Source organism: Mesoplodon densirostris, chromosome 4 (assembly GCF_025265405.1).
Source record: "Mesoplodon densirostris isolate mMesDen1 chromosome 4, mMesDen1 primary haplotype, whole genome shotgun sequence".
NCBI classification, from domain to species: Eukaryota; Metazoa; Chordata; class Mammalia; order Artiodactyla; family Ziphiidae; genus Mesoplodon; species Mesoplodon densirostris.
Window position 1 is genome coordinate 128,830,293 of NC_082664.1, and position 66,710 is coordinate 128,897,002.

At 51.0% G+C, this 66,710-nt stretch overlaps 2 protein-coding genes across 3 annotated transcripts in view; both read left to right on the forward strand.

Annotated features, from left to right (window-relative positions):
• The first annotated feature begins 6,926 nt into the window (after positions 1-6,926).
• Positions 6,927-35,185, forward strand: RBPMS2 (RNA binding protein, mRNA processing factor 2). 2 transcript variants are annotated; one of them, XM_060095249.1, is made up of 9 exons: positions 6,927-7,281; positions 7,877-7,994; positions 23,987-24,064; positions 24,630-24,668; positions 26,437-26,499; positions 26,832-26,982; positions 27,468-27,619; positions 33,714-33,783; positions 34,046-35,185. In XM_060095249.1, the coding sequence occupies exons 1-8, from the start codon at positions 7,181-7,183 to the stop codon at positions 33,774-33,776; spliced, it is 765 nt and encodes a 254-aa protein (XP_059951232.1). In that variant the 5' UTR covers positions 6,927-7,180; the 3' UTR covers positions 33,777-33,783; positions 34,046-35,185. The 2 variants fall into 2 exon arrangements, with proteins under 2 accessions (XP_059951232.1, XP_059951233.1); XM_060095250.1 differs by having other exon boundaries at positions 34,213-35,185.
• Positions 35,186-61,638: 26,453 nt separating this feature from the next.
• The window catches only part of OAZ2 (ornithine decarboxylase antizyme 2), a 13,984-nt gene continuing 8,912 nt past the window's right edge, over positions 61,639-66,710 (forward strand). Inside the window, 1 exon segment of the mRNA XM_060095252.1 lies at positions 61,639-61,831. Coding sequence (XP_059951235.1) covers positions 61,812-61,831 — 20 coding nt within the window. The 5' untranslated portion in view covers positions 61,639-61,811.

Here is a 66,710-nt window from a genome sequence, read left to right on the forward strand (position 1 = left end):
ATGTGCCACAACTACTGAAGCCAACGTGCCTAAAGCCTGTGCTCCGCAACAAGAGAAGCCACTGCAATGAGAAGCCCGTGCACCGCAACAAAGAGTAGCCCCCGCTCGCTGCAACTAGTGAAAGCCTGGGCAGCAACAAAGACCCAAAGCAGCCAAAAAATAAACATAATTAATTAATTAATTAATTTAAAAAAATTAGTAAATAACTAACTAGATGATTCCTGGAAGAAAACTGTATTTTGGACTTGGACCTCAATTCAGATTCAACTCCTTTGTTTCATTCTAGTTCTAGGAGTTGAATATAGGGAGAGCTGGGTTCAAATCCCAGTCCTGTCTGTTACAGCAGTGCATTATTGTACAGGTTACTTAACCTCTCTGCACCTCAAATGTAAAATAAGGAAAAATCATCTCCTTAGCCAGTTATGAAAGGTAAATGAGCTCAGGGACGTGTTATGCTCAGCCCGTGCCTGGCACACTGGCACATGGTTGGCAGCCTAGGTCAGCAGCTTTACACTAGCAGGTTGGGGGAGCCACCCTCTTCTCTGCTGGGATCACTGTTCTCTGCAGCCCTTTTCACATAAGCTGCTCTGTTTCCCCACATGCTCAAGGAACTCCTGGACATCTGGACCTGCTGAGCAAAGTCCCCCTCCTATAATATTTTACCACCCCTAGTGCCAATCAGTCCAGAAGAGGGGCCAGCCAGGGTGTGAGGGTACAGGAACCAGGATCAGATGCTGGGAAAGGGGCCTGCTGTCTGTAAGGACTGCCCTAGGGCAGGAAGCACTGCTTGCTCTATGGAGCTATGGAACCCAGGGCCAAATGCAGGGAGGAGTTGGGTGGAGGCACAGGGAGACAGATTTGGGTTTAAATGGAAGAACAACTTAAACTTTTAACTGACAGGACACAATGCCAAGCACTGTGTTAAGCACTGTTGTGTGATTCCACACAAGCTATCCCCATTTCACAGATGAGGAAATTGAAGCTCAGAGTCCTTAGTCACTTTACCCAAAGTCACAAAAATAAAGTGCAGCAAGGTTTGAATCCAGGCCTGTCTCAGTCTAGAATATGGCAGCTTAGCCTCTGTGCTAAGAGGTCAATGGCCAAGTATTGGCAAATGTTAATTATCACTAGTCATTATCTGATAACGATACTGCTGTAAGTAGAGCTATAGCTAGCTGTAGCAGTAGAATGAACAGTTTGCGGGTGGGGGTGGAGTTGCTTCTCCCCAAATTCGGGGAGAGGCTGGATTAGCTTTTGGTGGAGATTCAAGTGTTTGATGCAGGGGGTTGGATTCTGGTACTGAGGTTCTAGCTGCTGGGGTACAAGGAGATTCCTAAGGTCTGCCTTCAGAGATATGGATGTAGTTGTTTTCAGATGGGCCCCAGGAATCTGTCTTTTTCAAAAGATAATCCTGGGCTTCCCTGTTGGCACAGTGGTTGGGAGTCCACCTGCCGACGCAGGGGACGTGGGTTTGTGCCCCGGCCCGGGAAGATCCCACATGCCGCAGAGCGGCTGGGCCCGTGAGCCATGGCCGCTGAGCCTGCGTGTCTGGAGCCTGTGCTCCGCAATGGGAGAGGCCACAGCAGTGAGAGGCCCAAGTACCTCAAAAAAAAAAAAAAAAGATAATTCTGGTCTGTAGCCAAGTGTGAGGTCCACTGGCTTGGATTAACCTCTAGGGCCCCTTCTAACACAGATTCTGTGATCTGCGTGCCCTAACGCCCACCTTGGGGGAAGCACACCTTGGGGGAAGCACTCCTTCGGGTTAGGCGTCGCCCTTTCCCCCCAGCTGCCTCCTTAAATCCCTAAGGCCTTAGAGAGAGTGACTGCACCTGCACCCCTCCTCTTTTGAACAATAAGCTTTTTGGAAGGCAAAGAAGACTGTTAAGGTGGAGGCCACAGGAGCCTCACTGTCACCTTCAGTGGTGAGGGTAGAGCCAGCTCATCTTCCCCCCTCACCCTGCTCCACCCCACTCCATTTAGAGCCCCAGTCCCCAAAAGACTGTCACTTGCCCCACTGGACCCCGGTCAAGTGCAACCATTCCTGCTTTCAGCCCCTTGGTCTTTCTCCGAAACTCTGCCCTGTGGGACCAACTTCCCGGCCATGCCAGGCAATTCTGCAGTTTGTCTGGCCTGGAGAGCCCTCTCCCAGGCTCTGGGAGACCAGCAACTCAGGCAGGGAAACAGGCCAGAGAGCCATTCTCAATGACCTTTGGCTCCCTGGGAAGGACTCAAAACCAGTAAAAGTTTAGCAAGTGCCATTTAATCGTTGCCAGAACTTAAAACTCTTTTTTTCTTCTTTTTTTTAAACACATAGACTTTCTGGGGAATAAAAGATCATTTGAGGACTCCATATGAAAAGATCTTTGATTAGCTTTGTTTTTTCTTAGAGAGAAAATTTCCAAGCCACTTGCTTGTAAAATCCCATAGAAAGTATGAAATGAACTCAGTACCTTGTGTGCGACCTCAGGTGAGTTGATTTCAGCTGCTGAACTTCAGTTTCCCCATCTGCAAAGGCCACTGGCCCAGTGGTTGGGTAGGAACTGGCAGTGGGGCAGGGTCTTTGGCTGCTGAGAGGGAGGTGTAAATTGGGAGCCTAGAGTCCAGACCAGAAACCTCTGGCCTGCCCAGACACCCCTCATGGGTTTCTGACCATTGTCAGAAACAATCTTCTGCTTCCCTTTCAGGTTCCTGGTATCCTATGCTCTCTCCCATGTTGGGAGAGGGGAAATGCAGTCATTGACATGTTAGTATAAAAATACTTCTCTCAGAGCTCTTTCCATGGAAACCCAAGCCTTTCATTCATTCAATATTATTTACTGAACCCCCTCTACCAGGACGTGGGCCAGGCACAAGAAGATTCAAAGATGAAAAAAGACACCATCCCTGACCTGAGGGTCCTCCCCTAGTTTTCAGCCATGTGGGGACAGAAGAAATAACATCTTTGGGGAGGGGGCATCGAGGGGGACACACTGCCTCTTGGGAAGATTGGAATTGAAGTTCTTGGTTCTATTCCTTTGCTGATTTTATAATCACCCCTCCAGTTACCCTAGAGCTTTGAGGCCATCCGAGAACTCTGAGTGCCAGGATCTCACTCAACACTTGCAAAAACCTAGGTAACTTGTGAAAGCCTGAAAGGCATCTCTAGTTTTACTATGAGAAAACGAAGCCTTAGAGAGATTAAACTACCTGCCCATGGTTATACAGGTTGCCAGGGTCACCTGGACTCAAACCCAGATATTCTGGCACAGCTATTTTAGAAACACTGTTTGCCTTGGATTTGAACCTGTGAAGTTGGTAACTATGTGGCCCAGAGTAAGGAAGGCAAGAGGAGAGAGCTCAGGAACTCTGGACTGAAATGACCCAGTCTCTGATCTTGACCTGCAACCACTCTGACCTTGACCTTCAAACTAGAAGTAGGGCCACAGGCAATAATCACAACCATCAAGAGCTTACCATGAACTCTTATATAACACACCCCTGAAGTTGTATGCTAGTATTCCCATTTTGGAGATGAACTGATAATCTCACAACAGGGCTGTTCCATGCTTTCCCCACCACTCATGCCATCCACCAGTAGCTAGGCGAGTTCCCCTAGTTCTTCTGAGCCTGTTTTCTAATCTATAACTAGGGGTAGCAAGAACAATGGATTATAGGAGAAGGCATATTACCTGCCTGGGGCAGGAAGGAGTAGGTACTTTATAAATGCCAGAATCCTGCCCCCTTCCCTTCCTGAAACCTCTTGCACTCAAGTGCAGCTTAAACCTTATGTGCCAAGAAAATACAACTCAGATACACACCAGCCTTTGGGCCTCAAGGTCACCCTATCTACCTGCCTTTTTGTTGCCCAGACTTTCCTGATGGTGGGGGACCTGGGTTAGAATGGGGGCCCTGCTCTGAAGTAGCCAGGCACACCCTCAGGATGCTGGGTCCCAGGGTAGCATTTCTTAGGAGTGAAGCCATCTGACTCTTTTCCTTACCCAAGAATGAAACATCAAGGGATAATTTATCAATATGTACAGGAAATCAAAGAGAAAGGGCCACAGGCACCAGATAACCCAGAGGCCCCAGGAATGGTTCACTGAACACCTGCAAATGCCCACCACTCATCAAGCTCTTTGCTGGAGGCTAGGGGGCTACAGAGATTGAGGGGTGAGGCTGTATTCACTAGCAGGGTTTGTGGACATGTCTCAGAGTCAGAGATTTTCCTATTTGGTAGCTGAGACTTCAAGACAAGGTATTTCCAGGCTCAAGAGAACAGAGAAGGCACTCTGAGAGCATTCTGGAAAGGGAGTGGGTGTCTGGGAAGGGGGCGGTTCCCGGCAAAGGGAACAGATATGTCAGAAGCTCAGAGGTGACATGGAGCCTGGCTCTGGGGGTAGGGGGTGACACTGAAGAGGCTGCTAGAGGCTGGGTTACTAGGTCACGGTCGGGCAGTCCAGTGGTTAGGATTCTGCACTTTCACTGCCGAGGGCACGGGTTCAATCCCTGGTTGGGGAACTAAGATCCCACAAGCCACGTGGTGCAGCCAGGAAGAAGAAAAGAAAAAAAATAAAAGTACAGGAAGGAATAAGACAGTTGCTGCCTTCAAAGTGCTTAGGGCTGGTCACATACAGGAAGCTGTCCGAGGCATTAAGCATCCTTATGTAAGGTGTTTCTTATGAAGGCAAAAAAGAAAAAATAATGCAAATGCCTAACAATAAGAGATAAGTTGAATTACGGCACATCTAATGGGGGTTAGGCAATCATTAAAATTTATGACTCGAGAACTTAAAAAGAAATGTTCATGATAGATATAAGAAAAAAAAAGGACTATTTAAATTGTTTGGCAATTTTGTTTTTTAAAATATGCACAGACAAAAAGACTAGGAGGAAATATTAATAACCTTGCTCTCTACATGGTAGATTATTTCCTAAACTATTTTATAATCTTCCAAATATTCAACAATAAGCATGAATTGCTATATCATCAGAATAGCAATAAATACCAGCTTCATGTACGGAAAAATACAGTGATGGGAGTCAACTGTGGACCCTGCATTATTTGTCACCACTTTTTTTTTTAAAGCACTTAATTTATTTATTTATCTGCATGAGGTCTCATTACAGCATGTGGGATCTTTTTTTTTTTTTTTTAAGTTGCGGCATATGAACTCTTAGTTGTGGCATGTGGGATCTAGTTCCCTGACCAGGGATCAAACGCAGGCCACCTGCACTGGGAGTGTGGAGTCTTAGCCACTGGACCAGCAGGGAAGTCCCTATTTGTCACCTCTTTGGGCCTCAGCTTCTTCATCTATAAAATGTAGACCTGAAGGACAAGATGAGAAATCCTTCCTCTTTGAAAAATTCAAACTAACTTCTAGAGGATACTGGAGTTTTGAAAATGGGCCAGGCTACTCCTCCTGGAACAAGTAGGACTGAAGCAGAATCTTGAGGGAAGGGAGTATTTGGATTGATATGGGGGGGAGGGTCAGGAGGAGGAGGTAAAGGAGGAAGAACATTGCTCCGCCAAAGTTGGAGACACACCTAATAGGAATATCTATACTAGGGGCAGGGAGAAGGGGTGGGGAAAAGAGACAGACTGGACAGAGGCCTGTGCAGGATGGTCAGGATATCTGGCGGTTCACAGGTTGGCTCTATCTGGAGGTGCCAGAGGCGAGAAGTACCTAGAAAGCTCTGGGTAAAGTGAAGCACCATCATTCATGGCAATGCCCGATTCCTATAGGAAGCAGTTTCCCTCATATTAGGGCCTGAACAGAGTGTTGGCAGTGGAGGTAGTGGGAAGCCAGGGTGTTCCTGGCCTTGCCACAGCACACAGTGATTGCTCAACAATTATTTACTAGATGAATGTCATGGGAAAAGATATTGCTTACCTATAGACCTCAATTTACTTATCTGTGAAATAGCAGGTTAGGAAAGATTATAATTGGGGAGACTTAGTCACAGGAACAGTGTATACTTCCATACTCCATACTCCTGTAGGGTAGTGCCGGCTCCATTTAGAGGTAGGCACACTGGGGCTCTGAAGGGTTGAGTCACTTGTCCAAGGTCTGGAGTCTTAACTGGTTCTTGACTGCAAATCTAGCTTATCTCACTCACTCCACCGACGCTGTGCGTCGCTTCCAACCTTAAAATCCAGGTACCACTACCAGGTTTGGCAGGGAAAGTCAGAACAGGAACCAGGCGCAAGGTGACAGATCACACCCAGAGACGCCTGGTTCTGGGCGGGGTCCCGCAGGACTCCCCTCACCTCTCGGCAGTGTCTTTCCCAGTCACGACAGAGCCTCTGGCCAGGATGCCCCAGGGCTCGAGGGCGCGGACCGGGGCGCTGGGGAGGAGCCCAGTCCTCGAGCAGCTCCGCGGGGCTCAGAGCTGCTGCGCTTTAAGTACGACCAGACGTGGGCGCGGGCTTTTACAAGGTGGCGTCAGGGGTCGGGCCCAGTTGGCGCGGGTTTTCAAGTCTGAGGAAAGCCCAACACGGGACCACGCCCTTGAGACCCGCGGAGGGGAGTCACCACAGCCCCGCCCAAGCCTCGGGCTCTGAAGAGGAGGAGGGGAAAAGGTGTGTGTGTGTGTGTGTGTGTGTGTGTGTGTGTGTGTGTGTGTGTGTGTGTGTGTGTGTGTGTGTGTGTGTGTGTGTGTGTGTGTGTGTGTGTGTGTGTGTGTGTGTGTGTGTGTGTGTGTGTGTGTGTGTGTGTGTGTGTGTGTGTCTTTAAGCCGAGGGAGGAGAGGACCCCAGAAGCTGGGGGTGGAGGGCACGAATGAAACCTTCTCGGTCATTCGAGGTGCACACCCTCCCCTCACGCCTCCAGGGGCTAATAACCATTTGGATCCTCAACACTCGTGTCCCCGCCCAGGGGAATTTGAGATCTAAGTCCCACCCTCTGGGCTGAAAGCCTGAGGCCAGAGAGGGGAAGTGATTTCCTCAAGGTCGCGCAGCAAACGGCGCCCCGCCGAGGAAGCCCAGGTGTCCGGCTCGCCTCGGCCATCAACCCCAGAACCGAGCCCCCAACAGCCCTACGCTGGGAGGGAGGAAGCAGAGGGTGGACGGGGACTGGATGGCTGGATTTGGGGGTGAAATTGCGCCGGACACCCTATAACCCCAGATCAAAGTACAAGGGGGAGACTCCTTCCTGAAGCCGACCACCCAGGAGTCCCGCTTCGGGCGCCCCCTCGGGTGGGGATGATGAGGGACAAGAGAGCGCGGGATACTCGGCACCCAGTCCTACCTCCGGCGGGCTGGGACGGCGCGGTGTGCGCGGCCCCTTTAAGAAAGTTCGCTGGGTGAGTTCATCAAAGTTTAAAAACTCTCCGTGGAGAAGGGAAAGGGGAAACAGAGAGGGAGAGAAAGGACGAGGGAGAGAAGGGAAAAGCCCCACCGGAGACTGGCGCGCCGCGGCCCGGGCCGGGGCGAGCCCGCAGCGGGCGGCGGGGATTGGCTGCGCGTTCCCCCGGAGACCGCGGAGAGGGAGGGGGAGGGGGCTGGCCGGGCCCCAGCTGAGGCCGGTTCCGGCCCCCGCCCCCCGCCGCCGCCCGGCGCCCGCCCCCTCCCCCGGCGCCCGCCCCCCGCCGCCGCCGCCGCCGCCGCCGCCGCCGCCACGGGCGCACTCGCGGGTCGCAGTGAAAAGGCGGAGGCGGCGGCCGCTCCGGCTCGGCTCCGGTTCCCAGTGCCTCCCCCGCCGCACCCCCTCCCCGCCTCCTGCACCCGCCAAACTTGATGTGACCCCAGCCCGACGCTGCGGCTGCCCCTCTCACCGCCCCGCGCGCTCCCCACCGCCACCCAGCCCCTCACCCCCGGAGCGCACCGCTCACCTCGCCCCTTCCCACCTCCTCGCCGGGGCCGGGCGCCGCGCTAGCCCTCCGCGTTCCCTTCCCCTAGCCACCCCCACCCCACCCCCCGCACCATGAGCAACCTGAAGCCGGACGGCGAGCACGGCACCAGCACGGGCACCGGCACCGGCACGGGCTCGGGCTCCAGCGGCACCCTGGAGGAGGAGGTGGGTCTGCGCCCCCGGGACTTGTTGGGTGAAGTACACGCGGAGGTGGGCGGGGGACGGGGCGCGCGGGACGCCGCGCGCGATCTGGCAGTCGCTCCCGGCGCCTTTCCGCCGTTGCCCTTCGGCCGGGGAGGAGCAGCCCGTGTCCGGCGGGCGGGGGCGTGCGGCCTGGACTACCCCGCCGGGCGGGCATTGTCTCCCCGCCCTCCCAGGCTCGGGGCCGGCCGTGCGCCGGCGGCCGTCAGTGCGTCCCGCGGTGGGCGAGCTGCGCCGTGTCCGCCCCACGCCTGCTGCCCGCGCGTCCTTCGTTCTCCACTCCGCCCCGCTCGCTGCCCTCTTCCGAGGCGCTCCTCCCGCGTGGCCGGGACTCCCGCCTTGGCTGGGAGGAACTGAGCGGGATTAGCACGGCGGGCGGGCGGCACCCACACTCCCTTGTACTTTCCGCCCTGACCCCTCCCCGTGACCTTGGAGGTCTGGGCTGGCCGCGCGGCACCTTGGTTCGCTAGAGTTGTAGTCATGGGGGTAGACGGCTTTCTTCACGGCCCCAGAGCTTGGGCTTTGGCAAAGATGTCAGCTGACTGAGTTGGGAAGGAGATGCCTAAAGACACTCAGTTCCCAGTTCTCGTCTCTCGGGTTTTGCCGTGGCCGACAAGCCAGGACCCCAAAGCTGGCCCTAGTGGGATTCTGCTAGGAATGTCCACCGGCCATGTGCTAAGAGGAGGGAGTCTGGGGCGGCTTCGTGCAATCACCAACAGCTGGGTGGTTAATTGGATGTGGCAAAATCCGGGAGGGTGTGTGTGTGTGGGGGGTGGATATAGCCTTAAGCTTATCAGTGAATGGAGACCAGAAGCTCGGCCCGAAGAGACAAAAACTGGTGTGGAAAGGGGGCAGCCTTCGCAGCTCTCTCTCTGAAGGGGCCTCTGCTGTGTCACTCTAGGGCCAAGAGACCCTAGACCCTTCCTGCCGCGCCCTGGCATGCTCTTGCCCAGGAAACCAAGGGCCAGTTATCCACCCTGAGCTCCCTTCCCCTTGGTCTGGGGGAGAAACCGCAGAGCCCCTGATGGGGGCTGGCTTTGCTGCCTCCCTCCTATCCAGTGGCGGGTGCCCGCCCGCCGTGCTATAGGTTTGGTGCAGAATGGCGGCACTGGCCCACGGGCTGGGCTGGGCTCCTCACTGTGGGAGGGATGGTGGGAGGGTCACACTGCCAGTTCCCACTCAGCAATTCAGAGGCCTGCTGCCAGCCCCAGTCCACCAATGGCATGACAGCTTGAGAATCTAGGTCTAGATCCCGCTTTCTGTGGGGAAGGAAAGGAGGAATCTACAACCCTTCACTCTGAAGAGTGGCGAAGGAAGGCCTGACATATGTCCACGAGTGTGGTGTGGGCTCTAGTGGGCTGGGGTTCTTTTGGCTCCTAAAGTCCTTGTCCTTCTTGGACCTTGATGCTGACAGGCCCTTGGCTTTGGGGACCCCATCCTGACTCTACCTGGTGGTTCAGAATCTCCCCTGAGAGTTGGGGGAGGCTGACAGGGTTGCTAGTGTGTGTGTGGTCTCTGCTGAAATTGAGGGAGGGAAGCCCTCTCCTGTGAAGCTGGGCAAGGACCCAGAACCACTTCTGCTAGAGGGTTGACTTCAGCAGGGACTTACCTCGCCGAAGAGACCCTCAGACCCACCCGTTTGAAATGGGAAGGGTGAACCACGTGGCCAGTCTAAAGTCTTGGAGGAATCGTTTGAGGTATTGGTCACTTTTTTCTAACTAGCTTTTTGAGAGAGAGGGCAGAATCATCAAGAAGTGGAATCCCTGCTCTCCCTCCTTGTGGGCAGAGGTGGGCTACAGCCCTGTAGTGCTTCAGGGAGTTCAGTGCAACTGGTGCTGGGGAGGGTGGGGAGCATGGGCTCCTGTTTAACAGAGGTCTAAGACTAAGGGCCCCAGTGATTTCTTGGAGCCCAGCGTCTGCTCTGGTCAGGTAAGCACAAGAATCGGCCCCTTCTCCTCATTAGCTTTCTGAACAGTGGGCCAAAAGCTCTTCAGCCAGGGTTCCATCTTGGATTGGTGGTTTGAGCAGGAACTAGACTTATTCTCTTTAGCTTAGATGCCCCCTAGGTAGGCAGTTCTGCAACCCCCAAGAGCCACCATTGGGGAAATCCGCATTAGCAGTGGTGGTTTACTCTCATGGTTTACCCAGGCTGGCTCTTGGAGATTGGCTAAAGCAAACCTAGGAAGCCAAGGAAGAAGTTAGAGGTCAGCCCTCCCTGAGATGCGGCTGAGTAGGAGGTGGTTAGACCAGTAGGGATGGAAAAGGCATTCCAAGAAGAGGGAATAGCATGTATAAAAGTGGGGGGTGGATTGTGGAGCCACATGGCTTGTTTGGGTGACTACCAGGAATTTGCTATGTTGCAGTAATATTGGAGGCCACGTTATGAACAGCCTGAGATCATGCAGGCTTGGGACGAAATTGGCATTTTTCTGCTACTTGAGAAGATGTGTTTGAAAACTTCTAACCCTTTAACCCTTTGAAAGCTAAGGAGGGCAGCGAGGAGTTAAGGGGAACAGCTACGTGTCCCTTTCAATCTAGAGGCCATACCCCCCACCCCGAGGTGCGTCTTGGCTGGTGCCTGAGCTCCAGAAGGTGAGGCAGTACAGCACCTGAGCCCTGCTCAGGGCAGGCTTGCCTCTGCTGTTGCCCAATCCCAGATTCAAGCATCTCCTGTCTTAGTGATTCTTGAGAGATGGCTGGAGAGTTACAGTGTTTCTGGGGAAGGGTATATGTGGTTTGAAAGAATATTTTATTTTGAAAATGGAGACATATTTTAATACAAGGCAGTGTTAAGTTACAGTAATGACTCGTTGGGGGCCCCCTGAGAGGAGGGTGGTGTTTGGAATCTTGGGGTGGGGAGTGGGGTTCAAGTTTCTAAGAGTTAAAGAAGTTTTATGCCAACCTAATGGTAAGCTCTAGAAAGGCAGGGATTAACGGTAGCTAAGGGAGCTACAGCTTGACCTGAGCTTCTTGGCCCCTCACTGCCCTCCGTCCCCATCTTTGCCTGTCCATGGCATCCACCAAGGCTGGACCAAGATCGCTTCTTGCACATCTGGTACCCCAGGGTCCATCATGTGTCCTCTAGGGGTCTCTGAGGATCTAGCTAGGTCCCTGGCCCCTGGCAGGATGGCCAAGGTTAGCACTCAAATGAGTGAAGGAATTTCAGGGTCCAGTGTGTGACTTGGGCACTGCCCCTTTTCTCTGCCATCAGAAATATTTGACAGAATCTGGGACATCTTGGTGCTCTGTCTGCAGACTTTTTTTTGGTATAAGGGGAGGGAGGCATCTATGCTTCCAGGCTTTTACCTGGAAACAGGACCCAAGTAGGTAGATCCAGACAGATTCTGATAGATCAGACTCCCCTCCTCCCTGGGGGTTGTTGTGGATGTGTCTTCTCTGCTCAAATAACCTAATAGTAAGGCTGTACTATGCGTAGTAAACCCATACATAGTCTTTGTACCAGGTATTGTTTTGAGCACTTTACCGTTTTAACTCATTTAACTTCCACAACAGCACTGTGAAGTACTTATTACTACTTTATAAGTGAGGAAACTGAGACACAGAGAGGTTAAATAACTTTCATGTAGCTAATAACTGGGTAGGTTGGGGTTTGGACCCAGAGTTTGCTCTTAACAACATACTATACCCACTGTTCTGTTTTATATTGGGGGGTTTGGATGAGACTTGGGGGTGGGGAGGGGAGAGGATCTGCAACTCAAGTTTTTTAGGGCTGAGCTTTAGGTGATGACAGGGTCCCAAGTAGAAGCTCAGTGACTGGCTCCAGGCTAGTTCTCTTTGGGTTGGTGGCATCCCAAGACTGGATGGTGGGAGCTGTCAGCCCCTGCAGGAGGAGCATTTTATCACAGATAATGTTTAGAATTGTTATTGCATGGTGATAAAAACCAGAACAAGTGAATTCTCTACAGACAGTACATCCCCCTTGTAGCCTGGGCTGGGGCTGACTGCCTTCACACCCCACCACCACCCTTGATTCCCTGGTGCTTTGGGCATCTTAACTAAAAAAATGGTACTTACTCTAAAGTGACTGCCTGTCGTTTTGGGGGGCCATTCTCTTGGGTCTCCTTATCTCCTCCTTCCTTGTAAGTGGGCAGCCTGGCTAGTTTGCCCCAGTAAGAACCAACTTTTAAATATCATTCAGTGTTTGGACATTCTGATTTCTCATCTCCATCTCTGGGGTGGGGCTGGGGGAGGAGTCTGGCGAGTACTGTAACTAGAGGCAACACATGAACTGCGGGATGCTTTGCTCTGCTTTCATGCTCTCCACCCATTTATCCCACTGGTTCTCCAGACAGTCCTGAGAGGTAGAGGAGAGGAGTCCTCCCACCTGCCCTGAGTGCTAAGCTCCTGGTCCAAGGCCACCCACCTCTGGTTACCCAGACCTGAGCTAGAGTGCTAGGTTCTGGCAGCACCTGAGCAGCCTCTGCTCAGCCATTGATTTTGGGTAGCAGCAACATATTTTTTGCAGTACGCGGACCTCTCACTGTGGTGGCCTCTCCTGTTGCGGAGCACAGGCTCCGGGTGCGCAGGCTCAGCGGCCATGGCTCACGGTCCCAGCCGCTCCGTGGCATGTGGGATCTTCCCGGACCGGGGCACGAACCCGTGTCCCCTGCATCAGCAGGCGGACTCTCAACCACTGCGCCACCAGGGAAGCCCAGCAGAAACATACGATGCCTTGTCAGTTCCTCTGCCGTCCCCTGACCATGGCTGCCTCAGAGGGGTCCTCACACCCCAGGCAAAGCTGTGAGGGCGTGGGGCAGAGCCCATCTCCCACACTTCAGAAACCATGCTGCTGTGAGGTGGGAACTGCAGACAACCCACGAAGCTTCCTTTGCCGAACCCCATCTACTGCCTGCCCAGGGACCAGCACGGCCTCCTTGCTTTCTGCTTTTTTCTCTATTCCGTCCTTGGATGGAAAGAATAAGATTACCTGAGGCTAGACAGATGGCAAGATCGTTGGGTCCTCCATTCCTGAAGAGTCCACTGGTGGATCCATCCATGCCAGGCGCCTCCAGAATATAGTAGGAGCTGGGTGTAGTGGGAGGGTCTGCCTTGGCCCATCTGTCATGGCCTTCAGTCATTTACAGCCTACTGAGGAAAGGCTCTTGGCTGTCACAAGTCATCAAGGCCACCCGTATAGTTCTGAACAGGCCTAGGACCCTCAGGGAGAAAGGGCAGGGTCTGACCTGGACGACCCCATGGTATGAGTGTCAGGGGTCCCTACCTCCGTGTTTTTTTTTGTTTTTTGTTTTTTGGGTTTTTTTTGCGGTATGCGGGCCTCTCACTGTTGTGGCCTCTCCCATTGCGGAGCACAGGCTCCGGACGCGCAGGCTCAGCGGCCATGGCTCACGGGCCCAGCCGCTCCGCAGCATGTGGGGTCCTCCCGACCGGGGCACGAACCCGTGTCCCCTGCATTGGCAGGCGGACTCTCAACCACTGTGCCACCAGGGAAGCCCCCACCTCCTTTTTGTGGTTAGCCAACCTACCCCTTCCCAAGTGAGTTTTGGGCTTTAACTGAGAGAGGTCAGAAGAAATTATTGGAATAGGACCTGAGACCAGTTTGGGGAACCTTTGTTGTGATCAAGGCTGTGAAGAGCTTCCACCCAGACTGGTCCCTGTTCTTATGTGTAATTGTAGCCATATGCGGGCACAACTTGGGATGGAGGGGTTCTTCTGTGTTGGTGACAGAGGAGATCTAAACCGGAATCTAAGTCCTAGAAGTAGTTTCCATCCCTGAACAGAGACCCTCTCCCAACAGGAGTGTCCCTTTGGGAAGCATCTCTCGTCAGACTTCATCTGCCTCAGTCAGGTGGTGCACAGGTGTGGCGTGCTCTGCACTTTGTGTTCACGTGCACGGTGCCGTGTGTTCATGTGCACGGTGCCGTGTGTTCACACTGGATTAACATCACATGGTTTAAGGGTTGGAGGTATTGATTTTGGAGCTGGGGAAGTGCTTGGGATTCCCCTAGGACAACGCCTTGAATCTATGGGGTAGCATATAGCAGTGGTGACAACTGCAACCTTTGCCAGCCACAGGGTCAGGCAATAGATTGACATTGGCTGACCACACAGCAGTAGGAGGGACAGGGGAGGCTAATGGCTCAAGAGGGAAGGGAGCCTTGCCCAGAAGCTTCATGCTGGAGACCCTGTGAGCCTGTCTTTCTTTCTTTCTTTTTTTAACATCTTTATTGGAGTATAATTGCTTCACAATGGTGTGTTAGTTTCTGCTGTGTAACAAAGTGGATCAGCTATACATTTACATATATCCCCATATCCCCACCCTCTTGCATCTCCCTCCCACCCTCCCTATCCCACGCCTCTGGGTGGTCACAAAGCACCGAGCTGATCTCCCTGTGCGATGCGGCTGCTTCCCACTAGCTATCTGTTTTACATTTGGTAATGTATGTATGTCCATGCCACTCTCTCACTTTGTCCCAGCTTGAGCCTGTCTTTCTGAGTTGCCTCTGAAAGCCTTGTCCCTGGCTCTGTCTGGAACCAAGTGGAAAGCAGGCCGCCCACCCCACCCCCACCCTGCCTCCAGGCAGCCTAGTCGCAAGGAGTCTGCATAGCACAATTCACGCTATTTGGTTGGGTTCCCTAATGAGGTGGAGCGCAGGGCTCGCAGCAGGCTTTGACCAGGTGTGTTCCCAAGATGTGAAGCCTTCCCTTCCTGGGGGTAGAAGTAGCTTGCAGTATAAGGTCCGAAGCCTTATTTAATCCAGCTTAGTTCCTCCCGCCCCTGCACACACACAGGTGGAGCTCTAGGGCACATTGCAGGCCCTAAAGGAAGAGCCCCAACTTCCTAGGCAACTTGGACTTGACCCCCAGCTCTGCCAGTGGCTGGCCAGGCACCTAACTCCTGAGCTGGTTTCCTCAACTGTAAAATGGGCCTGTACCACTCTGCCTGTTACCTCAGAGGCCTGTCAGGCTCACACGCCCGATGGTAGGTGTGAAAGAAGTGGAAACTACAAAGTGCTGCCCAGCGTGGGGCCTTAGAGCCAAGCCCTGATAATGTGATTTGGGGCTGGAATTAGCAGGGGCAGGGGCAGGCAAAACACTGTGGAACAGCCCCTAAACCTGGACTTCTCCCCACCAGGTCAGACCGTGATGACGATGGCGGTGTCCTAGGGGGGCACTGCTTGGAGGGAGACTGGGCGCTGTCCTAGCCTGGGAGCTGAGCAGCCCAGAGCTCCTTGGGGGAAACAGGAGGTGCTGGCGTTCTGGGAGCATGTGTGTTTGTATCTGCTTGCTGTACTGTCTGGCTGTATCTGCTTGCTCTTTTTCCCTGTGTCCTTGTTCAGCCCTTATAAGTCCTGGGTCTGCGGGCCATGTCACCACATTCCATCCACCTCTCGTCAAGTGGCCCCACTGAGAGGGACTTCTTTCCCCCGGGAGGCGTAAGAGCGACCTGCCAGTGCCAAGCCTAAGCACAGGACCCAGGCAGAACCCAGCGCTCACCCCGCCCCCTACATATGTATACAGAAGAAAAAGGCCAGGCCGCTGAGATCTCTGCAGAGGTACAGTGACTTGCTCTGAGGTTTCTGTTTGGCAGCTCCGGTATTGCCCCAGCAGAGAGACCCCTCTCAAACCCCAGGGGTCTGGCTTCTGACATCCTGCTTTCTCACCCTCTCAACCTCTGCCCCTTCTTTACTGCTTTCTTTGCTGTCTTGTGGGCAAAACGAAAGCACTGGAGCTCTGAGCCCATGGAGGACAGTACCCGAGCATGACTCTGAGACTCCATCCCGTTCTCCCACTTCCCTGGTTTCTTGGAAGGTCAGAGTGTGAAGGGCCCTGAGGCGAGTCCACCCCTCCTCTTTATTGCTGAGGCAGTGGTGAAGGCCACGAAGCCACTTGCCTGGCTGGTGGCAGGACTGGGACTTCCATCAGGCTCCTCGACAATTGCTTTGAGGCTCTTTTTCTTTTGTTTCTGTGGCTGGTCTGTTGTCTGAGCAGGAGGCTGAGCCTGAGTCCTGTGTCTTGGTTCTCAATGACCCTTTTCCCCTTGCGGAAGCCAGAGCCGAACTGGGCGTGATGGCTCGTACAAGTTTAAAAAGGACCTTCAGTATCTTTACAGCAGGAAAGCTGCAAGCTTTATATAACGCAGGCTGCAGCTCATAAACTCTCATGATCTGGCTGGTGGGGCGGTAGTGGGACACTGAGATGGGGTGGCTTGGGCTTCTGTTTGCACTCGGGGCTTCCTGGGGCTGTGAGGGGCCCTGCTCTCCCCCCACCCCTTCCCCGCTGCACAAGGCTGCTCTGGGAGTTGGCAGTCTTGTCAGTCTTCCCTTTGACTTCCCTATACCTAACTGTTTAGGACTAGCCATGGGATCATCCAGTGGAACCCCGTACACCCCCGGTCAACCTTCTGCTAAGGACTGTTGCTGCCCTTTTAGCTCAGAAGCTGAAGGTCACTTGTTCTGGGCACCGAAGGCTGACCCCCACTGAGTGGGTTGGTGGTGTGAGACCAAGGTCTGCAAAAGAGCATTGACTTGCGAGCTGGGCACCTGGGGACACTGGGGCTGCTTCTGATATGCTCCGTGACTTCGAGCAACTCACTGGACCTCAGCTAAAAATAAGGTTTCTTCCAGCTCAGATGTTCTGCATTTCGGTTCCTGGAGAGGGCTGGGAATTGGGGAAGGATGTGGGAGGGGCTTATGAGAGGCTTGTTTTTCCCTGTTTGGATTTCCCTCCTCCCCCACCCACTTTTGTAAGGGGTGTTTTCCATCCAGATGATACCAGCAGGGCTCCCCATGCTAAGCAGCGAAGAAGAGGCAGGGTTCAAAGCAAGCGAGTTCCTTGAACATTTTGATGAAGTGGTTGGTTGAAACAGTTCCCTTTCCAGGTTGAATTCTAACTTCAGAGATGTTGGATTGCCACGAAGAATCCATTTTCAAATCATTTTTATCTCTTTGGTACGATGTTTCTATTGCCCAGAGTCAGTTTCTTAGCCTTGTGAGGCAGAGATTCACCTAGAAGGCAGGAGTTGTCTTCTAGTGGGGAGTGTTTCTGGTGGACCGCTGGGATTTATTTGGGGGTGGGGGAAGGGTGGGGATGGCCCTGATGTTTTCCTACCTCAGCATCCTTTGCGCCCCGGACGGGAGGTCCCTGGAGTCCAAGTCCAGGGTGCTGTCTTGGAGAGTACAGGGCTGGGGTTTGGAAGGAGGCTGTGGTTGTCCTTTGGAGTTAAAGCGTAGGGGGTTTAATGTCCATGGACATACGACTGTTTTTGACAGCAGTGTTTACCCCTTCCGTCTCTAATAAAAACTGGTATTTACGGTGCTCATCCTCTGAGCTACAATATCCTGCTGCCACCGTTGCCTGAGAAGTTGAGTGTTCAATTCTCGGTATGAAGGTGGAGAGTGGCCAGGCCCCAGCCTGGGCTGATTGAGTGTGGTGTCCCCCAACTAGGGAGGGAGGGCCTCGTGGTGTGGCCCCTCGGTCCCCACACCCCAGTCCTGTCCCACACGGAGGCTTTCCTCTGGGGGGAACACCCCCTGCCCCGCCTCCCCCCCACAGCTCCCTTTCCTTGACTTCTGCAGGGCCCCCATGTGCTGGGCCCTGTGTGTGCCCAGAGGAGGACAGAGACCTCTAAGCAGCCACAGTTGAGGGAGCTGGCCTTGGCCTGGGGGCACTGGAATGACAGGTGTGCCTGTGCGGGTGTCCAGGCTGAGAGAGATGTCCACCTGGGCTGATGGAAAGAGGTCGAGTCCTGTCTCAAAGCCTTTTAGGCAGAAGCCTGAATTTCTGCTATTAGGCTGATGCCTTGGCTATCACTGTCACCTTGCTCCTGGAGGCTTCTGTTTACTTTCATTTTTTCTGAAGATCTGTAAACAACTGTTGGTTTGTTTGTCTGAAGGAAGATCATTACTGACACACAAACAGGAATGAGTTTGTCAGAGCACCTTCTTCCTACTTCTCTCTAAAAAGTTGTCTTCCCTCTGGGCTGGGGAGGGCTGTAGTTTTCACTGAGGGAAAGGGCTGCACCCCCCGGGGGCTCGGGTCCTCTGTCCTGCTGGGATTACAGAAGGTGCTGGAGAGGCTCCTTGAAGGGGGTGTTACCTCCCCAGGGGCCTCAAGAATAAGGCTGAGGATGGGGCCCACCACTTCCTGTGCCCTTCTCTGCCCCTCCCCGGAGCACTGGGAATGAGATGGGTGGCCTCCCGTGGAGGAGGGAGGAGCAGGGCAAGAGGTCGTTGGGAGCCCCAGGCACTCGAGGCCCAGCAGTAGCTGGAGGGAAAGGGCCCACGATCACACAGCAAATACCTAGCCAACCCCAGGAAGCCTGCCCACCAGTGATAGCCTGTGGTGTGGACTTCCTAGAAGGGGCTGGACTCTCCCACCCTCTTGTTCCCAGCACCCCCAGGGAAGGATAGGCAGAAGGGCTTGCTTGAGGGACGAGCAGCCTCAGGAGTCCCCAAGCTTTGCTGTCCAGGGACACTGTTGTGCTGAAGGCCAGTTTGTTGCCCTAGGCAGGCCTGGCACTGGCTGGGGCCTCCAACGAGGCCAAGTCTGCTCCTGACCATCATGAAGGCTACACACCATGTCTGCGATGTCCTGTATGGGGGACACATCTCTGGCCAAGTTCCTTGTCCATGTTGAATTCGGTGCTTCCAGTGGGTTCCTCAACATGTGTCTTCTCTTACTGGCCTCTAAGGATTCCCCATCCCTTTTTTTTTTTTTTTTGCTGCGCAGCTTGTGGGATCTTTGTTCCCCGACCAGGGATTGACCCCAGGACCATGGCAGTGAAAGCGCCAAGTCCTAACTACTGGACTGCCAGGGAATTCCAGAGGATTCCCTATCCTTTTTCCACCTCTCCCCAGTACCTTCTCCAGCCTGTTCCAAACTTGCCTTCCATCTGTGCCAGGGACATGGCTGTGGTCCAGCACAGTCTGCTGGTACTTGCCATGAAGATGACCATTTTAACAGGACCGTGGTTGCTTTCAATGTTTCAGGGCAGGAGGGAGATATTCTCTTGGGTTGTGTGGACGCTTTTGGAGAAAGAGTGAGTGTATGGAAGAAGGGCCTAGGTAAACAAGTTTGGTTCCTTCTAGCAGCCTGGGATTGTGTGAGCCACCCCTTATGCTTCCTCCAAGTACCTTAAAATAGTTTCATGTTGAATTCTTGTAGTAAACTTGTGGAATAGGCGGTGGGATCTTTGGCTGGTCTTTCCATCTTGACATCAGTGGTGGTTGGTCCCTGAATACTTGTCTGCGCCCAACCTCTCTGCTGAATGTTGCACCCTATTGCTGTGAGGCTGGCACCAGCAAGGGGCATAGGAGGAGTGGTTGCCAGTGTTGGCCTGGGACACAGGACTCACTGGCCAGGCCTTGCAGAAGTAACCACATGTCTCTGTCCCTGCCATCCCTAAGGATCCCGACTGTGCAATTAGATTGCCTTGTCACCTTCCTATTCTGAGCCTCAGTTCCCTCATCAGTATGTATGTATGTATGTATGTATGTATGTATTTATTTATGACTGTGTTGGTTCTTTGTTGCTGCGTGCGGGCTTTCTCTAGTTGCGGCGAGCAGGGGCTACTCTTGGTTGCGGTGTGTGGGCTTCTCATCTTCTCTTGCTGTGGAGCACAGGTTCTAGGCATGCAGGCTCCAGTAGTTGTGGCTCATGGGCTCAGTAGTTGTGGCTCGTGGCCTCTAGAGCGCAGGCTCAGTAGTTGTGGCGCACAGGCTTAGTTGCTCTGTGGCATGTGGGATCTTCCCGGACCAGGGCTCGAAACCTGTGTCCCCTGCACTGGCAGGCGGATCCCTAACCACTGTGCCACCAGGGAAGCCCCCCGTCATCTGTAAAATGAGGGTGTTTAACTAGTTGATCTCCACGGTGCCTTCCACCTCATTCATGGCCTCCCTGGGGAAGAGGAACACTAAAGAATCCAGCGACCGCGTAAGGTTGTCTCACCTGTGTTCCCAGCTCCAGGCTGATCTGGACCTGACCCAGCCTCACTAGGCAACCTTATAACTAAATGGCTTGTGGTACCTGATAGGTGAGGTTTTTGTGCAGGTCAGTGTTGAGATTACGGGACCCTGAAGTGAACAAGCATATGGTTGAGCCTCTCCTGTGTGCTGGGCATAAAGTGTGCTCTTCATCCTGGAGGTAGAGGGTACCCGTGTTGTACAGATAAAGAAGTTGACATTCAGAGAGATGAAGCAGCTTCACCAAGCCATGAATAAAGCTGGGATGCAAACTCCGGTCTAACTAACCAAAGCCTTTCCCATTTATGGCATCACTCTTCCACCCTGGACCACATCCGTTTCTGGCTGAGAGTCCCTTCTTTGGAGGGACTGAGGTGTGTAGAGACAGGGGAGGTCTCAGATGTTGAGCCTGGCTCTAGGCGCCTTGGAGGACAGGAAAGTTTTGAGACTTGTCTCCTATCTCTGGGTTTTAGAGTCCAGGTGAGCTCAGATGGTGGGACCAGTGAAAGACAAGGCGTCCTAAGGGCCCCGGAAGACTTCAGAGGAAGGAAAGAGGGGTGAGGAAATAGAGGGACCTGAGGGATGGATGCCCTTCAGTTAAGGAATGAGAAAGGGGTGGTCTGAGGGGCAGTGTGAGCAGCTGCCATGCCCTGTGTGGGTGCTTCTCGGGGACCCGGAGTCTGTGGGCCGGGGCAGGACCTGATGGAGTTGGAAGTAGCGTGGTGGGTAGGTGGGCTCTGGAAACTCTTGTTCTCTCTACATGTGTCCGGCCAGCCTGCTAAGCTCATACTTCCTGTCACTCCAGCTTTGCCATCATTCTAAACAGGCACCCAGAGAAGGGACTGGCTACTGAACGGATGTGTGACAGCACTTTACCCATCCATGGGGCTAACGAGGCTGCCCAGGTGTGGCTGCCTCTGTCCCCACAGCCAGAAGAATGGCACAGATGGCTGAATCAGTGTTCCTGGGTCTTACCCAGCTTTGCTCCTTGCTGAGCCAGGCTTGCCTGAGCCCTTTCTGGGCTTCAGTTTCCATGTCTGCACAGGGTGTTAGGCAGAGGGCATGTCATCTGCCAGGGTGTCCAGGGTCAAGTAAGAACCAAGGAGAGCATTCAGGTCAGGCTTCCTGTGACTTAGCCTCCCAGCAAAGGGTCTGTGAACTGGCAGACGGGGACCCACCGCCTAACCCATAACTGCCTTGATGTCAGCTTGTTTCCTAAGGAATGACCAGGCACAGGATGCAACCTGTATTGTAGCCTTTAGAATCTAAAAGATGGGAAGCCAGGGAAAAGAGTCATCTGGCCCAGAGAAGGCTGGGAACCAGAATCTGAGCTGGGAATGAGGGAAAGTTCCCCTAATTCACTCCCCTCCCCTCCGCTAAGCAGGAAGCTTTGTGCTGAGAACTTTCTATTTAAGGGGGCCTCTGGGGAGGTCTGGCCAGAAAGGAGCCATTTGAGGAAGGGTTTAAAATTAGCCGGGGTGAAATGGGTGGCCCCTGGGGAGAACTGAGGCAGAGGTTTCTGTGGGCGGCTCTGGCTTTGCATCTTTGACCCAAAGCACGTCCCCTCATCCCAGGGAGGCGGGAGTAGCACTGGTCCAGGCTGATCCAGCAGGGCCCTGGCTGGCTTGTACTCTTTCAGTCCATCTTCTGTGGTGGGCTGGGCGCCCAAGTCCTGGCACCAAAAAGCAAGCATCATCTCTACCAGCCTGGGTGAGTAGTTGGGAGGGAGACCTGGGTTTTAAGTCCCAGGTTTGCTGCCTTTAAAAAACAAGCTGCATGACCTGAGCGAGGCACTTCTATTTGGGGGTTTACATGTAAATGAAAGGCCTTCCATCAAAGGGCAGAGGGGTGTAGAGGATGGCTGCCCTCTGGAGTCCAGGAACTCAATTCAGCCCACTCTGGAGCCTGGGCTATCCAGTTTCTCCTATATACTTCTGGGACAGGGCAGTGCTTGAGAGCTGCGTGTATAGGGACACAGCTGCCAAGGGCTGTGAGATGTACAGAACTTTACCCCAGGCCCAGGAGCAGAAGTGTGTGTGGCAAGGAAAGGCATCACCAGAGGGGGTGGAGGTGTCCTAACTGGCAAGGAATTCTCCTGGGTTTGCTTCTTGGTGAAAATTCATGTGAGAGAAGAAGCTGTCCTTACCTATTTTATCAGCCATGGGCTTGGAGTTATTCCTGTGTGGCTAGGGGTGGCGACACTTGTTATGGGCAGCTATGGGGGCTGGTTTCCTTTGCCACTCCTGGCTCTGTTGTTGACATGTGTGTTCACTGGGGAGGGAGGGAGAGAGAGAGAGAGAGGGAGAGAGAGAGAGGGAGAGAGAGAGAGAGAGAGAGAGTGTGTGTGTGTGTGTGTGTGTAACTTTGCCTGACTGCCCTGGGTTCCTGATTCAAGCCATTGTCTCCAAGAAGGCTGTTGCCTCAGTTCCTTCAGCAGGCCATCACTAGAGCATGGAAGAAGTTCTTTGGTGCCTCTGGGGGGGATGTGGCCCACTAAATGTTTTCAAGAATAGCCACGTGTTGGGTGGGCTGAGGCATGTGAACTTGTTCTTAAGTCGGCAGTGACAAGTTGAGAAGACTTACGTTTGGCTTAGTGGTATGACATGCGACTTGAAACAGGAGTCAAGGGAATTCCCTAGCGGTTCAGTGGTTAGGACTCTGCGCTTTCACTGCTGAGGGCAAGGGTTCCATCCGTGGTCGGGGAACTAAGATCCTCAAAGCCAGGCAGCCAAAAAAAAAAAAAGGAGTCAAGTGTGTGGGGAAGCTCTGCTCTTTTGGATTTTTCGTTACTCAGAAAGCACAGTTTCAAGATGTATTTTTAATGGATCTACACTATGGAAAATCCTCTTTCTCCCATTATAATTATTGGCTGATCTGGCCTCACTAGTTGAGCATTGGAGGCCAGCAGCATTTAACCAGCAGTGGTGAATTAGGGAAGTGTTCCCGCCAGCCCTCTCCTGGACCTCACCCACTGTTTGGGAGGTCGGGTTTGGCAGGAGTCACAGGATGGACACCTGGTGTCTAGACCTGGCTTCAGTGCCAACTTGTAACTTTGTTGAGGGCAAGGCTCATAACTTACACCATCCTCTGCCTCACTTGAAGTTGGCAAGATCCTACACATTCTTCAAAACCCAGCACCATTGTTCCATCTCTGACTCCTTCCCCAAGTCCCTTATTCAGTAAACATTTAGTACCAGCACCATGCCAAGAGCTGGGCAGAGAAGCAAGAATATAATACATTGCCGGCCACTGAAGAGCCTACATCTAGCGTGGGAAGCAGGAGGAGATGGATGTGAAAGTGCTGGGCCCTCTGATGAAATTGCTCCAAGGCACAGAGTTTACATCTTTGCCTCCCCGCTAGACCAGACGGAGCCTTTCTACCAGGAGTCCATGGGAATATTCTGAAATATATATACGTTTCTACTTGTGCATTTTTTGGAGGTAAGACACCATAGCTTTCTTCAAGTCTCAAAGGGGTCCTTCATCTGTCTTGTTAAACAGGACTCTCTCCTTGAGGCTGTTTGGCAACAGACAGTCTGCGCAGAAGTGCTCAGCTAGTGCTTGATGTGACACCTGCAGAGAAAGGAAGGGGTCCAGAAAGGGTTTTGTTTTTTTTTTTTTTTTTTTGCGGTACGCAGGCCTCTCACTGTTGTGGCCTCTCCCATTGCGGAGCACAGGCTCCGGACACGCAGGCTCAGCGGCCATGGCTCACGGACCCAGCCGCTCCGCGGCATGTGGGATCTTCCCAGACCGGGGCATGAACCCATGTCCCCTGCATCGGCAGGCGGACTTTCAACCACTGCACCAGCAGGGAAGCCCCAGGAAAGGGTTTTGAAAAGTTAAATGCTGTGAAACTGGGTGCTCATTTGCCTCAGCCTCCAAATGAGCCTCAGGCTCAGGAAATCCTGAATTCTCCCTTCAGCCCTGGAAGGATTCCAGTTCCTTCCTGAAGGAAGAGCCATCATCCTTGTTCTTCTGTCGGCCTGGCCCTGACCACTGTGGTCTCTTCCCCAGGTCCGGACACTGTTCGTCAGTGGGCTCCCTGTGGATATTAAACCCAGAGAACTCTACCTGCTCTTCAGGCCGTTCAAGGTGAGTCTGGACCCAGCCACCCATGGGCAGAGCCTAGGATGGAGGAGAAGCATCAGGAATGAATAGCAGACCTGGATTGGGCAGCAGGAAAACTAGAAATGTGATGGCAGACCTGGTTCTCTGTCCCGGTTCTGCTAACTCATATGTTGCTTTCTGTCAATTGCTTAGCCTTTCTGATCCTCCGATTTCTCATCTGTATAGTGGAGACAGTAGAATCTCAGTAGACTTTGCCGTATAAGGAATCTTTGAGATTCAGCATAGCGTTTTCAATTTGCAGATAAGAAAACTTAAAAAGGTGAGGTCTGTGCTTCCAGATGACAGGCTAGGGGAGCAAAGGGGAGTTTCCACATGAAATGATGAATGCTACCGCATGATGGCCATCCCATGTGCTAGGCCGTGTGATACGGGACACAAAGACTGAGGGCACTCAGCGGTGGTGAGATCAGAGTGGGTCATCTTTGGGGGGAGAAGAGTGTGAGCTGGGGAAAGGCAGGGCTGGGGGGTTGGCCAGGGTAGCACAACAGAGGCTTCCGACCTTCCTGTTAATGACCACCTCTCTCTGCAGGGGTATGAAGGGTCCCTGATCAAGCTCACATCGAGACAGGTAATTTCTCTCCAAGGTTTTTCTTTTTCTTTTTTTTTTTTTTTTTGCGGTACGCGGGCCTCTCACTGTTGTGGCCTCTCCTGTTGCGGAGCACAGGCTCCGGACGCGGAGGCTCAGTGGCCATGTCTCACGGGCCAGCCGCTCCGCGGCGTGTGAGATCTTCCCAGACCGGGGCACGAACCCGTGTCCCCTGCGTTGGCAGGCGGACTCTCAACCACTGCGCCACCAGGGAAGCCCTCCAAGGTTTTTCTTCCTCCCAGCCCAGACCGACTGCTGAAATTGGAACTGAGCCTGTTCTCTTTTCCTTAGTCTTGAGGCATCTGGCACCTGAGACCTGCCCCCTGTCACCCCTATCCTGTCCTGGGCTGACAAAAGAGTAGCCTCCATAGGTCCCCTCTTCTTACCAGTCAGCTCCTGGTCCTCCCTCTCTGGCCCTTGAGAAGCCACAGTGGGACCCAGAGGCTGAGGACCATAGAGGTTGTGGCTGTGCTCTGGTTCCTGATGCCAGGAGTCCCAGGCTCAGAGCCTTCAGGAGCCATTTGGGGACTGGACTGAGCCTTGGCAAAATGAAGTTGGAGAAGTTTTAAACCTGTTGTTCCCAACCCGTGCCCCGCCCTTTTAAATAAATAAATAAATAGATAGATAGATAGATAGGCAGGCTGCATTGGGTCTTCGTTGCTGTGCCTGGGCTTTCTCTAGTTGCGGTGAGCGGGGGCTACTCTTCGTTGCGGTGCACAGGCTTCTCATTGCGGTGGCTTCTCTTGTTGTGGAGCACGGGCTCTAGGCATGCGGGCTCAGTAGTTGTGGCACACGGGCTCAGTAGTTGTGGCTTGCGGGCTCTAGAGCACAGGCTCAGTAGTTGTGGTGCACGGGCTTAGTTGCTCCGCGGCATGTGGGATCTTCCCGGACCAGGGCTCGAACCTGTGTCCCCTGCATTGGCAAGCGGATTCTTCACCACTGCACCACCAGGGAAGCCCGGGGCAACAAGTTTATGGGACTTCCCTGGTGGCGCAGTAGTTAAGAATCCTCTTGCCAGTGCTGGGGACATGGGTTGGAGCCCTGGTCCGGGAAGATCCCACATGCCACGGGACAACTAATCCCGTGGGCCAAAACTACTGAGCCTGCACTCTAGAGCCCGTGTGACACAACTACTGAACCCCGTGTGCCTAGAGCCCGTGCTCCACAACAAGAGAAGCCACCGCAATGAGAAGCCCGTGCACCGCAACGAAGAGTAGCCCCCGCTCGCCACAACTAGAGGAAGCCCGTGCGCAGCAACGAAGACCCAACGCAGCCAAAAATAAATAAATAAAATAAATAAATTTATATATATATATTAAAAAAAAACCTGTTGCCCCTTGATTGAACCTGAAGCCTTTCCATGCCCTTGATACATTAGTGTCCCCTTTCGTGCTGGGGAAAACACTAGAACTTACTCTTAATTACCTGCATACATTAAAAAAAAAGACTTTTACTGAAAGGGTGATGTTTAATGCAGTGGAATAAAGCTGTATTGGCATCGTTTCCCAGAATGTGGTACCTGGATGAGAGAGTTTTAGTGCCCCAAACCAAAAATATATAATTCTTGTCCATATATAATTATATAAATATATAATTCTTGTCCATATCCTCCCTGTGTTCTAGCTGAACATAGGGAGGATATGGACAAGAATTATATATTTTTTTTGTTCTTTGTTGTTTTGTTTTGTATGCTTGAAGGGGAGATGGAGTGTTGGGAGAGATGCAAGGGTTTCTCTCTTTTTCCTACTAGCCTGTTGGTTTTGTGATCTTTGACAGCCGGGCAGGAGCAGAAGCGGCCAAGAATGCATTGAACGTGAGTAGACAGAGAACAGGCCTTTCTCTGACCCACAGACTTCTAGGCAATGGGTATTCCTGTTCTGTCTTCTGCAAACCTTCCCCCACTCCACGCCCAAGGAAAGGGCCCACAGATGTACCTTCCCCAGCATCCTGGGGCAGAGTCTCTGGCTGCACTGTCTGTGCCACACGTCACTACTCACAAGACCCGAGCAGTGTGTCCTCTGTCTTGGCCCCCGTGTGGGCGAGTCTTTCAGGCTGAATCATTTCTAGGGCCCTTCCGTCCCCACTGCAGTGGACAGGCTGGGTCCTACAGTGTAACACCTTTCCCTTCCTTTCCTTCTCACGTAGGGTATTCGCTTTGATCCTGAGAACCCTCAGACCCTGAGGCTAGAGTTTGCCAAAGCCAACACCAAGATGGCCAAGAACAAGCTAATGGCTACACCAAATCCCACCAACGCTCACCCCGCCCTAGGAGCACACTTCATCGCACGAGACCCCTGTGAGTGGCACTCAGAGTGGCCATCTGCTGCCCTTTACCTGGCAGAGCTGGGGGGCCCTCGTGGATGGAGTTGCGTGCAGAGGGCATCACTGAGGGCATCAGTCCTGCCTGCCTGCCCCTTTTCCAGGAGCTTCTTGCATCCACCATTACCCATCCCTGTGGGTCCCATGCTTCCTTCCTCCCCTGCAGCCTTTGCTGGACCTCAGACTGAGCTTCTGAGCTGTCGGTGTCGCCCAGCTTCCCTGAAGCCCCCTCTTGGTTGGGATGAGCAGAGACCCATCTGAGGGCTTCTTGAAGCAGACAGGATGCTCACCAAGCCTGGCCAAGTTACCATGGCTTCTTTCCCAGTCTCGGGATCCTTCAGGGGAGCCTGAGAAGGGAGCTTATGCTCAGTGATAGTGCTGGGTCCCCTTCTCTGTTTGGAATGGGGTGGCGCAAAGGGGGACCCACGTTCTGACAAGGGGGGCTGTTGTCTCCCGTCGCAGATGACCTGATGGGGGCCGCTCTGATCCCCGCATCCCCAGAGGCCTGGGCCCCCTACCCTCTGTACACCACAGAGCTGACCCCAGCCATCTCACATGCTGCGTTTACCTACCCAGCCGCCACTGCTGCTGCCGCTGCCGCCCTACATGCTCAGGTAAGCCTGTCGGGGGGAGAAGTACGAAAGGGGAGAACAAAGGCTCTGAGTTGGCCAGGCTTCATTCCTACCCGGCCACGGGCCACCCAGGTCCCCAGAGCTGCTGCAGAACTGCCGTCTTGTAACAACAGTACCTTTGTGGTTTGGGGTCCCACAGAGGGGAAGGAGAGGATAAGCTGTGAGGCCGCAGCGAGGATACACTGCAAATGCGAAGTGTGAGAGACCCACCGTGGGTCCGCTGCCCCCTGGACTCGCGCGGGCAGGCTGTGCCGATTCTGCCTGTGGTGACAGACCTGAGTGTGGTCACCGGAGCCAGGCCGCCTGCCTCTGCTTCCTCCTGTCTTTGTGAACTTCAGAAAGCTCTGAAAGGTTTCTGTGTCTGGGTTGTTCTTCTTCACTCATCTGGAAAGATAAGAATAGTAGTATCTGCCTCAGGTTGTTGTGAGAATTAAATGTTAAGCCGTGTGAGGGGCTAGAATTGTACCTGTTACATCCGGGGTGCCCAGTGAGTGTTTGCTCTTTTGTTCAGGGAACGTGGGCACCCTGCATTGTGACCTGGGCTGGGGCGGGAAAGATGCAGCCAGCGCTTCTAGGGGAGAGGTGGAGAGGGCACGGCTGGGCTGGGAGGGCTCTGTGCTTGCCGAATGCCACGCCAGGTGCCCGAGAGGGGCACAAGCACCTCGCAGATTACAGCCAGGCCTCTGCGCAGCAGTGACAGGGCACCGCCGGGGCAGCGCGGGAGGGCCGCGGTGAGCGGCGAGCCCACCTGGGCCTCTCGTCAGTGAAGTGACCAAGAGCTGAGGCTCATGAAGAGCGACCTGGCTGCTGAGAGGGAGAGAACGGAGGTCTCCTGGCTGGGGCAGTAGAAGGGGACGAGGAGTTAAAGGGTGTGAGAAGCCAGGAGGGAGAGTTCCCAGAAACTAGAAGCTGAGGCAGGAAGAGTGGGCAGCTCTGCCAGTGGGAGGGTCAAATGCGTGTCCATCCCTCTGAAGGGCTTAGTGACCTGGGTTCACCCAGTTCCAAGGTGGAAGGTTCAGATTCCCTGACTGCCACCCTCGCAAGGCGTTCCCCCGGCCACGGCAACTTGGCTTGTACCGAGGGCAGCCGCGTGGTTCCGCTTGGCACTCACCCGGCGGCACACCACAGACAGCTGGAAAATTGATCGGCGTAGGGAGGCGGCGAGGCTCTTCCTCTCTAGGGCAGCATTTGGGGGACTTAACCGCAGACCAGTTCTGTGGTGAGTGAAGGCAGTCCTCTGTGACCCGGCGGAGTGTGGAAGGCAGCTGGTGCTCCCCGCCAAGAGGGGAGTTTAACTGCAGGGGCCCTGTGAGTCCTCTGATCCCAGCTGTGCCACCTGACCTTCAGCACGTGACTTCACCTCTGGGCCTCCGTGTTGTCCCCATCTGTAAAATGAGAGGGCAGGACCAGATCGGATGGAGAGGTTCTACCCCGTCTGCTCTGAGACGCTAGGCCGTGACAGTGTGAGGCGGAGGTTGGGAGCCAGGGAGTTAGGATGTCAGATTATTCAGGAGCGATGTCTCTGCCCTTTTGGGGGCGGCCCCCCAGCCGGCTGGGAGGGGTGTGCTGCTGTGGGCCCCTAAGCTTCGTACATGGGACTGTGTGCCCTCCTCTTGTCTTCCTTTCCAGCTTCCTCCCTCCCTCCCCACGCCCTGTGGCTGTCCAACTCCAGTCCAGCTACCTTGGTCCAAGTCCTGGCTCTCTTTCAACCCCTGTGTGACCTTGGACAAGTTCCTTGATCTCTCTGTGTCTCGATTTCCTTGTGGTATGATGATCGTCGTAGCTACTTTAGAGGGTGGTTGGTAGCTTATTAGCATAGAGGGAGCCCTACATGCTTATTATTTAATGTCATTATTGTCTAGTTCCCTCCAGGTCCTCTCTGAGGCTGGAGGCCTCACTGTGCCTGAGTTCCTGTCTTCTGGTCTCCCTGGGAAGGGAATGCAGGCCCCCTCAAAGGATAGTGACCCTTTTCGGGAGGCAGCCCGATGACAAGCGATTGGATCAGGTGGTGACTAGTTCTGTCCTGCTACTTGAGTTCTCTGGATAGTTGTTTCCTCGATAGTAAAACACACTGTTAGGACCAAATGTAGTAATAGGCATGAAAGCATTTTCGAAGTAGTATCACTTTCTCTTTTCCTTCCAAGAGCCCCCTCCATGCCCCCGATAGTACTGCCCCAGGTGGAGGCTGAAAATGCCTAAATGAAGGAGGTGGACCCTGGTGATCCTCAGGAAGTTATTCTTTTTTTTTTTTGCGGTACGCGGGCCTCTCACTGTTGCGGCCTCTCCCGTTGCGGAGCGCAGGCTCCGGACGCGCAGGCTCAGCGGCCACGGCTCACGGGCCCAGCCGCTCCGCGGCATGTGGGATCCTTCCGGACTGGGGCACGAACCCGTGTCCCCTGCATCGGCAGGCGGACTCTCAACCACTGCGCCACCAGGGAAGCCCAGGAGATTATTCTGAACCCAGAGGACCAGTAGCTGCGTTTTTCTGCGCCTGGGGGCAAGGAGGTGACTTGGAGAGAAGGCAGCAGCTGATAGACAAAAGGGGATGAAAACCGGTCCTTCCTTTCTGTACCCCACCGTATACATCCTGACCTCATGCCCTTTGCCAGTAGCTCGGCCTGAGCGAGGCATCCTCATGTGGCTGCAGGGATGAGACCTGTAGGAAGAAAGGGGCTTGGAGATGGTTCAGTCCTGCTCTATCTCGGCACAAGACTGTCTTGCTGGACCTTCTGATCCTCTTGATAGAATCTTCTCCTTTCAGAGGGTAAGGGTGGCAGGGGCACACTGGGGTCTGGTACATGAAGATGGTGGCCTAAAAGCAGGGATTCTGCATGTCCCCTTGCACCCCAGGGTCCTCCCAGTTTGGACTTCTTTTTCCACTTCGACCTGAGGGTATGGGGGTCTTTCAGTGCAGCCCTTTGCCCCCGCTTACACTGGCTCAGCCACTTACTGATGACCTTAAAGTTACACGCATTCCCCTGCCTTTATTTTCTTATCTGTTTAATGGAAATGATAATAACATCAACTTTATAGGGCTTTTCTGAGGATTAAATGAACTTAGTGTATGAAAACTACTTAGACCAGCATCTGGCACATGCCAGGTGCTTCATAAACATTAGCTATTAGAGGTGTGCATTCATGGGAAGAAAAAGACAGGGTTTTTTCTCTTTTTTGCCTTTGCTTATCATCCTGCTCCCCAAAATATCACTACGTTTAGTCCTTAGACTTGGTAGGTAGTTGGACACAGGTGTATAAGTAAATCCATGGGTATGAACCTTTTACAAAAATTACACATTTAATCTTTTTAAAACTTAAATATTAGGACATGCTTCCATGTCAGTAAGTATAGGTCTACATTCTGGATGCCTGGCTAGCCTACCAATGTATAAGTGTGTCTACCTCCCTGTAGATGGCAGTGAGGTTGTTTACACAATTTTCTTTTGCTCTGTTAGGCTGTGCTGCCATGGATGCCCTTGTTCACACCTCTCTGGGCACCTGTCCTGCTTGCTTTCCTTATCATAAATTCCTAGAACTATTGCAAGGTCAGAGTCTAGACTTGCCAGTGTGAGTTAATTGTATTGTTTTGACTTTGTGATGAGTGAGGCTCCCTTATTTGTTGGCTGTTTCTATTTCTTCTTGTGTGGGTTCATCCCTTTGCCCACTTTTTGGTGTATCTTCTCAGTCAGTCTGAGGGTCTGAGAGAGGACCGTGTGCCCCCCACTCCTTTGTTTGGGTGCTGCCCCTCTTGGAGCTGTAGCCATTCTAGATGCCCATGGGCTGTCCCTGTGGGGTAGCCTCTTAGGACCCCCAACCCCCCTGTGAACAAGTGGAGGCCCTGACAGGGGACTGGCCACTTGCTCCCTGCTGTGCTGGCTGTGATCCCTGGGCCTGGGGTCTTGTTCTGAGCTAGGGCAGGAAGAGACCATGCTTCTTTAGAGAACCTGGACCACTGGCCTGTCCCAGGCATCTGAGGAGAGTGGAAATGTAGCCCTCCAAGTACGTTCTGTCTAGTTGGGTTGCATGACCATCCCGAGCTCAGAAATTAGGGCTTTCCCCTACTTCCTCCCCAAGAAGGCGGTGGCTCATCTCAGGCTGGAGGGAAAGCTGCTGCTCTGGAGCCCAAGCCGCAGCACCTAGTGGAGAGGGTGGGGCTGGATGGAGCAGGCTTGTTGTGGGGGCCCCTAAGCAGCCAGTGTTGGAAGAGGGCAGGTCGGAGGCCTCCAGGGTCCCTCCCACTCTCGTCCGACGCTCTCCCCTTGTCCAGCCCTGCAGGGCACCCAGCCTGTCAGGTGCTTCCTTGCCGTGGGGCTGCTCCATCTGGAGGCTGGGTGAAGTGCGGTGGTCAGGGTCCACTAAGGCTTCCCTGAGCTGGACCGGCCGCAGCCTTGTCCGGTGGCAGCGGTGCTGGTTTCCTCATTGTCCCTCTCTTAGGGAATGAGCTCTGGTGTCCAGCCGGGCTTGCAGCTGAGAGGGCAGCCCACGGCTCGGCAAAGGGGAGGAGAGGCTTCCTCCCACTCAGCTGTCAGCCAGGAAGGGAGGGAACTGCTTCCAGATGTTTAGAAGACATGAGAGAAAATAAGGTGGCCTCTGAGGCTGGATGGCTCAAAGAGGCTCTTGACCCTTTCTGTGTGGTGTGGGGCTTAATGAAGGTGGTCCTGGCAGCCCGGGGTCAACTGTGTGCCGGTGACAGCAGTGCCACATCCTTGGAGCCCAGGGGCCATCCCGACATTGGTCAGGTGGCCTAGGCCCTGGTCCTGCTATGTGCCAAGTGTCCTGGCATCTCAGAGTAACCAGCTGCCGACTTCCTGCTGAACACGGGGTGGTCAGAGTCCTGCGCTGTACAAAACAGCACCTAGAATTTGGAGGGGGCACAGGAGCAAGTTCTCAGGAAGCTTTCATCAGCCACCAGATAGCCTGGCGTTGCTCGATATCTTCGCTACTTACAGAGGCAGGGATTTCTGGCAGCCAAGTGGGTAACTGGGTCTCACTGCTGGAGCGTCAAGAGGGTTGTCTGTATGCCCAGCTGCTACTTGGTTTCCTCATCGGCTCTCCTGTGCCATCCCTTTCTTTCCTAAGAGAACCCCGGCTCCCATCTCTGAGTTCTCTTCCCACCCCCTCACTCGGGGCCCTGTGATGCCCTGCCGCCACCCCTCCCAGGTGGCCACGGGTCAGGCCCGGGCGGACGTGCTGTCTGTAACCAGGGCAGGCGGCCTGGCTTGGCACCCAGCATGGCTCACCGTCCGGAAGACTGGCCCATGGGGAATGGAGTGCATGTCATTTCCTGGCCTGTCTCTGGGAATCCTGCTTTGGGGCCATTGCTCTGTGGGGCCTTCTAGCAAGTACCAGGGTTGAGGTAGCTGCCAGGCCCCTACTAGAGGGCTCAGCTGGTAGGTTACAGATCTCTCAAGTTAGGAGGCTTGTAATGAAGGGAACGGGGGTGGGGGTGGTGGAGAAGCTGAAACGGGGCAGCGGAGGGGGCAGCGGCGGGGGCGGGGAGCATCAGCTGGGTCTTGCCTGTGACTTCCTTGGATCCTGCAAGGACAGGACCAACTTCTGGGAGTCCTGCCCCTTGGAGACCACACTGACTTTGGTTTCTAATGTGTTTTTACATTCTGTCTTATCTGATCCTCGTGGATACCCTGTGACTTTTAATCATCTCTATCCTGTAGCTGTTGAGGACACTGAGACTCAAAGAAGTTGAGCAAAAATGTGTTAGGTGCATTCTCCTGATGTTAGGAATTCCGCACTCTCCCGGTTAAGGGGGAAGGGCAGACTGCTGGGCCGGTGTCCGCGGCTGCCAGCACTCCACCCGGTACAGTCGGGCTCAGTGGAGCGTGAACGCCTTCGTAACCCTTCTCTCATTTGAACCTCTGTCCTGCAGAGGAGGCAGGTCAGGTGGCGCTCTCCCATTTTCAGGATGAAGAAACTGATGCCCAGAGGTGAGTAACTGGCCCTACCTCCGCCGTCAGTGACAGAACCAGGACTCCGACAGGGGCACTGAAGGCCGTGTTTCCCAGGCTCCCCCATCAAGTGAAGGGACTGCACAGCTAGCTCCTGACGTTGGCTTCTCTTGCAGGTGCGCTGGTACCCTTCCTCTGATACCACCCAGCAAGGATGGAAATATCGTCAGTTCTGTTAGTTCTTCAGTAAGTGCTGGCTCAGAGGCCTGGGATGGAAAGTGTCTTAGAGCCTGGCTCCCTGCAGGGCTGTGGTTCCTCTGCCTGAGTCCAGGAGCTCGCTGGTGCTACCCCAACCTGAGCTTGCGCCTGGGGCACTCTGGCTGGTTTTCCCCTCTCCTCCCACCCTGCCCCCCACCCCCTATCTTGCAGCCTCCCCGCAAGGGGAGGCCCTGGGTTCAGCTCCAGTCCCATGCATCTGCTCATGGCCACCTCTTTCCCCTCCCTCTAGGTCTGGTCACCACAGCTCGAAGCCCCCGCCCGCCTCACTGGGGAGGGAGCCACCCTGAGCTTCCACTGCCCTCAGGTGGCCCGTGCAGAGCTGCTGTTTCCCTCCAAAGACTGTGAATTTTAAGCCTGACTCAGTGGACTCTGTTTCCTTTCTCTCCTTTTCCTCAGCCCTGTCCTGCCCCAAAGCCCTGCTCCAAGGCCTCACAGCAGGATTCAGGGGCCTTCTCACTGGGACACCCAGACCCAGCTCGGAGGTCTCACTGGGACTGAGCAAGGCCTGACCTGCAGTCCAAATTTGCTTCCGTAGCCCCACCTCAAAGAAATGAGGCGTTTAATTTTGCATGTTTTCCTGGCATGAATTAAGACACGTAAACTTGTATATATGTGAGTGTACAGTTTGTTCTCACATTGTGTCACCATAGCAACAAGTCCTGGCCACTAATGGTGCATCATTCCTGGTCCCTCTCCCCACACCCGCCTCCCCTGCACCCACCCTGCTTCAGTGAGGACCAAGCCCTGCAGCCAGTTCCGCCCTGCGGCTGGCGGCCTCCACCACCCCACACACTTCCAGGCTGAACAGGAAGGACCACCCAGCCAAGACCGAGCGTTTTCTTGGTCATTTCAAGTTGGGGTCCTCTGCTTCCTCCCCCTCAGAGGAGCCAACAGCCATTGAGAAAACCCTTTCTCTGCCCAGTTTCGCTTACCTCTCTGCGGCGCACCCCACCCCTGCCATGGTTCCTCATGGTTTCCAAACTTCAAAACCAACCAAAAAGTGAAAGTATTTTTGTACCCTGTGTAACAAAATATTTATGCAACATGAAGGATTTTTCGTGTGTGTGTGCAATTAATTATTGAAGAGACCTTGTCCGCCCTGTCAGATAAGTTTAACATTTTAGTTTGAGGCATGAAGAAGAAAAGGGTTTCCGTTCTCCAGCAGTGAGCCTTAGCGTCAGCCGTTAGTTTAAGAAAAATGAAGGAAAAATTGTGCAATTTTTTGTTTCGTGTGCACATCAGTGCATTGCCTTTGGCCGCAGCTGTGGCTGTCTTGCCGTTTTCAGACTTGGGAGACGAGGAGGCTGTTGTAATTGCTGATCCTGTGAGAATGTGAAACTGGATAATATATGAAATGCAAAATAAAAAATCATCCAAAGTAACTGCTCTCCGACCTTTGCTTCCTTGGGCTGTAGGTTGCCGTCGGGAGGGCACAGCTAGAGGACAGGTGTTGAGAGTTAAAGGGGGAAGGAGGCAAAGTGGGCCCGGGCCTCAGAGTTCACGTGGCCTCTCTCTCCTGCCCTCTTTTGTGTGACTTGAGGCTGGAGAGGAAGTGACCTGCCAAGGGCCGTGCAGCGGAGCCGCCTGGGTTTAACTCATTCTTTGTTTTCTGTTCTGAGGATGGGGGCGGAGATTCCCTGCACCCAGAGTAAGCACCTAAATGGGACCTTCATTTTCTCTGGATGGTGTCATCTGGCTGCCCTTACCCTGTGGCCTTTTCAGGCCCTTGAGTAGAAAAGGACTGTGGTTTGGGAGGTTGGGTTCCTGCCTGTAGTATCCTCGGTGTGTGTCACGTGAGGCTGTGCTAGAGGGAAGCAGAGGACCCAGCAGTTTGGCCTGGAAAGGGTTAAGACCACCCACCCTGTAGGCTCCCAGCTGCAGCTCTGATTCCTGAGATGGGTTTTGCTGGGAGCCAGAGCAAATGAGTACGAAGGTCAGGGAAACGGTATGCTGCTAAGACCCTGGGCTGCCCTGGACCCAGTCAGGATGCCAGCAGCTGACCCTGACTCTTCCCTTTTGTGATTTGGGGCCTCAGTTTCCTCATCTGTGAAATGGTGGTTTGAAGTTCTTTCCAGCTCCTTCTGGAGGGTTGCAGCACTGACCTGATGGCTTTGCTATTTGTCTTTAACATCTATGCCCCCACCCCCAGCCCCCATGCCCTTCCAAGCCTGACTCAAAGCCAGCCTAGAAAGGGAGGGCAGGAGAGGCCCTAGAGCCTCCCTCCTGCCAGCTTTCCTCCCAGCCTTGCTCTGAGCAAAGCTGAAGTGGCAGTGGCTAACCCTGGTCACTTCCTCGCCTGCACCTTGGGGACCCTGGTGTCCCTCTCCACTCCCTGCCTCACTCCCCGCCCCCCCCCCCCCACCTCCTGAATCCCAGGCCTGCACTGGGCAACTTCTATCTAAGGTGTTCTGCTGATGACTGTGTTGGCTGTTAAAGGCTCATGGTGACATTTGCAGCCCCAGCTGGTACCTGCATGTGAAGAGAGAACTGTGCTTTGAGGGCGGAGAAGCCTTGGCCAGGCGCTTGGCCCTGGAGGTAACTGGGTGGCAGGTGGGTGGGTTATCTGGGATCTAGGGGGAGGCTTTGGGAGGAGGGGGCTTGATGCTTTTCCTGCCTTGAACCCCTCGCCTCACTGCAGTATTTGGACCAGCTAAGCACTTGCCAAGCAAGCAAGGCCTTCCCAGCCTGCCGCCCCTCCTAGCGCTGGTGGGGAAGCGGCTCTGAGACCCACCGCCCCACCCAGGGCCAAGCCGATGCCTGACCTACTTCAGCTGTGGCAGGAACCACTGGGTCTTCCTGAGGTGGTGAATTATTTAGCTGGGGCACCTGGGCCTTTCTGAGAGGGGCTAAGAAAGCTGCTCCATAATTCAAAGGCCCCCGCTCCTCCGGCTTCCCTGGGGGGCCTCCTTCACGCTTTACCGAGCAGGGCCCGCATCCGAGAGTAGGAGCTGGGAAGGGGAGGGAGGCCCTGAAGCCATCCCAGAGGGGGCTCTCCAGCTGAATGGGGGCCTTTTTCAGGGTGAGGCCTTTGCACAGAGGCCTTAGTGGACAGTCATGTTTGGACTGAGTGTGGAGGTGACAAGCTTGGAGTAGTTAAAGGGCTTCCTGGCAAGGACACACCACAGTAAGCTGGGGTCAGAAGCTGCCAGGTCCTGACTCCCCATTCAGAAAGCACCTTATTCCTTCCAGGTGTTTAATCCTGATCTGATTACGGGTGAAAGGCTTCTTTCCTTTCTGAAAGGATTTTAGGCCTTGGAATAACCAGGGTTCTTCTGCTCAGGGGTCCCTTCCTAGTAGCACTGAAATCTCCCCCAGGGCAGAGGAGGCCGTCTTCATCAGTGCCTCCCACCCCACTTCACACATAGATGAGGCTGGTGGTAAGCAGATGCTTGTTGAGGCTCTGGGGAGCCCGGGCTGCACCCTGCACCTTGGCCTGCAGCCAGCTCTGTACTTACTGGGATGGGGATGATGCTTGTCACCCGGACTGGGCCATTCTTGGGCACTGCTGCCTGGCCAGCATTTTTAGGAATGTGACTTAGCTTGGGGCCTTCACAGGTGAGCATTTTCCCAAGCCCTGACATTGAGCTTCCATGGGACTCAGTGCTGGTAAATGCTCAGTCTCCGAGAGGCCCAGAGGTCTCAGAAGGGATCAGGCTCTCGCCCCTCATCCTTTGCACTCTGTCCTGCCTGTCATGCCCTGCATCGCCTCATTTGCTGAGGTCTGGAATGAAGCCTTTCTGATCTCCAGGAGCTCTCTGACAGAATACAGATATCCCTGAGAAACAGGGCAAAGCCCCTCAGAATAGGATTAGGGAAAGTGCCAGAAGGGGACCCTGGAAGGGAGAAGTACCAGTGGAGTGAGAAAGACTTTCTTGCAAAGGATCAGGAGGAGGGAGCAAAAACCTCTCCACCCAGCTGCAGCCTACCCTGCCTCTGTCCATCCATCAGGGCGTGCACCGGGCGGGCGGGCTGTCTCCGGGAGAGCAGGCCCTGGTCCCAGACGTGCTCCCTCGGGAACAGAGGTGGGGCTGTAGGAGCTGAGGGCCCACCCTTGTGAGGAGAGAGGTTGGGCACTGCCCCAGCAGTGTTCCTGGGCCGACAGGAAAGGGGCCTGAGCTCCTGTTCTCCCCAGACCTCCTTGCTCGTCACCCAGCTCACCCACACGCTCTGGTCAGTGTGGACAATATCCATGGGCTCCCTCGCCCTCTGGCTTCTGGTTGGGCTGGGTGAGTGGGAGCGCCAGCAGCGGTCTGAAGGGAGGTCGGTGAGCGGGGTCAGGTGCCCCGGATCATTGTCTTCATGACCTTAGAACAAACCATCAGAAGGGCTTCTGTGCATCGGGGTCAGAATGTCGGCACGGAGGCTGTAGTCCAGTCCCCTCTCCCGTTTTACAGATGAGGAAGGTGAAGCACAGAGAGGTGAAGCGTTTTGCTCTAAGGTCATGAAGACAGTGGCCGAGGTGTGCTCCACGTGTGTCTCCTGACTCCCAGTCCATCACCTTCCATCGCCCCACACGGCCGTTCCAGAACCACACACACCCCCTCCAGCGCAGGGGCAGAGAGGCAGCAGATGCAGGATGGCTGCAGGCTTGGAGGCCTCTTCCTGCAGTTCCAGAACCAGGACTAGAACTCGGGTCTCCTCTCTGCCACACTCTGGCCTGATCTCTTCCAGGGCACCTGGGTGCCGCTCCCTGATTAAGGGACAAAGAGAAGCCCTCAGTGACTAATCTAGCTTCAGCCCAGCCCTGTGCAGTCTCTCTGGGCTTTTAACCTGGGGGTAGAGTCATTGGGCCTGCAGGACCCATCTGTGCATGCAGGGACCAAGACTGTTTATTGCCATTTCTGCCCATGGTAGAGAAAATGCAACTCAATTTAGTAGGCGGAGTCTAAGATAAAGAATGACTACATAGTTCCATGAAAGCCCATCTTTCCCCCTCTCAAGGTGTATCTATTTCTTTGCAAATCTGTGCCCTTTTCTCACATGGCTATTGTGAGGGTTAATGAAAACGCAGGAACGTGCCTCATGCAGGGGGGATACTCAATAAATATTTGCTGTAGGTATCTTAAGAAGAGCACAGTTTCCTCTTTCATCCTTAACAAGAATGAAACTGAGTTGATTCTAATTTATACTCTCCTCGGTTATTTTTCTAGTGGTGCATTAGTCCTCGAAAGGTGTTTAACCCTTCCCCTACTGGGAGAAGAGGTGGAGGAAGGAGAGGGCAGGGGCCCAGAAATTATGGAGACCGTCTACAAGCGCCCAGAGCTAGCTGTTGGCACTTAGGCACCTTTGGATCTAACTCTAGCTTTTTGATCAAACTATTTAGGATTTCAGAGTTGTTGACAATAATAGTAGTAGCAGCAGTAGTAATAGTAAATACATTCATATACTGCTGTGTAGTTTACAAAACATGTTCTCATATGCCATCTCTGATCCTCAAAAGCCCTATGAGATAAGCGAGAAAGGCACTATTACCTATTTTTTGCAGTTACGGAAACCGAAGTTAAGAAGGTCCCACAGCAAGCACAAGGCTTAAGACCCTGGTTTTCTGGTATTGCCATCTAGAGTTAATTCTCTGGACTCTGGGCCACAGGGTCCCATGAAGGCCAGGGCTCTGGTTGCGGGGGGGACTCTGAGAGGGCCTCACGGGGAACAGAAAAGCCCCACTTGGGCAGGTAGAAGGGCCAGCAGTTACCCAAACCTCTCTAGTAACCTGGCTAAGAAATAGACTAACAAGCAAAAAACAAAGGCTACAACCATTAAAGTATGTGGAAGGGAAAAAGTCACCTGGACAAGGGTGAGCAGAGCTCAAAAATTTACAGTGGACTTGTTTCCTAATATGGCCGGAGCAGGATTATACAGGTAGTTGCCAATATTTGATTATCTCATTAGGGTCCATGAGCGACTGTATCTTCACAGTGCTGCCTGAATGAGTAGCTGTTAAGTACTCATGATGAATTACTTGAGTTTGTTGTTTTCAGTACTGTACCATCATGGGGATGAGGGGACCAAAGTCCACAGGCTTAGCCACGAGTCCTCCCATCTCTGATCCTCACAGTTGCCCTGGGACGTGGTCTGGGGAACGGCCATCTCCATTTTGAGGACAGGAAGTTCAAGTGTGGAGAGGGGTTAAAGTCACGTTTGGCCGTAAGGAGTCAAGGCAAGGCACTGAGCTCTGGGTTCTTGTCACCCCTGGGGGAGCACCACACCACCTACCCATTCATTCTCTCTTCAGCTATTCATTCTTTCTTTTGGCAAACACTTGCTGAGCGTCTGCTCTCTGGAGCCTGTGTTTGGTGCTGAGGTGGAGGATATAAGGTGTAGTCACTGTTCTCAGAGCCCAGCCTGGGGTCTGAGGGTCTGAGCTGTGGAGGTACTTAAATGGGTACTTAACTGGGCAGGGGAAGATTTAGGAGTCAGTGGTTGCAAATGGCTGTTGCCCTTTTTCTCCCGGATGCTGTCCTATTGCCTTCCCCTGCATGAGTCCAGACCCTACTGTGGGCCTGTGTTGTGGTTCTGTGCTTGGCTTCTCAGAACAGCTATGTGGGCGGCTTAAGAGGTGAGCATGGAGGGAGATGCCCTATTTCTCACCCCCAGGGCACTCCTCAGCTTCCAGAGCAGGACATTTAGATGCAGGCCCCTGGAGAAGACAGGCTGTCACAATAGAGACTTCTCAGCTGTGCCTGCTTCTCCAGACCCAGGTTCTTATTCCTGGAACCAACAAGAGTGTGTCCTGGAAACTAGCTCAGAAGAGATGCAGGGAGAAGCACGATAGAAGGGGAACAAGGAGCAACAGCCCCCAGAGCAATGATCTCCACTAAGATTTTCCCCGAAGATCATACTCCCAAATATTTATTTGCTGATACTTTCCATGGACATATATTTAAATCTCTCTTGTCTACAGCTGCCAGATGAATCGTGCCAAAACACACTTTCACGGTTTCAAAGAGCTTTCTTTCATGGTTCTCTAGAGCGTATGGGCTGATGGCCAGAGTCAGGCATTCAGGACCCACCCCAGTCTGGCTTCTGGCCCCTTCTTCCCTGTGCATTCAAGTCAGGACATGTGCTGACCACTGCACAGGCTCTGAGATACAGGGAGAGGTTTTTCCCTATGACATTGAGCACTGCATGCATCCTCAAGCAGGGGGCCTCGTTGTGACCTCACCCCAGGTCTAGACATTCTCTATGACCCCAGCAAGTCCATTTTTCTCTCTTTGGCCCCTCGCTGGTCCTGCCTCCCCTGCATCCTCCATTGCTCCTATGTCCTATGTCCTCCTGTTTTTACATCTCAGGCTTCTCATCTTGGCCCAGTGGTACCTAAGGTGAGGCTTCTGCTCACTGAAGACAACCCTACACAGTTGGCCCCTGATGGGGCCTCTCTCTTCCCAGGTGCGATGTGGGTGGAGTGGGGCTCCGGCGCCCTCTTGTGGTCAAAAATGCTCACAAGCATCGCACAGATCTTTTCCCCTTTTGGTCTTCCAGGGGGAACTGCCTGGCAGAGTTCTCTAGGGTCCATTTGCTCTGGGCTGTCTGGGGGCCTCTGTTCTGACCAGTGCTCTCAGAGGCAGAGTCAGCAGTCAGTCACAGACATGTATGGAGCACCTACTCCATTCATAACTAGTTTATATTCTAGATAGCCAGTCCTTGCACTGGCACTGGGGATAGAAAGTGAGTATGAGGTCCGAAGAAATTGGATTCACCCCCCACTTAGTTCATGGATGGAGAAACCTCAGCACTCAGAAGCAAAGAGATGTGCCCAAGTTCATTCAGTTATGCAGACCTGACATAAATTCAGGTGTCCTGACTCAGTTTCATAGATGATACAGTCAAGTTACCTGCATCCCTTTCCATCTCACTGATTAAAATCCCAAAATGTCCATAGTAATAAGCCAGGAATGGCACAGAGTTTAATAACCACAGTTGATATTTTTAGAGCTTATATATCTGAGACACTTTACCCACTGGAATGGCAGGGCTAGACCTCCCTGGGAGTTCTGATTTGGATGGTTTCCTTTCAGTGCACTCTTCCCAGATGTTGCTCTATCAGCACTGCCAGGCGTTGATCTCATCTGTGTGGACCTTGCTGGTCCTTACCCAGATGGGATGTTTCTGTAGGGCCTAGGTCATGCCGCCCTCACTCACCAGCATAGTCTAGGGCACCTGGCAGTACCTAACACAAGCCTGCTAACTGGCTCCTTCACTTTTGGGACACATAGCAGGCAAGTCTCTTCTCTCTGGACATGTGTCGTCATGGGAATGCAGCCTCGACAAAGGTTCCCACCCTGTGAAAGCAGTCAGAGCTCTCTGAAGGTGCTGTGCGCTGCCATATATAACAGGTGATGACTTTCTTGTCTCCGAAGGTCTTTAGGCATATGCTTGCTGGATGATGCTTGGTGGGGATGTTCCGGAGGCGAGTCAAGCACTGGATGGCTTGGCCTCTGTCCTGATATTTTTTGACCTTGTTCTCCATTGTGACGTGCCCACCTTAGGAGCTGTAAGCTCCCAGCAGGGGGTGATGGGACTGAGGGAGGCAGCCTGGATGACTGGATGACCCGAGAGCTCATGCCCCACTGAAAGGGGCCAGGGCTTCTCCTCAGCTCCAGTCAACTTCTGGTCAGCAAGATGGGGACCCCATGTGGCTTGATGTTTTGATTTTTCAAGAGAAACTGGATATTAAGACTTTAATATGAAAATTCATGATTCTGGATGTTGGCAACTAACCAAAATTTAAAACTGTTGCATAGGCTAAACCATGGTCCATGTGCTGTCCGGTTGCAAGTCAAAGACTGCTTCTATTCAATTGTTTTCACTTTGCGAAGTGAGTCTAGGGACAAAAACTGCCCCCAGGTTCGCGGTTACCCATGTGTTTGGCCCCCTCCTCTCCCTCTCTCGTTCTCTTCTTTTACTACAGAAGCAACTTTGGGCATCTTTCCCTCTACAACATCAATCCGGAATCTCCCTGTGGGGAACTAGAATTCAGCTTTGTTGTGACACTGTATCGGCAGTGCCTCCAGAGGCCACCAGGGGGCAGGGACAGGGTGCAGAAAATGATTTGTTTTGGCAGGCGAGTGAGGATTGTGATCACGTTCCGCCAAGGTTGCAGGTCTGTCTTGAATCCAGGTTTGGGTGTTCAGGAAGGCATCTGGGGTCGTTCCCTGGGGATGCAGGGTAGCTCGCCATTCCCTGCCTCACCTCCCAGTGGGTGCTATAGCCTCACCTGTGTATCATCGGAGAAATGTTCTATCTGGACCTCCTGCCCTTAGCTCCCTGCCCAAGCTGCTTCCCATGTACCACAATCCCTCAACAGTCACTGATGTCAGATTTTCTCAAGAGCCCTCAATGGCTCATCATCATATACAGCTTTTCAGATGTGCAGTGTCAAGATGCGGATCCTTGTTAAGTAAAGGAGAGTGGAAGGAGCTTTCCTGTCATCTTAATTGTAATCATAAGGGCAAGCCTTGGAACTCCAGTTTCACAGATGATGAGATTGAAGCACACAGAGCAAGTGACCAATTCAGCCATCAAGCCGAACTCATTTTCTGACCATCCTTGCTAGGTAGTATAAGGGATATAAAAACTTGAAGATATGGTCCCCATCTTCAAAGTGACTACAGCTTGTTAGGAAAACATGATACGCATGTACAAAAGGTAACTAATTCTTAGAAGCTTCCAAATGGGTAGTACAGGCGATAATAACAGCAAGAGCTCAGAGAGAGGTCCCTGCACCTAAAAGGTGGGAAGGCTTTGCAAAGGCAGCAGTGATCTTCACGCTTGGGCATGTGTACACCTAGAGATACAAAAAGGCTTTTCTAAGGGTAGGTGGCGGGATTGTGTTGAAGGGAATCCATTTCCAGAAACACATCGTCAAGAAATACTGTTCCGGGCTTCCCTGGTGGCGCAGTGGTTGAGAATCTGCCTGTTGATGCAGGGGACACGGGTTCGAGCCCTGGTCTGGGAGGATCCCACATGCCACGGAGCAACTGAGCCCGTGAGCCACAACTACTGACCCTGCGCGTCTGGAGCCTGTGCTCCGCAACAAGAGAGGCCGCGATAGTGAGAGGCCCGCGCACCGCGATGAAGAGTGGCCCCCGCTTGCCACAACTAGAGAAAGCCCTCACACAGCAACGAAGACCCAACACAGCAAAAATAAATTAATTAATTAATAAACTCCTACCCCCAACATCTTCTAAAAAAAAAAAAAAAAAAAAAAGAAGTACTGTTCCACACCTGAGAATGCCTCTCCCTGTTTCCTTTTCCCGATATCTTGCCTCCCATTTCACAGAAGAAAGGTGTAGTGTGATCATTGTGCTGTTCACCCACTTTCCCTGTTTTCCTCCTTCCAGGTCCTTTCCCACCTTTTAGAAGTTAGTTGTGGCCATGTGACTTGCTTCGGCCAGTGAAATAGCAAAAGTGAGTCTCTTCTGGGTGGAAGCATTTAAGAGGCAGTGTGTGATTCTTCTTCTTACCTTCTCTCTGCCATGGTGACCGATGACATTTCAGATGGTGGAATCTGGATCCCTGAGTGATGATGGCATAGATCAGAACCTCCAGCTGGCCTGCAGTGGACATGTATCGTGAGTTGGGTGTTGGGGTGGAGGAGAAGGGAGCCTTTGTTGGTTTAAGGAACTGAGATTTTGAGGTTGCTTAGCATAACTTCGCCTATACTACGTAAAGGACTTATCTCCTGCCCATCCTAAATCTTATTTTGGTATGTTGCCTCGGTGCGTAAAATTCTCTGAGGCTCCAAACAAAGCTCCAAAATTTAAGATAGTGATTTCAGGACTTCCCTGATGGTCCAGTGGTTAAGACTCTGTGCTTGCATTGCAGAGGTGTGGGTTTGATCCCTGGTCGGGGAAGTTCCACATGCCACACAGTTCAGGCAAAAAAAATAAATAAAGTTTAAAAATAAATAAATAAATAAATAAGTGATTTCAATATTGAGAAGGTAAATGACTCAAAATGACTGGGCAATAAATCCTTCTGCAAATCAAAGATTTTGCAATATTTTGCTTTTAACAGTTGAAGGAGGTGAAACAAATTCAGTTGTCACCTGCTGGATGATTAGGTGCTATTGAGTGGCTCGGCGGGAACTTCTACTCCCACGTACTTATTTATGTGAACAAGATTTCTCAGCATTTACATCTATAAAAATGAAATGTGGAAATAAAATTGGTGCTGATCACTGTCTCATCCCAGCATGTATACATCTATCTCAATATGAGTTGTATTTCCTATAAAATTCTACTTCAAATGTTTAATAATTCCCCATCAACATTTGCAATATATATTTGTTGTTTTGACAGTGAACTAAGATCATTGTAATGATAAGTCAATCCAGAAGAAAACTTAAAAATCTAGAGCCTTATGGTCACAAAAAATAAGGAAAGGATACAAATTTAATTTTTTAAGCTCTTAAAACATAATTTATTGAGGTAAAATTCACGTAACTAAAAGTAACCATTTTAAAGTGAACAATTCAGTGGCATTTAGTATATTCACAATGTTGTGCAAGCACTGCTTCTATCTAGTTCCAAAGCATTTCCATCACTACAAAGAAAAACCTCATACCCGTTAAACAGTCACCCCCATTCCTTCTTCTGCACAACTCCTGGCAACCAATAATCTGTACTCTGTCTCTCTGGATTTACCTCTTCTGAACATTTCCTATAGATGGAGTCATACAATAATGTGACCTTTTGTGCCTGGATTCTTACACTTAACATAATGTTTTTGAGAGTCATCCAGTCAGTATAATGTTTATAGCATGTATCTGTACTTCACTCTTTTTTTATGGCTGAAAAATATACCATTGGATGTATATACCACAGTTTATTCATTCATTACAGTTTTAATTTATATTATATATATATATTTTTTATGGTAGCAAAGTGTGGTTTGATGATCAATAAGAGATTTTCAAACATAAGCTATATATTACATTAGGATAGCATTATGTGGAGGGGGGGGAATGGAAAGAAAGTATGAATTCAAGGAGAAAAAGCAATGATGTAAATTTTCCTTTGTTAAAGAAGAGCTTGCTTATGTATTTTGCAAATGCTTGATGATGGGTATCAAACCACTGTGATTCCACTGGATACATTTAATACAAGTTTTATTTTTAAATGTTAATATTTCCAATATACCAGAAATCACATCCTTTGCAACTATTTAAACCCGGTTGGAAAAAAACATTTTTTTTCTTATTTAAAAATTTCAAGAGAATACATAGTTTTTTTAAAAAACCAGCTTTATTGTGGGGTACATCATTTAAAATTTTGTTTAGAGTGTACGTGAGCTAAATTATTGAAAAACTACTGTCTTGAAGGATCGGCTGGATTTGGCTTCGTAGAGCAGGAGGAGGAGGAAGAGAAAGGCATTGTGGGTAGGAAGAAGAGAGAAAAGGTACGCAAGCAGAAAGAGGGTGCGTGTTCAGGGAACTGTGACTGGAGGAGAGTAATCTGAGTTAAACTGGGAAGGTAAACTGAGGTCAGACTAACAGTTACTAGGCTAAGGCATTTCTATTTCTTTTTTTTTTTTTTTTTTTTGCGGTATGTGGGCCTCTCACTGTTGTGGCCTCTCCCGTTGCGGAGCACAGGCTCCAGACGTGCAGGCTCAGCGGCCATGGCTCACGGGCCCAGCCGCTCCGTGGCATGTGGGATCTTCCTGGACCGGGGCACGAACCCGTGTCCCCTGCATCGGCAGGCGGACTCTCAACCACTGCGCCACCAGGGAAGCCCCATTTCTATTTCTTGTTCATTTTAATTATGCAAGTTGTGTATGATTATAATCTCCTTATACAAAAGTAAAACTTTATGGTCAGACTTGGGGCCATTTCTTCCATTTCTGGTCCCCTCCCTACCTCCCCAGAGGTGACCTTGGCTTTCAGTTTGGTGTTGGCTTTCTCAGCTGTGTTTCTTTCCACGGATTTGCACTCACACGCGGCAAGTCTCTTCATGAGACAACACCTAGACTGAGGAGTTTCCTTCAGCTTCGTCATGGGAGAGCAGCAGCTGCCATCTTGGGAGAATATGGCTTCAATTTTCTTTTTCAAAAGGCCAGAAATGGAGGTTTTTTGGTGAAATCTCTCAATATTGGCTCAAAACCTTCTTAAGCACTGTGCTTACCAGACAAGGCATGTGTCTGCAGGATGCACTTGGCTTGTGGGCTGCTAGTTTGTGATCTCTGCTTTACGGCAGAGCGGAAGGCGGAGCACTGGCCTGTCATATAATCTCTTAGCATGCCACTTGGCGCTAAGATCCAAGTGGTCATGAAGGGTTCTGGGCTTCTTAGGGGGATGCTGTGGGAATGGTTGACCTCACTCTCCATGTCCAGTTCCCACTCCCTTTCCAACATCCAGCTAGTAACAGAGCCCTGCCAGGAAGCTGGGAGCTTAGCAGAAGGTTCCAGAAGCATCCTTGTAAATCCAGGGAGTCAGCCAATCTAGACTCACTAGAAGCCAAGACTCCTCCAGGGAGTTGGACCTAAGGCCTCCAGTGTCCTTCTCTCAGGCGCTGGGGCAGGTTCTTACACCTCTCCCAAGACACAGCCCAGTGGGAATGTAGACTGGTGACTGTTTCTCAAAGGGCTTTGTCCTGTGACTAAAGCCAAGCAAGGCAGTCAGACAAAAATGAAAACACACACACACACACGCGCTCACACACACTGTCCCCAGCACTTCCAAGACCTTTTCCCACGCAGCTCCAGGGCAGCCGGAAGGGCAGCTGGTCATGGGAATGGACCCGCGGTCCCCTCCCCCAGTGGAAGCTCCATCCTGCTCCATTCACTCCCGCCATGCAAGCCCTGGCCCCCTCCACCCGCTTACTACTTCCTGGGAAGGAAATAGCTGAACAATACGGCAGATCAGAGAATGGGCACCGGGCCCAGTGCCCAGGACTGGTCCTTGGCAGGCTGTGGACTCCCACCCCTGGCTGCCCTTCTCCACCTCACACCCTGCCCCCTCAGCTGGCTTCCCTGAAGGCTGGCCTTCCTCAGACCTTCCTCCCCACCTTCTCCCCATCCCCATGGAACTTCAGGTGGCTGACAACTCTTTCTCTCTTTCCCGACTGTATGGTAGCCACTGGTTGTCACCCTCCCACTTGGGTATAATTCCTAGTATGAGGGGCTGAAGCCAAGCTTTGAGAGAGATTTTGGCCAGCGGGGCTGGGTGGGAAGAAAAGGTCATTTTTTTCTAAAGTTTTTCTCTAGACGTGGAAGCAAGTCCTGCAAATGGAGACTGTACTGGAACCACGCGCCCTGAGGTCTCATCCTCCCCTGCAGACAGAGCCATCTCTGCTGGGTGGGAGAGGGTGGAAGCATTTGCAGGCCTGTGGATCGCTAGTGATTTCCAGTTTCCAGGGGCTGGGAAGTTGGTGGGAACCATGACTTTTTCTTTCCTGTTGGTCTAAAATAATGCTCTGCCTGGGCCCCAAACCCCACGCCCCACGCAGCCCTGCTCCTTGCTGCCTGGCTCCCGTCCTAGTGCTTTCAACTGCCTCGCCTTCCGCCAGGCATTTCCTGGCCTGGGAGCCAAGGGGAAGGGTTCCTCACAAATCTTTTGCTGCGTTTGAAAGCCAGTCTCCCCTCTCTTCCCTGGATCCTGACTCCGGGAGTGGGATGGAAGCAGCTACTGGGTAGGTGACAATAGGCTGATCTCCTGCCACACCCAGTGTGGTTCCAGAACATGGTGAGATGAGCCCTGAATCCCAGTGGCTTTCCCTTGACAGTTGGTTTCACCCTGTAAAGTGATTTCTGCCCCTGTGTAGCTTACCCAGCTACATGTGGTCGCTTGGAAACCTAAAATGTCTTGAGAGCAGGAGAGAGCCCTCAAGAGCCCACTCCCATCCTTGAATGTCAGGTGAGAAATGGAGCCACAAAGAGCACGGGTGCCCTGCCCAAGGTCAACAACCAGCTAAAGGTGGGGATTGGGGTCCTCAGGTTTTCTGACTCTTAGGCAAAGTCTCTCTGCAATCTTCTACGACTTTCTAAGGCAGTTTTGGCATAACCCTGGGAGGGGACGGAAGAGAAATGCCAGTCTCTTGGTATCGTGATCGTCTTGCTTGGGCCTTTCCGACCCTTTCATTTGATTGCATTTTTCAGTGCCTCAGGCTCTATTTCCACCTTGAAAAAAGTGGTATGTGAATTGTCTTTGTTCTTAGCAGAGAACCTGATGTGAATTCTTCTGCACTCCTGCACTCACAAGCTGGGCAACTCACTTTTTTTTTTTTTTTTTTTTTTTTTTGCGGTACGCGGGCCTCTCACTGTTGTGGCCTCTCCCGTTGCGGAGCACAGGCTCCGGACGTGCAGGCTCAGCGGCCATGGCTCACGGGCCCAGCCGCTCCGCGGCATGTGGGATCTTCCCGGACCGGGGCACAAACCCGTGTCCCCTGCATCTGTAGGCGGACTCTCAACCACTGCGCCACCAGGGAAGCCCTCACTTTTGCATTGATTATGCTGCCTGCTTTTGCTTCCTAATTGTTTCATACTTATAAACCGTGTCTCTCCAATCAGACTGTAAGCTTTGGTGCTTCACAAAAGATTCATGGAATTCTACCATGATAAAAGAAATTCATTGAGTGCTTACTACGGCCCAGGCTCTTTGCTTCTCACCCTTATGGAGTTTTCAGTTGAAAGGACACAAGACCCTTTGTACAAGGGAACAACTGACTGAATGATTACAGATGTGATAGTTGCTGTGAAGGAAATGCCCAGGGTACAGTGATGCTCCCAAGGGCTCTCTGAGGAGGTTGTGTTTCAGGTGCGGTCTCAGGGATGGGGAGCCAGCCTGGTTGAGATCTGGGGGGAGTGTGGTCCAGGCCAAAGGAGTAGTAGGAATAAATGGCCTGAGCCAAAAAGCAGTGTGCCATGTTTAAGACCTTGAAAAAGAGCCAGAGTCACTCCAGGAGGGAGAGGGCATGGGATGCAGTTGGAGGGTAGGAGGGCTCAGATCCTGAACGGTCTTCTGTGTAGGAGAGGTGAGGAATTTGGATTTTATTACAAGTGAGGTAGGAAGCCATTGAAGGGTTTAAAGTACAGTAATGACAATCTATATTTTTAATTTATTTTTTAATTTTAAAAACGATTATTTATTTATTTAATTTATTTTTGGCTGCATAGGGTTTTAGTTGCAGCACGTGGGAACTTTGCTGAGGCATGCGGGATCTTTCATTATGGCACGTGGGCTCTTCGTTGTGGTGAGCAGGCTTTTCTCTAGTTGTGACATGTGGGTTTTCTCTTCTCTAGTTGTTGTGCATGGGTTCCAGAGCGCGTGGGCTCTGTAGTTTGCAACACGTGGGCTCTAGTTGAGGTGCGCGAGCTCAGTAGTTGTGGCATGCGGGCTTAGTTGCCTTGCGGCGTGTGGGATCTTAGTTCCCTGACCAGGGATCAAACCCACGTCCCCTGTATTGTAAGGTGGATTCTCTACCACTGGACCACCAGGGAAGTCCCTATAACTTTTAAAGACTTAAAATATTAATTACACTGGCTGTTTTGAGGGGAATGGATTGGAAGATGGCAAGAAAGGAGACAAAGAGACTTTTAGGAGGCTGCAGTAATCTGAGCAAAAGATGGTGGTGAATTGGCTCAGGGGTGGAGAGATGGAGGATACATGTACTCCTTTTGGAGACAGAAATGACAAGACTTGGTTTTTAAATGTTTTATTTATTTATTTTTGGCTGTGTTGGGTCTTCGTTGCTGCGCACGAGCTTTCTTCTAGTTGCGGTGAGCAGGGGCCCCTCTTTGCAGTGTGTGGGCTTCTCATTGCAGTGGCTTCTCTTGTTGCGGAGCACAGACTCTAGGCGTGCAGGCTTCAGTAGTTGTGGCATGTGGGCTCAGTAGTTGTGGCTCGCAGGCTCAGTAGTTGTGGCGCATGGGCTTAGTTGCTCCCACGGGCATGTGGGATCTTCCCGGACGAGGGCTCGAACCAGTGTCCCTTGTAGTGGCAGGTGGATTCTTAACCACTGTGCCACCAGGGAAGCCTGACAGAACTTGTTATGATGAGTTGGATGACAAGAGGGGGCCAGTGAGGAAAGAGAGGAATTGTAACAACATCTTGGTACCTGCCTGAGCAATTGGATGGTAGTGGGGTCATTTAAGGAGATGGAAATGAGACTTCCCTGGTGGTCTGGTGGTTAAGACTCCACGCTTCCACTGCAGGGGGTGCAGGTTCAACCCCTGGTCAGGGAACTATGATCCCACATGCCGTGCTGTGTGGCCAAAAAAAAAAAGTAGATGGAAAAGATGGGGAAGCCCTGGGAAGGACCAGGTTTGAGGTGGCAGGTGGAATTAAGGGTTTGGGCATGTAGGATTAAAGCCATTTAAAAGAGATGTCAGGCTAGTCTTGTCATGTCATGTCATATGACCTATATGTCTGTAACTTAAAGGAGGATTGTAGGCTAGAGACACAGATTTGGGAGCCAGCAGACTAGGATGATATTGAAATCCATAGGAATGAATGAGATTACCTAGGGATATAGGGAAGAGGGTCCAGGACTGGATCCTGGGGAAATTCAACCTTTAGAGGGCAGGTAGAGTTGGTGAAACTGAAAAGGACATTTAGACGAATTGGCCAGAGAGCCACTTGGGAGAGTGTCACGGAAGAGAGGAGAGTGAGTGGCCCAGGAGGGAAGAAGAAGTTGACTCTTAAGCATTCCTGAAGTCCACAGGACAGAAAGCCAACTCTGGATTTGGCCTCTTAGAGATCAGAGGGGACCTACACATGAGCAGTCTTTGTGGAGTGGTGGGGTGGATGTCAGATTGGTGTGGTTTGAGATTTATTGTTGTTGTTGCTATTATTATTATTTGTTTTATTTTTTAATTTTTTCTCAATTTTTTTTTTTGCTGTACACGGGCCTCTCACTGTTGTGGCCTCTCCCGCTGCGGAGCACAGGCTCCGGATGCGCAGGCTCAGCGACCATGGCTCACGGGCCCAGCCACTCTGCGGCATGTGGGATCCTCCCGGACGGGGGCACGAACCCGTGTCCCCTGCATTGGCAGGCGAACTCTCAACCACTGCGCCACCAGGGAGGCCCTCAATTTTTTATTTATTTATTTTTTGGCTTCACCATGCGGCGATCTTAGTTCCCCAGCCAGCGATTGAACCCGGGCCCTGGCAGTGAAAGCTCAGAGTCCTAACCACTGGACTGCCAGGGTATTCCCCCCCTGTTTTGCTTTTAAAATAAAAAAAAATTTATCATGGAAAATGTCAAACATTCACGTTAAAAGCATGATTCCGCAGTTATCAAGTCATAGCTATTGGTTTCATCCATACCCTCTCCCCTCATATTCTTTTGAAGCTAATCTCAGGCATATCATTTCATCCATAAATATATCAGTGTATTTCACTAAAAGACACGGATTCTTTTAAAAACAATACAATTGGGACTTCCCTGGTGGTCCAGTGGTTAAAACTCTGTGCTTCTACTGCAGGGGGCGTGGGTTTGATTCCTTGTCGGGGAACTAATATCCCACATGCCGCACAGCATGGCCAAAAATTTTTTTTAAAAAAAAGAAGAAAGAAAAAAGAAAAAAAATGATTATCAGATCTAAAAAATATCTAATAATTATATTTTTAATTGAGACATAACTGACACAAAATATTGTATTAGTTTTAGGTGTACAACATAATGATTTGATATATGTATATACTGGGAAATGATTACCAGAATAAGTTAACATCTATCACCACACATAGTTAAATTTTTTTTTCTTGTGATGAGAACTCTCTTAGCAACTTTCAAATATACAATACAGTATGGTTAACTGTAGTCACCGTTGCTGCTGACTGAAGAAAAAATACAACCTAAAAGTTGTGAGTTATGTTTTATTTGGGGACCTACTAAGGACTATAGCCTGGGAGCCAGCCTCTGAGATGGCTCTGAAAAACTGTTCCAAAGGGGTGAGGGAGGAGCCAGGATATATAGGAGTTTTGCTGGCGGGGGCTGGGGGGGGACAAAAAAACAAAAACCCATGTAGGGACTTCCCTGGTGGCGCAGTGGTTAAGAATCCTCCTGCCAGTGCAGGGGACATGGGTTCAAGCCCTGGTCCGGGAAGATCCCACATGCCGTGGAGCAACTAAGCCCACGAGCTACAACTACTGAAGCCCGTGTGCCTAGAGCCTGTGCTCTGCAACAAGAGAAGCCACCACAACGAGAAGCCCGTGCACTGCAACTAAGAGTGAAGAGTAGCCCCCGTTTGCCACAACTAGAGAAAGCCCGTGCGCAGCAACGAAGACCCAACGCAGCCAAAAATAAATAAATTAATTAATTAAAAAAAAAAACCCGAACCATGTTGTTGAATGTCAAAGGATTACTGCTAATCATAAAAAAAAAAGGGTGTCTCAAGTTAATTATTTTAGTATTTTTCTGTATATGGGAAGATGCAAGAGTCTGGGCTCATTGAAATTATTCTTTAGATAACGCATCTCAACTATCTAGGGCCAGTATCCTGTTTTTCTCATTCCTGAATTCCCCGCAGGGTGCACTGTCAGGGGTGTGTGTGTGTATGTATGTATATTTTGTTTTATTTTCACTATTTTATATATTCTTTTTTTTAACGTATATTTTAAAAATTTTTATTTATTATTTTTGGCTGCATTGGGTCTTCATTTTTGAGCGTAGGCTTTCTCTAGTTGCAGGGAGCGGGGGCCACTCTTCATTGCAGTGCATGGGCTTCTCATTGTGGTGGCTTGTCTCGTTGCAGAGCAGGGGCTCTAGGTGCATGGGCTCAGTAGTTGTGGCTCGCGGGCTCTAGAGCGCAGGCTCAGTAGTGGCGTGTGGGCTTAGTTGCTCCGCAGCATGTGGGATCTTCCCAGACCAGCATCAAACCCGTGTCCCCTGCATTGGCAGGCGGATTCTTAACCACTGTACCACCAGGGAAGTCCCTGTATGTATATTCTAAACAGTTGGTTTGTTTGAATCACTATCTAAAAAGGGCCACTGGTTACATTTGGTGGTAAGTCTCTTCAATCTATTTTAATCTACACGTTTCTCCTCTTTATTTTTTGGTGAAGAAATAGAGATTTCTGTCCTTTAGAAATTTCCAGCATTTGGGATTTTGCTGATTGCATTGAACATTCTTGTGATGCCATCCTTTGTCTCCTTTTACAGAACTGTAAACTGTAGTTAGATATAAAGTCTTGCTCTGATTCAGGTTCAAGTTCTTTTTCAAAAATACTTCATAGGGGCTTCCCTGGTGGCGCAGTGGTTGAGAGTCCGCCTGCCGATGCAGGGGACACGGGTTCATGCCCTGGTCCGGGAGGATCCCACATGCCGTGGAGCGGCTGGGCCCGTAGGCCATGGCCGCTGGGCCTGTGCGTCCGGAGCCTGTGCTCCACAACGGGAGAGGCCACAGCAGTGAGAGGCCCGTGTACCGCAAAAAAAACAAAAAACAAAAAAACTTCATAGGTCTGATGTATCCTTTCATCAGGAGGCACATAACCTTCATGTGTTTCTCTCCTTTGTCATATTAACAGCTGTTGGTGATCATGATCTCATTAAGGGTTTGCAAAATGGTGATGTTCTATTATTCCTTCTTCATTTATTACCTAATTGGTTGTCTTGAGGCACGTTTGTAAAGAAAATCAGATTGAATGCTTGTTTCTTACTCTTGCCAGTTTTCAGAATCATCTCCCATCAATAATTTTGTTAACCTGAAATATAGTTCAGATAAGAAAGGCAAGTTAAATGCTTGACTTGAATTCTCTCCCTTTATTTACCAGTTTTCAGAAAATGAGTTGGTTCCTTTGAATTCTCTAAAGGTGGTCGATGATGGGTTTTCTTCCTTTAACTTCTCCTTTTTCTCTCTTTCTCTTTCCTTTTGAGCATCAATAAGCACTCATGAATTTTGTCATTATAAATTAGTTTTTACTAGATCTTTTCTGGAGAGTTTTTAAAATATATTTATTTATTTGGTTGTGCTGGGTCTTATTTCTGGCAGGCGGGATCCTTAGTTGCGGCTCGTGGGCTCCTTAGTTGTGGCATGTGAACTCTTAGTTGCGGCATGCGTGTGGGATCTAGTTCCCTGGCCAGGGATCAAACCTGGGCCCCCTGCATTGGGAGCACAGAGTCTTAACCACTGCGCCACCAGGGAATTCCCTCTGGAGAGATGTTTATACAGAGGGAGGTGGGACTGAATTTACACTTATGGAACATCTTCTACACGCTGGGCTAGGTATTTCCACATACACTATTTTATTTAATCCCATGGTAATCTTGGAGGGCAAGTGCCATGGCCCTGTTTTTCACTGAGGAGGAGATGGGCCCTTAGTAGCCATGTGACTTGTCCAAAGTCATATTGCCAGGCAGTGGCCAAGCTCAGATTTGTCTGAGCCACATGGCATATAACTTTCTTTCTTTCTTTCTTTAAAATTTTATTGGAGTATAATTGATTTACAATGTTGTATTAATTTCTGCTGTACAGAAAAGTGATTCTTTTCCATATTTTCCATTATGGTTTATCACAGGATATCAAATATAGTTCTCTGTGCTATACAATAGGACCTTGTTGTTTATCCTATACATAATAGTTTGCATCTGCTAATCCCAAACTCCTATACTTCCCTCCCCCCACCCCTCCTTCCCCTTGGCAACCACAAGTCTCTTCTCTGTATCTCTGAGTCTGTTTCTGTTTCGTAGATATGTTCATTTGTGTCGTATTTTTAGATTCCACATGTAAGTGATATCAACCATATAGCTTTCTTGAATGAGATCCTATAGACACTAAGGTCCACTGATTACCCCTCTAGCCTCCTTCTTACCTCTTATCCTATATTCGCCTTACTTACCTGTTTTTGTTCCCTTGAGTTTGTCACTCTCATACTTGCAAGAGCAGTTCCTAGGGACTAGAATACTCTGTCCCATAACCTAGTTCATAGCTTTTGTTGTTCTTGTTAAATACATTCTTGTTATATTTACATATATGATTTTACCTGAGTGCAAACTTACCACATTTTATATATATATATATATATATATATATATATTTTAAAATTTGATCAGATAATTGTAGTCACATGCGGCTGTAAGAAATAATATACACTGATACACTTTGTCCAGTTTGTCCCAATGGCAATATTTCGCAAAACTAACTATAGTGTTAGTTTTGTCATAATGTCATAATCAGGATATTGACATTCATGCAATCCACCTATCTCATTCAGGTTATCCCAGTTTTTCTTGTACTCATTTGCATGTGCCTGTGTGTGTTTAGTTCTATACAATTTTAGCACCTGAGTAGGTTCATGTTTCCACCACCACTGTCAGATACTGAACAGTTCCATCACCACCAGGATCCCCCAGTGTTGCCCTTGTGTAATCACACCCACTCCCTCCCCGCCTTCCTCCACCCCATCCCAAACCCCTGGCAACCACTAATCTGTCTTCTATTGCTAAAATTTTTGTCATTTCAAAGTGTTATATAAATGGAATAGTACAGTATGTGACCTTTTTAAAAATCAGCCTAATTCCCAGGAGAGTCATCCTGGTTGTTGCATGTATCAATCAATAGTTCAGTCCTTTTTATTGCTGAATTATATTCCACAGTTCGGAGGTACCAGTTTGTTTAACTATTCACCTGCTGAAGGACATGTGGGCTGATTCCAGTTTTGGGCTATTATGAATAAAGCTGCTAGGAACATACATGTACAAGTTTTTATGTGAACATAAGTTTTCATGTCTCCAGAATAAATGCCCAGGAGTGCAATTCCTGGGTCATCTGATGGCTAGTTTTCTAAGAAACTGCCAAACTGTTTTCCAGAATGGCTGTGTTGTTATTTTTTAAGGATTGGAGAGCATGTTTGTGTGCTGAAGGCCGAGATTAGATTGCTTGAGCCAGGTCTTTGAAAAGGGGAGGGCTTCCCTTGTGGTGCAGTGGTTAAGAATCCACCTGCCAATGCAGGAGACATGGGTTCGAGCCCTGGTCCAGGAAGACCCCACATGCTGCAGAGCAACTAAGCCCCTGTGCCACAACTACTGAGCCTGCACTCTAGAGCCCACGAGCCACAACTACTGAAGCCTGCACGCCTAGAGCTTGTGCTCCGCAACAAGAGAAGCCACGGAAATGAGAAGGCCGTGCACCGCAACGAAGAGTAGTCCCTGCTCGCCGCAACTAGAGAAAGCCGGTGCGCAGCAACGAAGACCAAACGCAGCCAAAAATAAAATAAATAAATGAATGAATAAATAGATAAATTTATTTTTTAAAAAAGGGGGAGAGAGGGTGGGCCCCATGTCTCCTGTGGATGGGTTGTCTGGTCTTTTGTAAGGGAGGGGACACTTCACAGAGTACCAGAAGGGGATACAGGTGGGTGGAGAGGCAGATTGTTTTGCAGGTTGTATCAGGAATGAGAGGGAGTTCCTCTTTGCTTCTATTTCCTCAGTAACATGAGAGGTTAAGGGGACTTCCCTGGTGGTCCAGTGGTAAAGAATCTGCCTTTCAAAGCAGGGGAGGTGGGTTTGATCCCTGGTCGGGGAACTAAGATCCCACATGCCTCCAGGCAACTAAGCTCGCACGTCACAACTACTGAGCTTGCATGCTTCAACTGGAGAGCCACGTGCCGCAAACTACGGAGCCCACGTGCTCTGGAACCCACGTGCCACAACTAGAGAAGAGAAAACCTGCACGCTACAACTAGAGAGAAGCCCGTGTGCCACTGCGAAGAGCCTACATGCCTCAAGGAAAGATCCTGCATGCCTCAGTGAAGATCCTGCATGCTGCAACTAAAACCCAATGCAGACAAAAAAATAAAAATAAAAATATTTAAAAATAAAGAGGGTAAGGAGGTGTGTATGTGTATGTATGTATATATATATATGTATATGTATATATATATATATATAAAATACACATGTATGGTGTTATTTATTTATTTATTTATTTTTGGCCATGGTGTGTGGCATGTGGAATCCTAGTTCTCCAACCAGGGATCGAACCCAAGCCTCCTGCATTGGAAGCGCGGAGTCTTAACCACTGGACCATCAGGGAAGTCTCTGTGTATGTAATTTACACATATTCAATCACCATGTTGTACACCTAAAACTAATATAATGTTATATGTCCATTATAGCTCAACAAAACTGGGGAAAAAAACTTAAGAGGCTAGTCATCAGCTAAGATGAGAGGGGTAGAGGTTTTGTAGAGAGAGAATAGGTATAAAATTCATCTTAGAGAATGGAAAAATTGGGGAAATATAGTAGGAAGTCCCAGGCAGTGTTGAGAACCCCTTTGAGGTTAGGATTTGTGAAGAGAAGATAATCTGCCTCGCAGTGTGATTCTGCTCCAGCAAAAGCACTGAGAAGGCAAATGGATTGATCCAGAGAAGGGGTTTTGCCGGCAAGCACCAAAGGAGGAGGCAGGGCGAGAGAGTGGTTATCATGATGATGGAAACAGAGCTAGAAAAGAAGGAATGTGGAAACTGGGGCTCATGAATAGTGAGAAGTTAGTGAGGTCAAGGGATCAGAGCTCATGAATTGTTGAGGAAGGCTTAAGGAAAATGTGGTCAGAGGGACTATATATTGCAAGTGGTATGATTTTTGGTGAAAAAGTTGAGGGTGTGACTGCAGGAGTTGGCAGCTGCTGTGGAGTGTGGGAAATAGTGCTGGAGATGAGGAGGTCAGGATGTTGGAGGGGCATCACATGGATGTTGACCTCACCAAATATAACAAAACTGAGGGGGGAGAGAGGCAGCAAGCTAAGAGCTAAATGAGGGGCATCGACCAGAGGTTGATTGATGACATCAACCAAAATGGTATGTCCAGATGGTGAAGCTTCCAAGGAACAGGGGTTTTGTAGGAGGGAGGGGTTTAGAAATGGCATTGGGGGTGGAAGAGGAATAGACTTACTTCCTGACCCTGAGGTACACAAGACTGAGAAGAAGACAGCATTCATCTAAGAGGGCTGCTAAAGAAGCAGTGTTTTCAGAGGAGAGCCAGGTTTCAGGTAAGGCAAGGAGGTGAAGGCAGCATCCTGAGAAAAGCTGATGTGGAAGAATTGCTGATCACAGGTTGCAGAAGGCACGGGGGAAAGGTATGGCTGGGGGCAGGAAGCTGGGAGCCAGTGTGAGGACAAGGATAGAGGTGATAATGGATGAGAGGGAGCTAGAACCTGTGGTGATGACTGCGGTAAATAGAGATAGGGGAATGATGGGATACAGCGCTCTCTGGAACTTTCTGTGTGGATGGAAAACCTGCACTGTGCAGTACTGTAAGCACTAGCCATATGTGGCTGTGAAGCACATGAAATGTGGCTAATGGGACTGAGGAACTGAGTTTTTAACTTTATGTCTTTTTTTTTTTTTGGCTGCATCTGGGTCTTCGTTGCTGTGCACGGGCTTTCTCTCGTTGTGGCGAGCGGGGGCTACTCTTTGTTGTGGTGCATGGGCTTCTCATTGCAGTGGCTTCCCTTGTTGCGGAACACGGGCTCTAGGCACGCGGGCTTCAGTAGTTGCAGCATGCCGGCTCAGTAGTTGCGGCACATGGGCCCTAGAGCGTACAGGCTTCAGTAGTTATGGCGTGTGGGCTCAGTAGTTGTGGCTCGCCAGCTCTAGAGCATGGGCTCAGTAGTTGTGGCACACGGGCTTAGTTGCTCCGTGGCATGTGGGATCTTCCCGGACCAGGGATCGAACCCGTGTCCCCTGCATTGTCAGGTGGCTTCTTAACCACTGTGCCACCAGAGAAGTCCCTAACTTTATTTCATTTTAATTTAAGTTTAAATAGCCACTAGTGGCTAGTGGCTGACATATCAGACAATACAGATTAGAGGAAGGTGGCTCCCCGTTTTTGTGAATTTTTCACTTGCTGGTCAGGCAGCCATCAGGGTGGTCACTCCTTCAAGATGCAAATTGTGCGAGACCCCTCCTCACTCCTCCACCATGTGAATACAGACAAAGCACAGGATCAGGCAACTCTGGGCCCAAATTCTAACACTACCACTTACTAGCTTTGGAGTAGAGCAAATAAATTAACTTGCCTGGTTTATATGGGCCCTCAAAAATATTAGCTGGCAAAAGCTCCCTGAGGTTTAATTCATTTCATCTGTAAAACAGGAGTGGAGAGCTGTTGTAAAAATTAGCACTTTAGCATGATGCTCAATAAATGGTGGCTATTATTGACATAGTGAGTTAATATCTGCTGGTTGTTCAAAAACTATCCTTTAGGCCAAGGGGTTACTTATCCAGGGATTGATTGTCTGGCAGAAATGAACCACCCCAGCTCCCTTTGGGGATCAGGAGGATTGCCCAGGTCTCTGGGACTATGACATGGTGTAGATCAGGGGTGGGTTTAATTGTTCAATTCTGCTATGCACTAAGGTCAGAACATACCTGGCTTGAACTTGGAAAAGCAGGTAGGCATAGTCATGGAGACAAGGTAGAGATCTAAAGTGAGCCAGAGTATAGGACCAGTCGTGCTTAATATCTTATGATAATGTGGGCAGTTCTGGTATCATTTACCACTTCAACTTCTGCTGAAAAAGGCTTAGTTTGGTAGCTCCAAACTTTCTTCCATCCCTGAATTCCCATCATCTAAAAACCATAAGCATGTTTGTGGAGTTAAAGTGTCCTGGATGGCTTTAATGTGGGACATTTGTGACTTGGGGCTATTATCAACTGGGGGTCATAGTGACCTTTGATCTGGAGTGATTGTGATCATTCTTTCTGTGAAGCCATCTCTAATTCCCTAGTTACTTTCTCTGTGGCCTCCCTCAGATTGAGCACTTACCTCATATTATGATGGCCTGTCTCTGTCCCTCCCTCTGATCAGATTGTGACATCCAAGGCAGGAACTTTGCCTAGTTGATCCTTGAGTATTCCTGGACTTTTGCACATGCCTGGAGCATGGAGTAAGTAGCTGCTCATTAATTATTTGTTGAATAAATGAATGGATGGGATTTGAGGTGACAGCTACCCATTGTGCTCTGAGATAACATGACTCCTCTTCTTTGCAGTCTGGGTTGACCATGAACAGGGTCAGAGCTCTGATGATTGTGTTGAAGTGCCTGTCATCTGAGGGGTCTGTGCATCAGTGATTGTGACCTGTTGACACTGATCTGTGATAAGGACCAGCAGGGATAGTGACTGTTAACTAGTAACCTTGCATGATTGTGATCTGAAGCGCTTGTAAACAAGTCAGCATTGATGCCTTCCACCACTGCTGTCAGGTGACTGTGATCCTCGCTCACAGCCATTTGGCTTCAGATGACCCCAGCCAGTAGCAGGCCTTGACCGATGCCCTGAATATGTCTGTAAGGTGCAGAGATTGTTGATCTCAGCTAATACCTGAGGTTATTGATCTGCATATTAGCTAGGGTAACAGATCTGTTGGCCCGGGCTTAGTCTCGAATGGCGCTAATATAATATGTGTAGTACTTTTTTTTTTTCAATATGTGTAGTACTTCTAGATTTCCGAATTTGTTTAATAAAATATCCTCCCAGGGCCTACAAATGACACAGCCCTACTCGGCCCCATGCAAACAAGGGCTAGAGACCAGGACTGTCAGGTCAATGCTCAGTAAGCGATACCTGAAATTTAACGCATCTTTCGGGCCGCTAGGCTGCCGCCACGGTCACAACACTGCCAGGGCCACGATCACGACCACTCCCACATGCCGCTTTTCATCTGGACCCCCGCCCGGCCCCCTCCCCTACCGCCCCTCGCCCCTCGCCCCTCCCGCCCCTACCGCCACTGGCCCCTACCGCCCCTGGTGCGCCTGCGCGGCGGCGGGGCGGTGCTTTGCCCTTTGTTGTGGGCCCCAGTTTCCCAGGACACCGCGCGGCGCTGGGGTGGGGCTATGCAGATAAGGCACTCGGGGGCGGGGCGGTTGCGGCGGCGTCGGCGGCGGCCGGGGAGGGTCAGTTGGAGGCAGGCGCTCGCTGAGGCAGTAGGAGGGCTCTGGGCCCGCTGCCTGACAGGGACTTAGCCCGCAGAGCCGCGCGCGCGACCCCACACCCGCCCACTCATCCACCTACCCACTCCCTGCGCCGCCTCTTCCCACCCTGAGCAGAGCCGCCGAGGATGATAAACACCCAGGACAGGTAACGGCCCGGTTTAGGCTCCCCGCCCCCATCCTCCCTCCTCTGCTCCAGAGGGCCTCCTCCCCATCCCCCAGCTGGTTCTCGCCCCTCCTACGGGGCCCCATCCGGCCCTCACTGGGTCCCTTCCCTACTTCAGCCACCCCAGTCCGAGCCGCAGCCCCGCAACTGGGCCTCCCTCCGTCCTTTAGCGCCCCTTCCTCCAGCCTGGCCCATCCCCCTCGTCCGAGCGTGCAGCCCGGTGAAGCCCCCAAAGACCGGGACCCAGTCTTCCAATCCAGTCCCCAGTTCCTTTCAGCCCCGTCGAACGGTGGCCCCTTCCAGAAACTGTTTCGCTCTCATCCAGATTCCCCAAATTGTTTCCCGTCTTCCCCGAATCTATCTTCCTGCTCGTTTAAGTCACTTAAAATTCTTCCCTTTGAATCCCTTCCCTAATTTAAACTGCACCTTCCAACCAGACGCTTCTTTTATCACTGCCTCCCCCCCGCCGCCCCAGGTCAGACTCCGTCCTTCAGTTCTCAACTGGACCCATTACCCCCACCTGTCACCCTCGCCCCCCCTCCCCAGTCAGGCTTAATAGTCTTTACCGTGACGCTCAGTGCTCCCCTTGGTCCCTCACTCCAGCTTCATCTTTTCCCTCCCGTCCCCCCCGGCACCCCTTTCCCAATTAGGCACCATTTTCCCGGTCTGCCAACATCATCCTTTTTATTTCTCACTTTGGGCTTGATTCCTGTCCTCCGTGATGTTCCCCCCAGCGCTCTTCTAAACATTCCTACCCCTTTAAACACTTGCTCTCATCTATACTCCACTCCTCCCATCTTAACTGAACCCCATCTCTAGACTATTAGATCACAGAGTTCAGCCCACTCTGCTTCTGTTGAAGACCTACCCTCTTTCCCTGCACCTCCAGTGCTTTCAAATTAGTCCCCGTACTCGGCTTACCGGGCCTTTGCAAGTGTCCTTCCTCAAAACCTGACCCCAGCTTTCCCCCATTAATTGGAGAGAAAAGCTGCACATCTTTCTGAAACTGAGCACCAGTAGCTTTCTAAACTTGCTTCATGTATACTTCCCTGCTGCCTAAACTAGGCAGAATTCATTATTCAATTTTCCTCTCTCCACCTCTCCTCTTTTTCTCTGAGGCAGTCCTTGTCATGTATCTTTCCCTCCAACATATCCCATATTTCTGCCCCAAACTCTTCTGTGAAACTGTTTCCTAATTTCCCCACAATTTTTAACCCCAGCTGCTGCTTATATATCAGAATGGCCTTGATTTACAATTTGGGTTCTAATTCTCTTCCTCATTGTTTCCCAAGACTTGTTGCTGCTCCCTCCAAAATGAGTCTGAAGCTCATTAGTTCCCCACACCAGACCCTTTGTCTCCAGATTTGGCCTTATGGCCTCTGCCTCTCACTTGGGCCACATTGTTTTGCAAGCAGATCCATTCCCTGAAAATCCTCCTTAAATTGTGCCGTGGCCTATCCAAAACTGGGTTTTGGTTCCTCTTACAAACATGGCCTTCCTCATTGCTTTTCTTCACACAGAGCTCTAAGTACCACTCAAGGTTCCTCTCAAACTTGGGCTCCCTTCTCACAAAAATGGTTTCTAACTTGCCATTTCCCATTCCTTTAACAGCACCATTCTTAAATATTCCAGCTGGGTTTTCAGCTTTTCTTGTATCTCAGCTTTTTTTGTTTCTCAACCCTAGGTACACATGTGAAAAATCAATCACCTGGGCTCCCCCCTCAAAGATCTGGTGTAATTAGCCTAGGGTAGGGCCGGTTATTAGTATACATTTTCGAAGCTCTCTCTAATGGGCAACCAGGGTTGAGAAACACTGCCTCCCCTCCCTTCCTGCCAGAAGACCCTTCCCATCATATTCCTTTAGTGGGTATCAGCCCTTTTTCTGCAGAAAAGGGTGTTATCTTAGTCTTTCTCTCCCAGGAACGATCCAGAAATACCCAAAATACCTGCAGCAGCCTCTTCAGTTCTCCTACCTCATGTAACTCTGTTCTCAGCCATTAACCATTTTCTTCCCTATTTCTTAGACTCTTATCTAGCTCCCACACCTGTTTCTTCCTTACAAGCAGAAAGAAAATTCACTCCTCATTTCCTGGTTTGTTATAGTCCTGTTTGACCCGTTAACCCTACCTCCCAAGCCCTCTTTACCTGCAGTCGTATTCTGCTGCTGTCTTTTCCTTTTCCAAGACTCTCCACGTCCATCCCCCTTTGCAGTCCCCTCTTATTTCATCTTCTCTAAACCAGTCCCTCTGGAGCTGAGGAGGTGGAGGTGACTAGATACTTGGATGGTACTGGATGCAAAAGGTGTTACTTGTGGTAAAGAAGGCTGTGTGTGCTGAGGATAGAGTGCAGGTGTGAGGGGGCATGATGAAGTGCAGGGGTGGAGGGAAGCAGGGGAACCTACAGGAAATCCCAGGGCATTGTGAGAAGGATTTTACTTTTCTGGTCTTATGTTTTTGTCTCTGCAGTGGGGTTTGGAAAGTGGTGTGGTCTCAGCAGGCCTTCTCTGGAGTCCTCCAGACTGAACTGGTCTAGGTGCCAAGTCCTTTTCAGGCCGAGCCCTGAGAGTTGAGCACTTAGGACCAACACGTAAGGGTCTTTTCACCGACTGTGAGTGTGAGAGACCTGAATTCTAGTTCTGGCCTTGCCAGTGTGCTTACATGTGAAAAAGAGAGAGTTGGGTTCACTTAACGATGAAGATTCCTTCCAGATTCCTAAGTGGCAAAACAGGCTTGCTTGTCTCTAGAGCCCTTGCTTTTTTTTTTTTTTTTTTTTTTCTTTCTGCTTAGTGTGTTGGTAATTTGAGGGGCTTGGCTGTATGAAAGGCAGGTGAAGGGAGGAGCCAGCTGACCTGCCAGGGCCTGGGCAGGAGCAAGGCCTGGGATCAGGCTCCTCCACTTTGGCCTGGGGGTGGGGTGGGGTGTGCAGGGTGTCTGGTTTCTTTGAGTTATGGCAATCTTGTTTCCATAGCATGTTTCCGAGCCTCCTCTGGCCTGCACCTAACTTTCTAAAAGGAATCCTGGTAGGGCCCTAACTAAGGATTTCGATTAAGAGCCGGATGTTCTTCTCAGTCAGTGTTCTTGATGTTTTGTATCCACGGAGGGGTGAGCTGGCTGGGAGTTTAGGGCCCATTCGGTGGGGGATGGGCTTTCCAGCTTCCCTGGCTCCAGTGAAATACTCAAGAGGTGGAAGCTTGGTTTCCTGGAAGAAATAGTTGCAGAGGAGCCTGCAGTATGTTTTGAAAACAAGGGTCTTCCTTTCCAGTTCTGTTCTGATTAGTACTTGCAAACTGTCAAAATTACTAATGGTGGGGGAGGGAAGAAGACACAGTACCAGAACTTTTATTATGGTTTTTGAACAACAGGTTTAAATCCAAGTAAATCAAGCTTCATGACTTTCCTCTTCTTGGATTTGTAGGGTCAGGAAGATAGTCTCTGTCTAGGGCTTGCTTAGTACCTTGTGACGGTACAGTATGTGGAGAAGAGCTTGCTCTGGCTTGATATCCTTAATTATATAATTAGTCTGTGTCTGATGGGCTTTGAGGAGAAGCACTTGGTTCCACAGGTGGTTTTCCTGGGCGGGGGGCAGCCAGGGTACAATGGCACATCATAGCTCCTCTGAGCATCTTCACTGAATGGTTCCCTGGGTAATGGAATTTCTGCCTCTCCCCCTAAGAATTTGGTTTTGGTTATTCCTTATTTACTGGCACTATGGCTTGTGGTTGTGGAGTGGTAGGGAGAACAGATTTTCCTTTGCTGTGCCTTCAAGGTCATACCATAGAGAGAGACACTCGTAGCACAGTCAGGAATCCCCCCAGATGGGAGGTGATGCTTCAGGACGCTGTGTGGACTAATAATAGTTACTCCTCACTGGCAGGAAATCCACATTTAGCCCCAGAGCAGCTCAGAAGTATAAAAAAAGGGGACTGAGGAGTGGGGTAGAGGGATGTTAGGTATGTATATTTCTAGGAAAAAAAAAGAGTAATTCATCCCTTTTTTGAATGGGATACACAACAATACACAGTGTTGATTCAAGTTGGTGCCATGATTCGGAAGGCTGTGAAGCCTAATTGAAATCTATAGACCAGAAACGGCCAAGTAGGTGAGCAAGAATTTTGTTACTTGAAGTGAACAAAACAAGGTAGTTTCTGGTTAGCAGCAGCATAGTAAAATGCTTTGTATAAGATAAGCCTTAAGAAAATTTTCTAGGTCTTTGATATTGTATAAACAATGAAGTAATTCTGTCCTGGGAAGAGAGGCTGGAACTGGGTGATGAGCTTACTATACAGACTAGATTGAGGTACTCGAAATGAAAAATTAAGGTCCTATTTATTTTATTTTATTTTTTAATTTATTTATTTATGTCTGTGTTGGGTCCTTGTCGCTGCATGCGGGCTCTCTCCAGTTGCAGCGAGCGAGGGCCACTCCTCACCGCGGTGCATGGGCCTCTCATTGCGGTGGCCTCTCCCGTTGCGGAGTGCAGACTCCAGGCACGTGGGCCTCAGCGGTTGTGGCTCGTGGGCTCTAGAGCGCAGGCTCAGTAGTTGTGACACACGGGCATAGCTGCTCTGCGGCATGTGGGATCCTCCCAGACTAGGGATTGAACCCATGTCCCCTGCATTGGCAGGCAGACTTTCAACCACTGCGCCACCAGGGAAGTCCCAAGGTCCTATTTTAAAGCATGATCACCTAGGTATCTACCCATCTCTGATAGCATATGTGATTGTGCCTACCTTTGGCTGAAGATCTACCAATATCAGCTGTGTAACAAGATAAGCAAATCTCAGAGGCACAGATATTCTATCTAGCTGCCACCATAGTGTGTTTCTTGTGGAAAATCAACCAAGACCCGATTTTGCTTTCAG

Excerpts from the sequence above, each read along its gene's own strand:
- RBPMS2 (XM_060095249.1), top strand. The coding sequence starts at position 7,181 with ATGATGAGGGACAAGAGAGCGCGGGATACTCGGCACCCAGTCCTACCT. Across the intron at positions 24,065-24,629 it reads TGCTCTTCAGGCCGTTCAAG|GGGTATGAAGGGTCCCTGAT; the intron begins GTGAGTCTGGAC and ends CTCTCTCTGCAG. Across the intron at positions 26,983-27,467 it reads CTTCATCGCACGAGACCCCT|ATGACCTGATGGGGGCCGCT; the intron begins GTGAGTGGCACT and ends CTCCCGTCGCAG.